Source organism: Erythrolamprus reginae, chromosome 13, assembly GCF_031021105.1.
Source record: "Erythrolamprus reginae isolate rEryReg1 chromosome 13, rEryReg1.hap1, whole genome shotgun sequence".
Lineage (NCBI taxonomy): Eukaryota > Metazoa > Chordata > Lepidosauria > Squamata > Dipsadidae > Erythrolamprus > Erythrolamprus reginae.
The window spans coordinates 5474539-5545383 of record NC_091962.1 but is presented as its reverse complement, the minus strand read 5'-3'; the positions used below and the strand labels follow the sequence as shown (position 1 = coordinate 5545383).

Genomic DNA, 70845 nt, shown 5'->3' with positions numbered 1-70845 from the left:
ATAGAATAAAATGGAATAGAGGAATGAATAGAAGATCGGAGAGCCGTTGGTCTGGGATGGTAGAAGGTTTCTTGCTTGAGCCAAGGGCTGGGGCTTAGAAGACCTCCAAGCTCCCTTCCAACTCGGTTTATTCTGCTGTGCTGTTAACCGTGACTTTTAAGTTGAAGACTTCAATCCTTTGTTTTTCAGCATGCGGGCGATCTTGGGAACATCTTGGCCACTGCTGATAGAAGAGCATCTTTCCGGATGGAAGACCCTCAGCTGAAGGTGAGTCACTCCCTGGGGCAACTGATCAGGTAGGGTGGGTTTGCAGCAGCTGCTTATATTCTGTCCTACCCACCCACCCACCCTGCCCCACCCCACCACTTTTGCCCAAGCTGGGAGCGGCCCATTCTCTCAAACTAGCCTAGTAAATGTGAGTTGTAAGCCAGTTTAGGCATAAAACATGGCTGGGTGACTTTGGGCCAGCCATCGGGAGAATTTGAATCCTAATTCTGCCATAGAATAGGGATAGAATAGAATCAGAATAAAAAGAGTGGAATGGAGGAGAGGAGATGGAAGATAGAGTAGAATAGAAGTAGAATAAAAGTGAATAGAAAATAGAATAGAATAGAATGAAGAATGGAATAGAATAGAATAGGATAGAGGAATGGAAATAGGAATAGAATAGAATTCTGAATAGAATAGAAAATAGGAATAGAATAGAGAAGAATAAGAATTAGAATAGAATAAGAATTCGAATGAAATAAAAATAGAATAGAATAGAATAATGGAATGGAAGTAGGAATAGAATAGGAAAAGAACAGAATTCTGAATAGAATAGAAAATAGGAATAGAATAGAGAAGATTAAGAATTAGAATAGAATAAGAATTCGAATGAAATAAAAATAGAATAGAATAATGGAATGGAAGTAGGAATAGAATAGAATTCTGAATAGAATAGAAAATAGGAATAGAATAGATAAGAATAAGAATTAGAATAGAATAAGAATTTGAATTCGAATGAAATAAAAATAGAATAGAATAGAATAATGGAATGGAAGTAGGAATAGAATAGGAAAAGAACAGAATTCTGAATAGAATATAAAATAGGAATAGAACTAAGAACTAGAACTAAGAACTAAGAACTAGAACTTAGATGCCTTAAACAAGATCTAAGTATTGCCCACAAGATCATATGCTGCAACGTCCTGCCTGTCGGCGACTACTTCAGCTTCAACCACAACAACACAAGAGCACACAACAGATTTAAACTTAATATTAACCGCTCCAAACTTGACTGTAAAAAATATGACTTCAGCAACCGAGTTGTCGAAGCGTGGAACTCATTACCGGACTCCATAGTGTCATCCCCAAACCCCCAACACTTTATCCTTAGATTATCCACGGTTGACCTCTCCAGATTCCTAAGAGGTCAGTAAGGGGCGAGTAGAGTGCCTTCCGTCCCCTGTCCTATTGCTCTCCTATAGAATAGAGAAGAATAAGAATTAGAATAGAATAAGAATTAGAATGAAATAAGAATTAGAATGAAAATAGAATAGTATAGAATAGAATAGAATAGAGTAGAATAGAGGAATGAATAGAAGATATGATAGGGTATAATAAGGAATGGAGTGGAATAGAAAATAGAATTAGAATAAAGTGAATAGAAACATAGAAACATAGAAGACTGACGGCAGAAAAAGACCTCATGGTCCATCTAGTCTGCCCTTATACTATTTCCTGTATTTTATCTTACAATGGATCTATGTTTATCCCAGGCATGTTTACATTCAGTTACAGTGGATTTACCAACCACGTCTGCTGGAAGTTTGTTCCAAGGATCTACTACTCTTTCAGTAAAATAATATTTCCTCATGTTGCTTTTGATCTTTCCCCCAACTAACTTCAGATTGTGTCCCCTTGTTCTTGTGTCCACTTTCCTATTAAAAACACTTCCCTCCTGGACCTTATTTAACCCTTTGACATATTTAAATGTTTCGATCATGTCCCCCCTTTCCCTTCTGTCCTCCAGACTATACAGATTGAGTTCATGAAGTCTTTCCTGATACGTTTTATGCTTAAGACCTTCCACCATTCTTGTAGCCCGTCTTTGGACCCGTTCAATTTTGTCAATATCTTTTTGTAGGTGAGGTCTCCAGAACTGAACACAGTATTCCAAATGGGGTCTCACCAGTGCTCTATATAGCGGGATCACAATCCCCCTCTTCCTGCTTGTTATACCTCTAGGTATAACAAGCAGGAAGATAGAAAATAAGAGAAAAGAATATTAAAGAATAAAATAAAAAACAAATGAAATAATGAAATGAAATTGGGTAGGATCCCATGATGCTTAACCACTTTGCCCTTTAATGTGAATTGTGGCTGTGAATTGAAGACTTCCTGTCCGGATACCTTTTTTGGCTGTCGTGGGAAAAGGTTGGGTCCACTCACGGTGTTTTGCTTTCCTCCCTTCCTTAGGTGGACGATATCATTGGTCGTTCTTTGGTGATAGATGAAGGGGAGGATGACTTGGGCCATGGGAATCACCCGCTGTCAAAAATCTCTGGAAATTCTGGGGAGAGGTGAGGAATCCATTTTGCCTCCTCTTGACAGGCAAAGATTAGATTAGATTAGATTAGATTTATTGGATTTATATGCCGCCCCTCTCCTCAAACTCGGGACGGCTCACAACAATAATAAAAAACAGCACAGTACATAATACCAAATCCAATGCCCACCAATCTAATTACAATTTAAAATTAGTAATCTCATAAAAACAGTATATATAAAAAACAGGCACACAGTCAATCAATCAACAAACAACATGGGCAAGGGGGAGGTGTTTTAGTTCCCCCATGCCTGACGGCAGAGGTGGGTCTTAAGGAGTTTACGAAAGGCAGGGAGGGTGGGGGCAATCCTAATCTCAGGGGGGAGCTGGTTCCAGAGGGTCGGGCCCCCCACAGAGAAGGCTCTTCCCCTGGGTCCCGCCAGACGACATTGTTTAGTCGACGGGACCCGAAGAAGGCCAACTCTGTGGGACCTAACCGGGTCAATGGGGTTCCACCTAACAGCCAACTTAACAACTTCAACGATTCTCTTAACAAACTGTGCACAACAGGTGATAAAATGGGGCCAAACTCACTTAACAAATGTGTGGCTTGGCAACAGAAATATTGGACCGTACTGTGGTCCTAACTGAGGAATTCCTGAATTGTACCCCAAGGTAGTGTGTGAGTTATCGCCAGTAGCGTTGCAAGTGGGGGTTGATTCTCAGACTTTAAACTGTTAGGCAAGTTCCCTCTAGTTTAGAAAAACAAATATAGAAAAATCCAGGTTATCTACTAGCCTTCCGCAAAGCCATAAAAACCTCGCTTTTCCAGCAGGCTTGGAATCGTTGATCAGATGGCATTCCATCGGGATCCGACCAGGAAAGATATACCGTATATACTCGAGTATAAGCCGACCCGAGTATAAGCCGAGGCACCAGTTTTTGCCACAAAAACCTGGGAAAACTTATTGACCCGAGTATAAGCCGAGGTTAGAAAATGCAGTGGCTACTGGTAACTTATAAAAATGGAAACCAATAAAATTACATTAATTGAGACATCAGTAGATTAAATGTTTTAGAATATTTATTTTAAAGAAAACCAAAATTAGCTCTGTAAATTTAAAAGAGGGTAAACGAAAGCAATCTGGTAATAACAATAAATTAAAAAGTAAAAAAAGTAGCTCAATCAGCAACCAAGCTAAAATCTATTTCTAAACCTAACCCAGGGGTCTTTAAACTTGACAGTTTTAAGACTAGTGGACTTCAACTCCCAGAATTCCTGCACCAGCCATGCTACTTCAGGAGTAGGAGTTGAAGTCCACAAGCCCTAATTTTTCCAGGTTTGAAGACTCTTGCATTTCTAACCCTAACCCAGGGCTCTTTAAACTTGAGTTTTTAGAAGCCTGAAGAGAGTTCATGTTGTTCCCCCCCCCCTTTAGCTTGTTGGCTGGCTCGTTGGCTTGATCTCCCACCCCTGATCCTCCCTCCTCCTGGTCTCCCTTTATTGCCCCATGTGTTGTGCAGGGAAGCAGATTTGCTAAAGAGATCCACTTGGGACGGCAACAGGGAAATGAGGCGGAGGAGAGCCAGAATAGCCCACAGCCGCGGGGGAGGAGGAGGAAAGGAAAGAGCTGTCCTCCTCTTCCTTCTCCTCCTTCTCCTGCTGCCATACCAAGTGGATCTCTGTAAAAAATCTGCTTCTCTCTCTGGCTGGAGGCTTCTAAAGCCTGGAGAGAGTTCATGCCGTCCCCGTCCTCCCGGTTTAGCTTGCTGGCGGGGCGCCCTCTTGTGGTGATTCGGCGCCCTCTTGTGGTGACTCGAGTATAAGCCGAGGTCGGGTTTTTCAGCCCATTTTTGGGACTGAAAAACTCGGCTTATACTCGAGTATATACGGTATTTGGCTTTTAGCTGGTGCGAGTGTTCATTGTGGGTTTTAAATTGTTTTGTGCTGATTTTAAGGGGTTTTATATTGTACTGTTTTTAGGGGAGCCTTATATTTTATATTTAAGGGGTATATGTCCAGCAAACCTGGAAAACAGGGAAATCAGGGAATTATCAGGGAAATCGGTGGTTGGGAAATATCAGGGAATTAGGAGGGAATTACTGAAAAAAAATGGAATAAATCAGCGGGGGGAAACCAAACTGTATTAAAATGTTTAAAAGTCAGGGGAAAATAATGTAAAAAAAAATGGATCGCGCTACCTGGCAGAGTCAAGCAAAAATGAGCATAACTGTGGCAACAACTTGCTTCCTCAGCTGCCAATATTTCTCCACGGCTTAGCCGTTTGGTATGATGTCATCTACGTCTGCGCCTTAACGTGATCGCAAGTTATAGGGAAACGTCAGGGAAATATCAGGGAATTTCAAAATGCTTTCCCCGTGGACACCCTGTTTTATATGATTGTAAGCTCCCCCGAGTTCTCCAGGAGTGGGGTGGCATATAATTCCAAATAAATAAGTAAGCAAGCAAGTAAATAAGTAAACTAACTAACCAACCAACCAAGGAGAGGAGCAACCTGGAATTTCCTGACAGTGAGGACAATTAACCAGTGGAACAGCTTGCCACCAGAAGTTGTGAATGCTCCAAAACTGGAGCTTTTTAAGAAAAAACTCGACACCATTTGTCTCTTTCTTGAGCAGGTCTAGACTGAAAGACCTCCAAGGCCCCTTCCCTTGTGGCACAGTGGTTCGACTGCAGTATTGCAGGCTAACTCTTCCCACTGCAAGTAGTTCAATCCTTGCTGTCTTTCCGAGGTGGGTAAAATTAGGACCGAGATTGTTGGGGACAAGAGGTTGACTCTAAACTGCTTAGAGAGGGCTGTGAAGCAGCATGTAAGTCCTAAGTGCTATAGCTGTCCCAACTTTGTTATTCTGTCATTCATTCATTGCCCAGGTTCGCCTGGTGCACCAGTTGCGGCCCTATTTGGACAGGGAGTCATTGCTCAGTCACTCATGCCCTCACCACCTCGAGGTTCGATTACTGCAAGGCTCTCTACATGGAGCTACCTTTGAAAAGTGTACGGAAACTTCAGATCGTGCAGAACGCGGCCGCGAGAGCCATCGTGGGGCTTCCCAGATTCGCCCACGTATCTACAACACTCCGTGGCCTGCATTGGCTGCCAATCAGTTTCCGGTCACAATTCAAAGTGTTGGTCATGACCTTTAAAGCCCTACATGGCATTGGACCAGAGTACCTCCGGAACCGCCTGCTACCGCACGAATCCCAGCGGCCGATAAGGTCCCACAGAGTTGGCCTCCTCCGGGTCCCATCGACTAAACAATGTCGTCTGGCGGGCCCCAGGGGAAGAGCCTTCTCTGTGGCAGCCCCAGCCCTCTGGAATCAACTCCCCCCAGAGATTAGAACTGCTCCCACCCTCCTTGTCTTCCGTAAACTACTTAAGACCCACCTATACCACCAGGCATGGGGGATTTGAGACACCTTTCCCCCAGGCTTATTATAATTTATGTTTGGTATGTATGTGCTGTTTGGTTTTTTAAATTGATAGGGTTTTTAGTTATTTTTAAATATTAGATTTGTGCCATTATAATATTGTTTTTATCGTTGTTGTGAGCCGCCCCGAGTCTTCGGAGAGGGGCGGCATACAAATCTAATAAATTGAATTGAAATTGAAATTGAAATTGAATTCTAAATCAGCTTTCAAGATTGTTAAAAAATCTTTTTCTTTCTCTTTCTTTCTTTCTGTCTGTCTCCTTTCTTTCTTTCTTTCTTTCTTTCGTTCTTTCTTTTCTCAGAGTGGCCTGCGGAATCATTGCCCGCTCAGCTGGCCTCTTCCAGAATCCCAAGAAAATATGTACCTGCAGTGGAGTGACCCTTTGGGAAGAACGGGGAAGATCTGGGAGTACGGTAGGCCAGGCCGCTCCCCAACAGCCCACTCCTCATCTGTAGGATGTGGATTTCCACCGCTGCTCCCCTCATTCGCTCAGGAGTTTTCCAAAGAAGGGGGTTCGCTGATTCTCTTAAGGGGCAGAGATCTCAGTTGGCAACCTCAAAAAGGCAGGTTTAGTGCGTGTGTTTTTGTGTGTCTGGACAGAGACACAAACACACAAAATGGCTTTTGCTGGTAGGGGGAAAGATTGGGGTGCTGTGCCCGCAGTTCTGTTTTGTGTGTTTTTGCTTCTGCGCATGCGCAGAAAGCAAAATCTTTCGAGGGGATGTGCGCAAGAGAGATTTTGGTGATTTTTTTTGCATCGGCGCATGTGCAGAAACAAAAAAACCCACCGAAATATCATGCACGCATGCACAGGCATCCCGGTGCAAGATTTTGCCCTCCTGCGCATGCACAGAAGTAAAAACATGATGGGACACACTCAGGAGAACAGAAACTGCGCGCACAGTGCAACTTTTGGTAACGGTGCGCCGTTTTCATCCATACGGGTAGCAACCCCAATACTGGGAAAGACAATAATTGCACTTGACTTGTGAAGTGGCATGTAAGTCCTAAGTGCTATTGCTGTCCCAACTTTGTTATTCTGTCATTCATTCTAAACCAGCTTTCAAGATTGTTAAATAATCTTTTTCTTTCTTTCTTTCTTTTTCTTTCTTTCATTCTTTCTTTCCTTCCTTTCTTTCTTTTGTTCTTTCTTTCTTTTCTTTCTTTCATTCTCCCTCCTTTCTTTCTTTCTTTCCTTCCTTCCTTTCTTTATTTTGTTCTTCCTTTCTTTTCTTTCTTTCATTCTCCTTTCTTTCTTTCCCTTCTTTCTTTCCTTCATTCCTTTCTTCCTTTCTTCCTCTTTCTTTCTTTTCTTTCTTTCATTCTCCCTCCTTTCTTTCTTTCCTTCCTTCCTTTCTTTTGTTCTTTCTTTCTTTCTTTTCTTTCTTTCATTCTCCCTCCTTTCTTTCTTTCATTCTCCTTTCTTTCATTCCTTCCTTCCTTCCTTTTCTTTCTTTCATTCTCCCTCCTTTCTTTCCTTCCTTTCTTTCTTTTGTTCTTTCTTTCTTTTCTTTCTTTCATTCTCCCTCCTTTCTTTCTTTCATTCTCCTTTCTTTCTTTTCTTTCCTTCATTCTCCCTCCTTTCTTTCTTTCATTCTCCTTTCTTTCTTTCTTTCTTTCATTCTTTCCTTCCTTCCTTTTCTTTCTTTCATTCTCCCTCCTTTCTTTCTTTCTTTCTTTCCTTCCTTTCTTTTGTTCTTTCTTTCTTTCTTTTCTTTCTTTCATTCTCCCTCCTTTCTTTCTTTCTTTCTTCCTTTCATTCTCCCTCCTTTCTTTCTTTCTTTCCTTCCTTTCTTTTGCTCTTTCTTTCTTTCCTTCCTTCCTTCCTTTCTTTTGTTCTTTCTTTTCTCAGAATAATTGCACTTGACCGATTTCCCCCCCAACCTCCAAACATTCCAATAAAGCACATCGCGTTCAGATTTTGTTTTGGTTTTCGCACATGTGCAATTTTTTTAGGCTTATGTTTTGGGATTTCCCCCCCCCACCGCTTCTTTTTACGCCCCCATTTTAGGATTGGTGGAACAGTGCCTTTTCCCTTCTGTGCAGGGCCCGGAAGGAAGGAAACCAACCGATCTTGTCCGCAGCTTAACGCTGGTGGGATAGCAGTAGGGAGATTTCCTCCAAAAAGGGGAATGTGTCAAGTTGGGGCAATATGTGATGGTGTTCTTTGTCCTGTTATCTTCAAGAGTCGGGGTGGCACAGTGGTTAGCGTGCTGTAGGTCAGCAGTTCAAATCTCACCACTGGCTCAAGGTTGACTCAGCCTTCCACCCTTCCAAGGCGGGTAAAATGAGGACCCGGATTATTGGGGGCAATATGCGGATTCTGTAAACCACTTAGGGCTGTAAAAGCACCAGGAAGCGGTTTATAAGTCTAAATGCTTTTTGCTATTTTTTTTGCTATCGCTATCTCAAGAAGACTCCATTGAGAGGTTTTGTGGAGGTGGCTACCATACCAAAAATTGTTAGCAGTCCTCTGCTTACAGTAGTTCATTTAATGACTGAGTGGTGTTCAGAAAAGTGACTTAGGACCATTGCAGCATTTCAACAGTAGTCATGTGATTTGATGCTCCGCCGACTGGCTCCTATTTATGACGGTCGCCGTGTCCCGGGATCACCTGATCCCCTTATTTTTGCAGCCTTCCGGCAAGCAAACAGCTGTGTCCTTCACAATTGCAGTGATTCCACTGGCAAGGGAGGTTGTAGAATGGGGCTAATTTCACTGAGCCAATGTCTCACCCTTAAGAACAGAAATTTTAGGATATCCTGTATCCAAGCCAGCTGTTTGTAAATCAGACCTCTTGGGTTGTGTGTGGTATATCCCTTAGTGTCTGTAAATTAGAGCTGGATTAGAAGAGCTCTGTTCTGTCCCAGCGCTGAGACCCCTGAAATAAGATGCACACCACCAGATTTTAGTATTAATTAATATTAAAATTTTAATACTGCCAGATTTTAGTATTAATTTTTTTTATTACTGCTAATTAAAGTTTTAGCAGCTGCTCAGAGTCCCAAGAATAAGTAAACGCAGCAAAAATTACTAGAATGTACTAATAGTCTTTATCGTAGACTTACAGAAGTTGGCTGGAAGCTCATTAAAGAAGCCAAGAATGTGGTTCTTTTAAGCACCAACCGAAATACAAGAGTGGAAACTAGATTTTCTTGAACGAACTGCATTGTTCTCTGCACCAGAGTGAGGCATGACTCTGTCTTAGATAGCTTTAACCAGTTGTCAGCAGGGATACTCATAAGTAAACCTCCTCCTGAGTAACCAGTCTTGCCTCCTATAGGCTCTGCGAACCCTAGCATCAGGAGGAGGCTCCCTCTCTTCTCCTCAGTCACTCATCTCAGGAGGAGCAGAAAGCCCCGGTTACTCTTCAGCCTTTGACACCACGTCCTCTTTGCTGTCAGTCTCGGGTGCCAGGAACACAGGGCGCCTGTACCACGCCTCCATTGTCTCTGAGTCCTCTGGGTCCATTACTTAATTGCGCAGAACATGAAGGGATCACAACAAACTCCCAGGTCACTTCCAACTTCATTCTTCTGTTAATTGTGTAAAGCTTGGGAAAACGGGGGAGTGGAACAGATAGTCCTCATCTTACCGCCACTCATTTAGTGACTGTTCGAAGTTACACCGGCAATGAAAAAAAGTGACTTGTGATCAATTGCTCACGCTTAAGACCAGGGGTCCCCAAACTTTTTACACAGGGGGCCAGTTCACTGTCCCTCAGACTGTTGGAGGGCCGGACTATAAAAAAAACTATGAACAAATCCCTATGCACACTGCACATACCTTGTTTTAACTTAAAAAAACAAAATGGGAATGTACTGTATTTAGAGGGGGGGGGGGGAGAAGTCTGAAATTCATACATGTTTATGTTTTGTTTTTAATTTTCTTTTGTTAACATCTGATTGGCTATACAAGGTTTTCTTGGTTTATAGAAAAATGTATAAAAATATTTATAGAAAAATATATAAAGAAAGAAGGAAGCACTTTGGCATAATGGTTAAGAAGTTAGAAATATAATTGGTGTTGTACTTTTTGAAGGAACATTAAGGAGGGAATTTAATTAAAAGAAAAGTATGTACCTGGATGACAACATTAGAAAAAAAAAATTGCAACTTTTTTGATGATTGATATTAGTTACTGACAAAATACTGCATTTTATTCAGGGAAAATTAGATGGTACATTGTATTGTTTGAATGTATGTTGAGAGAAAAATTTAAAAAAATTTACATCCCCCCCCCCCAAAAGTCCTTCCTTCCTCCGCCCCTCCATTCATTTCATTCTTCCTTCCTTCCTTGTTCCCTCCATTTCTTCTTCCTTCCTTCCTTCTTCCTTTCCTTCCTTCCTTTTCCCTCCATTTCTTCTTCTTTCCCTCTCCCTTATTTTCCTTCTTTCTCATTTGTTTTGTTTCCCTCTCCCTCGTTCTTTCCCTCCATCATTTTCTCATTTTTCTTTTTCTCTCTCACATTCCCTCCCCCTCTCACTTGTTTTCTCTCCCTCTCTCTCTTGCTTTCTTTCTCTCTCTCTCTCCTTTTCTTCTATCTTCCTTCCTCTCTTCTTTTTTTTCCTGCCCTGCAACATGCCGTGGGGCAGTCAGCTGCAAGCAGAAGCTCCAAGACGGTGGCACCGATGTCGGGTCGCAGTACATTGCTGGCGCTGCACTGGGCATGGGCACGGACTGGCACTGGCCCACTGGCTGGGCCGGGACAGAGGTGCCAGCCCCATGCCCAGCGCAGCGCCAGCAATGTGCGGCGTCCTGCAACACATCAAGCTGCCGCCGGCGCCAGTGCCTTGCAGCCAACCGCCCCACCGCCACCCCACGCAACTGCTCAGTGCCCTCCCGCTCGACCCATGTTTGGCTGCGCCACCTTCGCGGCTTGCCCTGTGCCCCGCGCCCGCCAGAGCTGCCCGGTGCAGACTAAGTGCGGGGCAGAGTAGGCGGCGGCGGTGGCTTCAGGCCCGCCCCCAAGCTGAGCTTCCTTTGGCTTCCTTCGAGGCAAAACTGCAAAGCTCACCTGCCGCCTCGAAGGAAGCCAAAGGAAGCTCAGCTCAACGAGGACCGGCTGTTGGTCTCTTGAAGCTGCCGCCGCCGCCCACTGCAGAGATCCCTCAAGAGCCGGTCTTTCTTGGCGCTGAATAGTTGCAGCCTCTGAGGCTGCCTCCGCCTCCAGGCGAAGGGATCTCCTCGGTGGGCGGCATCGGAGGCTGCAGCAACGCAGCTCCGAAAAGGACCGGCTGTTGGTCCCTTGAAGCTGCCGCCGCTGCCGCCTCCATTCAGGCGAAGAGATCTCCGCAGTGGGTGGCGGCGGTGGCGGCAGCTTCAAGGGACCAACAGCCGGTCCTTTTCGGAGCTGCGTTGCTGCAGCCTCCGATGCCGCCCACCGAGGAGATCCCTTCGCCTGGAGGCGGAGGCAGCCTCAGAAGCTGCAACTATTCAGCACCGAGAAAGACCGGCTCTTGAGGGATCTCTGCAGTGGGCGGCGGCGGCAGCTTCAAGAGACCAACAGCCGGTCCTCGTTGAGCTGAGCTTCCTTTGGCTTCCTCCGAGGCGGCAGGTGAGCTTTGCAACTTTGCCTCGAAGGAAGCCAAAGGAAGCTCAGCTTGGAGGCGGGCCTGAAGCCACTGCTGCCGCCTACTTCTCCCCGTGCTTTGGCCGCACCGGGGCCAAGTAAGCCGAGGTTAGGCCTGTCGCCCCCGGCTCCAAGCGCGGGGCCTGGGCGGCGGGCAAGCATCGAGAAGGCCTCGCCGTCGCCTGGCCGGGGAAAAGCTCCCCTCCCCGCGATCCGGCCGTTAACAAGTTAGTGCGCGGGGGTCCTGATGGCTTGTTTACTGTCCCCTCCAGACGCTCTTGCAGGGCTTCCAGGCTCCCCGTGGGGCAGTGAAGAAGCAAAATAGCAGTACTCTCCCGCTGTCTCTGCCCCTCTCTTTCTTGCTTTATTTCTCTCTCTCACTCCCTTTCTATCTCTCCCTCTTTCTCTCTCTCTCTCTCCCTCTCCACAGCAGACCCCCCCAACGCAAAAGTGCCCAAACGCGCGCAAACCTCTCCGGTGCAAAACAAAAAAGCAAAAAAGCGGCACTGGAGGGACCAAGACGGTCTGCAGCTGAGTGTCTGGAGGAGGAGGAGGCGGAAAGCCAGGAGGCGGGGAGGAAAGCAATTGGCCAATTTCTTTCTCGCCTTTAGGGAGAGGAACTGTTGCTGCTCTGCCATAGGGTGCTTTCCTCCCCGCCCCCTGGCTTTCCTCCTCTTCCTTGCCGCCGCCAGACGCTCAGCAGCAGAGTGGAGGGGAGATTCGGGAACTTAGTATATAGATTGTAAAATCTCGTACGCTGCTGCGGGCCGGGCAAATGGCCTCAGCGGGCCGCATCCGGCCCGCGGGCCGTAGTTTGGGGACCGCTGCTTAAGACCATTGCCCAGGTGATCAAAATTCAGATGCTTGGCAACAGGCTCGTAGTTACGATGGCTACAGTGTCCTGGGGTCACATGATCCACCTTCTGAGGAACAACTCAAAGCCAGATTCACTTAACAACCACGTCGCTAAGTTAACCAACTCTCAGGGATTCACTCAATCCACTGCGGAAAGAGAGGTAAAATGGGGGAGTGGGGGTGGAGAAACTCATTTAACGACTGTTTTGTTTTACACTGGACATTTTGGGCTCAATTGCGGCCGTAAGGCGAGGGCTAGCTGTAGTGTGAAATTATTTTGTATCAGGGAGTGGATCTTACATGCGAGGGTTCTGTCTGGAACAGTGTTACGATTTGAACCATGCCTTCTTGTTTTGTTCTTTTTATTTCTTTGACCATCCATTAAATTATTATATATCTCCCTAAGCAGCTCCTGTGTGCGTCTCTTCTGATTTGATGTAAATTCTCTGGTGATGCTGTTTCATGGCTGGTTTTTTTTTGGAGAACTAACTCCATGTTTTCAACCAGTGTTTTCTTCTCCCCCAAACTTGGCGATTTATATTAATTGTTGCTTGTATCCTTAAGATTTTTATTAATATTGTTTCCTCATTGTTTATTTGTGTTAGCAAAAACTTCAGAAGAGAAGGACTTAGGGGTAGTGATTTCTGATGCCGATGACTCTAAACTCTAAAGTGTGCAATAGGGTTGATATTCCTGGAGGCGTCTGTAATATGATAAATGATTTAGCTTTACTAGATAAATGGTCAAAGCAATGGAAACTGCAGTTTAATGTCTCCAAATGTAAACTAATGCACTTGGGGGAAAAGGAATCCTCAGTCTGAGTATTGCATTGGCAGTTCTGTGTTAGCAAAAACTTCAGAAGAGAAGGATTTAGGGGTAGTGATTTCTGACAGTCTCAAAATGGGTGAGCAGTGTGGTCGGGCAGTAGGAAAAGCAAGTAGGATGCTTGGCTGCATAGCTAGAGGTATAACAAGCAGAAAGAGGGAGATTGTGATCCCCTTATATAGAGCGCTGGTGAGACCACATTTGGAATACTGTGTTCAGTTCTGGAGACCTCACCTACAAAAAGATATGGACAAAATTGAAGGGGTCCAAAGACGGGCTACAAGAATGGTGGAAGGTCTTAAGTATAAAACGTATCAGGAAAGACTTCATGGACTCCATCTGTATAGTCTGGAGGACAGAAGGAAAAGGGGGGACATGATCGAAACATTTAAATATGTTAAAGGGTTAAATAAGGTCCAGGAGGGAAGTGTTTTTAATAGGAAAGTGAACACAAGAACAAGGGGACACAATCTGAAGTTAGTTGGGGGAAAGATCAAAAGCAACGTGAGAAAATATTATTTCACTGAAAGAGTAGTAGATCCTTGGAACAAACATCCAGCAGAAGTGGTTGGTAAATCCACAGTAATTGAATTTAAACATGCCTGGGATAAACATATATCCATTGTAAGATAAAATACAGGAAATAGTATAAGGGCAGACTAGATGGACCATGAGGTCTTTTTCTGCCGTCAATCTTCTATGTTTCTATGGTTCTAATCTATGACAATCATTAAGTGCTGTGCCTCATGATTCTTGACAAACGTACCTTTGCCTTTATGTACATTTTTCCTTTGTGTACAGTGAGTCATGGGTCAGGATGTGGATTCACCTTCCCGTATTACAATCTTTGCACAAGAATTGGAGGTCGTCTGTGACTTTGTGTACCTTGGCTCAATCATCGCCGACTCTCTCTAGATACTAAGCTAAATAAGCGTATTGGTAAAGCGGCCACCGCATTCTCCAGACTTACAGAGACAGAAGCTGACAGAACATACGAGGTTCACCCAGAAAGTAATGCATCTTTTTTTTTTCTCCGCTAGCAGTAATGGTACGAATGCGAAACTTTAGATATACGTTATTTGAATTGTCATGAGTGCGTGTGTAAATTTTGCATTTCTTCATAGTGAAGCTGCAGCAGTGTTTCGAAATGGCGTTTGTAAGAGATGTACATTACAAGCGGCATGTCGTCATTGAATTTCTCACTGCGGAGAAAGAAACTGTTGGGAACACTCACAAGTGTTTGTGTACAGTTTATGGAGAATCTGCAGTCGACAGAAGTACAGTTAGTCGCTGGGCACAGAGGGTGAGGTCATTAGATGATGCGGCAGAGCTCCAAGGTTCCGTGACCAGAACAAGGAGTGGTACTGTTCTGTCTGGGTCACTCCAGAAGCCAATACCAACCCAAAAAGAGAAGCCAGACACACTGGTAAAAATCAAAGGCAGTTTATAGAATTCAAAGCAAACACAGGTAACAGAAAATGTCCTTACAAACAGGAACACACTGAAACTTCACAGAGGTTTCACGAAGGCCATGAAGTAAAACAGGATTCTTGCTGTCAAAAACAACGCTGGAGATAACAAACATATGCCTCCCCGAAGTCTTCCAGTCTTCTAGGCCACAAGCCAAGATCAGAGACGCCGAGAAGCAAAGCAGAGTCACAGAACTCCCAGTTGATAACGCTCCACATGGCTGAAAAGGCTTGCTTGCCTTTTAAACCCCGCTGAGGAGAACCACACCCAAACCCAGCTGTTGCCAATTCAGTGATGCCAATACCTTTCTAATTGGTCCGTCTCTGAGCTGCACATCGCTGTCTCATGTCAATTATAGCCTGTGCTTCCTCATCCAATGAGGCCAGGCTACTGGCTGGGGAGAGCCCCCCCCCCCCCCCGGGGCTCTCAGGCTGCTCCCCCTCATCCTCTTCCTGACTTTCCTCTCCCCCGTCTGCCTGGTCCTCCCCTCCTGTTCACTGTCCTCCTCCTCCGGGCCTGGAGCCAGCAGAGACGCAGCCGGTCCCTGAGCAGCCTCAGGCTGAATCACAACAGGTACCAACAGAGCAAACATGCCCTTGTGTCTCGTTGGAGGAAGGCCATAGAATGGGACAGAGATTACGTGGAAAAATAGGGAGTGTAGAAGAAACATCATTCTTTCTTGTGTGTAAGTTTCATTGTGTTCAATAAATAATTGTTGAAGGGGAAAAATGTGGTGCATTACATTCTGGGCGACCCTCATACAGGCTTATTGAGCCTGTGTCCTGAGTGTTCTTGAATTGGACCCTTTTCGCATGGCAAGAGAGAAAGTTGAATACCTTCCATAGGAGCTATCTCCAAAGTACCCTTGGCATCACCTGGCATGACAAAATTCCAAATAGCACAGTCTTGGAATGTGCTGGAATTTCTAGCATGTTTCCCAACCTTGGCAACTTGAAGATATCTGGACTTCAACTCCCAGAATTCCCCAGCCAGCAAACACTGGTCTACACTATTGAAATAGTTACGTCTTCGCTGGCTTGGGCATGTGAGAACGGAGGATGGGCGGATTCCAAAAGATCTCCTCTATGGTGAACTAGTGCAGGGAAAGCACCCCAGAGGGGAGACCACAGCTGCAATATACAGTGGTACCTCTACGTACGAACTTAATTCGTTCTGTGACCAGATTCTTAAGTAGAAAAGTTTGTAAGAAGCAGCAATTTTCCCCATAGGAATCAATGTAAAAGCAAATAATGCGTGCGATTGGGGAAACCACAGAGAGGGTGGAGGCCCTGTTTCCTCCCAGGAGATTCCTAGAAAGGCCCCACGGAGGCTTCTCCCCGCCTTTTCCAGCCCTGTTTCCTCCCAGGAGATTCCTAGAGAGGCCCCACGAAGGCCTCTCCCTGCCTTTTCTGATAACAGTTTCGGAGGCTTGGGTTTCCTATCGTAATCCTTATTCTATTCCACTCTACTCTAATCCTTATTCTATTCTGCTCTATAATCTACTACTCTGTCCTATTCCTAATCCTTATTCTATTCAAATCTATTCTACTCTATACTCTATCGTATTCCTTTCCTTATTCTATTTTATCCTATCCAGTGATGGGCTACAAGCTGGAACGCCAAATTGCGCTCGCCGCCACGGCTCATAAGTTCTTGCGGGACCAGTGCGGTTTTGCTGCTGCACCTGTGGAGACAGCAAAATTGCGCCCGTGTTTTGGTGAGGTTTTACCTGCAGCTCCGTGTGCGATTTTGCTACCTCCACAGGTGCAACAGCAAAATCACGCTGGTCCTGCAAGAACTTATGAGTCGCGGCAGTGAGCACAATTTAGCGTTCTGGCTCGTAGCCCACCGCTGATCCTATCCTATTCCTTATTCTATTCTACTCTATTCTAATCTATTCCTTACCTTCCTTCTATCCTATCCTAATCCTTATTCTATTCTATACTATTCTAATCCTTCTCCTAATCTAATTCTGTTCTATTCCCAGAATTCTCCATGCCAGCTATTCTGGGAGTTGAAGTCTTAAAAGTGGACAAGTTTGAAGTCCTCACTCTTTAAAAGTTTAAAAAATTCCTGCCTTAAATCTTTTCCAACAGGCAGCTCTGAGGTAAATCAGAAAACTTCAGTCAAGTTCTAGCTACACTGCAACCTTTTTATTGCAGAGATCTCATAAACAATAAGTTGCATCAAAGGAGAGTAGCTGGTGCCGAAATTTCTAACTTGCTTTCATCATTTATGCAGTTGTCGCCATGCACCCCACGGGGAGGGGAGAGTTTCAAAAATTCCACCCCTTCAGATTTAAAAACAACCTTCTGCCATTTTGTATTTACCGGTAGGAAAGGCGGGAAGAGTGCAATTGCGCAAGCGCAGTAGCAAAGCTCGCGGAGGACTGGGGGGGCGCTGTTCAGTTTCAACGTAGGGTCCCATAGAGCTATTCATATAGAACGGCGCATCTTAATCAAGAGTCCTCATTTTCCATGTAAGAAACCGCCCCCTATGTCTAAGGAAAGGACATTATCCTGGGCTCTCTAGGAGCAGGGGCTATTGCGCATGCGTCGGAGCAGTCTCGCGTGAGGCAATGCTTCGCGCTCGGAGGAAAGGGGGAGTGTCCGAATTCCGCGCAGGCGCGTCCAGGCGTTCCTCTTTTTCTCCTCAGAGAACGCGTCGCTTTGGCAGGCGCCATTTTGAGCGGTTGCCCTCGCCTTCTTCACCTTTTTTTCCACCCCTTCAAACCCTTCTCCGGTTTCGTCTTCGGGACCCACCGGGCGCGCGATGCAGGTGGGCGTGAAGGTGTTCGTGGGCAACGTTCCGGAGGAGGTTTCGCAGGTGGAGCTGCGCGACCTCTTCGAGGCGGCCGTGCCGGGCGAGGTGCTAAAGGTGGCCCTCATGAAGCAGTTCGCCTTCGTCCACCTGCGCGACGAGGCGACGGCCGAGCGCGCCATCCAGAAGCTCAATGGCCAACTGCTCCACTGCCACCGCGTCGTGGTCGAGCTCTCCCGGCCCAGGCCCACCCACACGGTGAAGATCTTCGTCGGCAACGTCTCGGCCGCCTGCACCAGCGGCGAGCTCCGCGTCCTCTTCCAGGAGTTTGGGCCCGTCGTCGAGTGCGACATCGTGAAAGGTAGCGGGCCTCTCTCTTTCTCTCTCCGCTCGGCCGGGGAGGGGGGGGGGCTCGAAAGACGCCCTTCCTGTCGTGCAGATAGGCTGCCTCGGGAGGGGGAGGCTCTCCGCTCCCGGCGCTCCGTTCGGCCGATGGCGGGTAGTCCTCGACTTACGACCCCAGGAATACAGTAGTATCTCCATTTGTTTATTGGACTTATATGCCGCCCCCCTCCAAGGACTCAGGGCGGCTCACAACATATGTAAAAAAAATACCAAAACCCCTAGTTCAGAAGTCCAATATTGAAAACAATCCAAATTTCCATGGCCAAGCAAGGCAGTTTTGGTGAATCCCCCCCCCCTTTAAGAGGACAATTTGTGCCCCAATTCGTGGGTTAAGGGAATCGCAGGGTAGGGAGTCCTCGACTTACGATCCCGGAGGAATCGGGTCGTTTGAGGTCGTCCCCCGTTTTAGGTGAAATGAATCGGTGCGGCTTTTCTGTGAGACCCGAAATCAAAGTTTGAGACCCTGTAAAAAAATTTCCATGCATAACTGAAACTTGAAATGTCATGACTTTGCATCATTTCAGGGGTTCTCTCTATGATAATTTTTTTTTGGGGGGGGTGGGGGGTTCTTTCTTGCTGAAAAAAAAATAGTCCCTACAGGTCTGTTCCCGGGTCACCCTGACCAGGACCGAAAATTCTTCATTTGAAGGGCTTATGCTTGGTCAATTTGAAAACTTTTTTCACTTGGAAAGTAATCTGAACATTTCTGCACACAGTGATATGAAAATTGAACTGAAGAAATTAATGTGTATTGGTTTATTTTGATCATAAACGGCATCCCCCCTTTTTTTGTGAACTTTTTTTTCAATTTATAGTTTAGCCTGAACAATGCCTTCAATTTTACTAAAGTTGGTGTGTAATTGGTAGTTCGAACATTTCTGAACATAAGAAAAATGTAAATGAACTGGAAAAAAATGCTAATAGTTTTTTAAATCAGAAATAAGGCCACCCACCCTCAAATCTGTGTGCAATCATTTTCAATTTACATTTTTTTAGCCTGCCAGTTGCAACTTTTTTGAAAACTTTTTGCATTGATTTAGTAGTGTGAACATATCCTGAACATAATGATATGAAAATTGAACTGAAAATATTGATGCTTATTGATTTATTTTATTTTTTTCAATCACTCACCCTGGCCTTGTGCATTCATTTTCAATTTACATTTTTTTACCTGCCAGTTGCATCTTTTTTGAAAACTTTTTGCTTTGAATTTATAGTTTGAACATTTCTGAACATGATATGAAAATGGAACTGAAAAAAATGATGCTTATTGGTGTTTTTTGATCAAAAAAACCCTTTCTATTTTTTAAGCATTTTGTGTCAGTTTATGGTTTTTTTAGGCTAAAAATCTCCAAGGAATTTCCCCCCAAAAGTTTTGATATACTAAATTAAACATTCCTGATCATAACAAAAATATAAACAACCTGAAAAAAATGATGCTTATTGGTGTATTTTTCTCACAAACACACCCCACCCCTGCTGTGTGTAATTATGTTCATGTATATCGTTATTATGCTGCAAGTTCCAACTTTTTGGGAAAAAATTTGCATTAGAATACAAGTCTGAACATTGCTTATCACAACAAAATAAAATTTGAAATTTAAAAAATTAATATTTAGTTGTTTATTTTGTTCAAACCCCCCTCAATCCCCGGCTGTGTGCAATGTGTTCATTCAGTTTGTTTATTTATACATAGATTAGGCTGAAGGTTCAAAATTGCATTGCACATGTCATTTCATCACACATCACATCAAATATGAACACATATCATATCTGATATCGTCACTTCTCACTCATCACATCATCCATGCAATCAATAAATCTATATGTTATTGTCTGTGTGAGGGCCACACCACACACATATAGATGCAGACTGTGATTGTGATGCAAGTGGAGTAACAGTCCAAGTAATCCATTATAAAAATAAGGGTGTAATTTTGAACTTGGAACATAGCTCTGCTGTTATATTGCCCACTGTAAATATCATAACACTAATGTTGGTCCTACTATAGGCAAGGGATACAGTATTATCTTTTGAAAAAAAGCTGGGGTTTGTCAAAATTTCCAGGTGAAGAAAACTTGTCAGCCAAGCTAAAAAAAATTCTGAAAACAGATCTAATGAAAAGTACTTATCCTACATCCTTTGTCAATCCTTCACACCTTGAGAAACTGATGCAGATTCATTTTGTAAAATTTGATTTTGTTGTGATTAGCAATGCTTGTACTGTAATCTAATGCAAAAAGTTTTCAAAAATTTTGGCAATGGAAGCATAATAAAGATATAAATGAACATAATTGCACGCAGCGGGGGGGGGGAGCTTTTGTGAACAAAATAAACAAATAAGGGTCAATTTATTCAGTTCAATTTTCATATCATTATGTGCAGAAATGTTCAAGCTACCAATCCCACACCAACTTTAGTAAAATAGAATGCATTTTGCAGGCAAAACTATATAAACCTAAAAAAAATTCACAAAAAGGGGGGGGGCACTTTTATGTGCAAAATAAACCAATAAGGATTAATTTCTTTCAGTTCAATTTTCATTCCATTGTGTGCAGAAATGTTCAAAGTTGTTTCCAAGTGAAAAAAGCTTTCAAAAAGACCAAATATAAGTACCTAAAATGATCAATTTGCGGTCCGGGTCAAATAGACCCGGGAACATAACATTAGGGAGTTTTATCAAGCAGAACAGCAGGGTTAAATGGGGTAACTTGGTTGTTAAACAAATCTAGTTTCCTTCCTGCTTGTTGGAAGGTCGCAATAGGGGATTTGGTAGGAACAAACACCCCCCCTCCTCATACAGCCATGGATCCATCCTCAAGCATCTCAGTTTTGATCTCATCATTATGGGGTTGTAACTGTTAAAAACCGTCATACGTGTCGCTTTTTTCCTGCACTGTTTTGGGTTTGAGCGATCAGAAAATGCACCATTGTAAGTCGAGGATTACTTGCAATTGCTAAGTTGGCTGTTAAGTGAATCCCGCTTCTCCCTTGTTGGGTTGTCGGAAGGTTGCAAAAAGGGGATCACGTGACACGTGGCCACACACTCAGGACACTGCAGCCGTCATAAATGCAAGCCAGTTGCCAAGTGTCTGAATTTTGATCTACGTGATCCTGAGGATGCTGCAGCTGTCACAAGAGTGAAAAACGGTCATAAGTCGTTGGCAGTTAGGAACTTAAGGAACCCTGACAGCCACTTTTTTCAGTGCTGCTGTAACTGGTCACTAAACAAATGGTTGTAAGTCGAGGGCTACCTGCGATAGAGGATGATGGCGGAGAGGGGCACGTTAACGGATTGGACTCCAGGGTGGGGTTTTTTTGGCTGTTTTAATTCTCATTGCTCTGTTTCCCCTTTTCATCTATTCATTAGCTTTTGCCACAGCTCCGACGCCAACCAAACGCACCGTCGGGTGGCGGTTTGCAAAGACGAGCGACAAGGCTGCCCTATAATCCTTTGACTCGGGCGCCGCTACACACGACGGAAAGGGATGGGGGGGGGTAGAAGGGAGGTTTTTTGTGGGGGAGGTTGGATTGGACCCCGGTCGCCGAGTGGCACCAATGACTCAGTGCAGCGCTGTGGACGTCTCCTTCGGGTGCCCTTATGGTGGGCAAGAGATGGCATTTTGGTAAAGAGCGAGCGAGGTTCGGTGGGGACCGATAGGCCTGTCTTCTGCCAGATGGTTCCTGTTTTATTAGTACGAATTCCTTGCTGGGGGAGGAGATAAGGCCTCCAGTCTAGGCCAGATTTTTTTTTTTTTTTTTGTATCCTGCATTTACTATTTTGACAAATCACTCAAGGCGGCGAACATATCCGAACACACCTTTCTCCATATTTTCCCTACCTCAACAATCCCTGGAAAAGACGTTGAGCTGAGCGAGATGTACTGGCCTAAAGTCACCTAGCTGGTGCGGCTAGAATTCATGGTCTCCTGGTTTCTAGCCTGGTGCTTCTGTTATAAATGGCAGCGATTCCAGAAGGTTGGGCGGGGGGCGGGAGGGAAGAGGAATCTCTGCCCACGCTCCCACCCTTTGCCTTGCGAAGCACGTCAGCTAAGAACCAGAGGTTGGTGGTGGTTTTTTCCTTCCCCCTCCCTCTTGGAGCCAGACAAATAATTAACCCTGTCCTATCCTTGCAGAGTTTGGATAAACTACTGTAGCCCTTTGGTCTTTTTTTCTTTTTGCCATTGTTGTGAATCACTGCACTTTTTAAGTGAATCACATGGTTATTGAGTCAAACTAGATTTTCCCACTGCATTTCCTGGTTGAAAGCTTAAACGTGGCAATCGTATGATTCCAGGGCACTGCAACCATTGTAAATATATGCTGGATGCCAAGCATGCAACTTTTGATCACAATCAAAATCCCATGGGATGCTACAACGGGCATAAGGGTCACAAGTAACTTTTTTCAGTGCCGTCGTAATTTTGAATGGTTGCTAAGCAAGAGGCTGTAAGACTTCAAAAAGGTTGAGCGGTTGGAGATATGGGTCTAGACATTTTTTTGCCTGTGGTCAACAGGAAAACCAAAGCTTGTGCCTAATAAAAATCATCTTATTTTTCTGATAACCCCCCCCCCCCTACTTGCAGTGCAAGTAATTTGAATGTGAGGTTATGAAAGCATGGATTGATAGTCTATGCTAGTAATTGATAGAAAACCTCCATGGTCCCTTCCAGAAATTATACTGGTGGGAAACCCAGCATGATTCATCAGTGAACCAACTCAAGTATGAAATAATTTAGCAAATGTGACGTAGATAAATCCCCATGGAAACGGAAAAAAGACATGTCGGGAAAACAAGTCAACCAGGCCAACATTTTTGTGATAGTCTTAAGGCTTAATGGGGGAAATATTTTGTTTCCATTAAAGAACTGAGAAATGTCCTCAAATGACAGTATTTATAGTATAAATATAATTTTTAATCTTTTCATTACATTTAGGTGCCGCCCATCTCACTCTGCAAAGTGATGCTACGGAATTGTAGAATATGTAAACTTAAACTCCATATTATTTGCAGTTGTTCTGCTTCCCTGGTTTTTTTCCTCCAGTACTAGTTGGTGTGAAAGAGCTGCATGTGACTCAGCCTCTGAATGAGTCAGTGTATGTATGTATGTACCATATTTTTCGCACTATAAAACGTACCGGACCATAAGACTCATTAGCTTTAGAGGACGAAAACAAGGGGGGAAATCTGGCTAGAACAGCAGCAGTATTCTGGGAGGCTGATCCAATGGTTGATCAGCAGCGAAGACCCCAGTGTTCCCGACAGTAGCGAATGGTGGCAACAGGCTGTTAATGGGGCCGGCGCACCAACCCCCCTCCCCCGCTGCAATATTCACTCTTAAGATGCACAGACATTTCCACTCACTTTTTTTTGGGGGGGGGGGAGTTTGTCTTATAGTGCAAAAAATTATGTCTGTATGTTAAAATGTTTCTTTTGGAGCTTTCCCAAGTCTGCTGTACAATTATAGGACCCGACTTTACAGCACAAAGTACAGAACAATCATCATCTCCAATCGGAAGGTTCTTAGCATTGCAGACGTAGGTTTTATATCCATCCATAGCTATCATGCTATTTCCCTTTGGAATAAGCAGTTAGTTTTTTGAAGAATCAAGTTGCTTGTTACCCATCCTACTTTCCCACATTTTCTGATTCATGGATAGTTGGGTACATTGTTTAATTTAAAAACATGATTAGAGTTAAAAGCCGTCAGTTCCCACTTCTAGATGGTTTCTGCCACTAACTTGAAGAAGCAGAAAGACATTCCTGAGACTTTTGATGATCTTGAATCTATATAATCACCAATGTGTTTATACATCACCAACAACTTGATATTCATTTTCCTCAAAGCTATGAATTAGTCTATTGATTAAAGCCATGTAAACTATAAATGAAATATGAGCTGTCCAAATTAGGCCACCGCTTTTGCCTTAAAAGATCATTTCATTTTTTAAGCCTTTTTAGCACAGTTCTGAGCACACTATTTTAAAGTGTTTCTAAAGAAGGTAAAGGCCCAATTTAATATTAAAAGCTGCTAAGAGTTTCATTGTGCTTTGCGCATTTAAGTTCAGTTGAAATAGCAACCCTGTTCTGTGTTCTGCGTCGTCTCCATTTTTGACTGGGCATGACATACTGATAAAGCATTCCAGGTTTTTATTCAAGATGAACAGGGTGAAGTAAAAAGGTGAAGCACCATGGAGATAACTCTCTTGGAAGAAACCTGTGAGATTCTTTAGTCCCTCTTCAGTTCAGTCTGACGCATGGCCTGTTCAACCTCTGCTTAAAGGGCTTCCAGAGAACAACAGGCAGCCCCTCCCTCGTGAGGCAGTCTATTCTACTGCTGAACAGCTCTCATGGGGACTTTCTCCTTGGTTTTGCCCAAGCCCAGGTCTAGTTTTGCTCTTGGGAGTTTAAAAAACCCAAACCTGTTGCGCCTTCTGCATGGTGACCTCCTGGAGATTAATCCTGCTTTTCGTGAACAAATTCTTCAGACACTAGAGGCATTAGTGGGTGAGAAGGAAACCCTGGTTCTGAGGCACCAGGTGAACCACAGTGGTGCGGTTAGAGTGCGGTACTGGAGGCTACTTCTGCTGACTGCCATCTGTCTGCAATTTGGCAGTTCAGATCTCACCAGGCTGAAGGTAGGACTCAGCCTTCTGTCCTTCCAGGGTGGGTAAAATGAGGACCCTGATAGTTGGGGGCAATAGGCTGACTCTGTAAACCGCTTAGAGCTGTGAAGCACTGTGAAGCGGTACATAAGTCTAAGTGCTATAGCTATCTTGTGCCTCGCTAGGTTCCGTGGCCTCTGTTGTTCCTTGTAGCAGTTAGAATTGCAAAGCCATCCTCTATTGTCCTGGGTGGTGTATTCTCCTTGAACTCCCAAGGTCCCTTCCCTGATGGCGCAGTGGTTAGAATGCAGTATTGGGGTTTAATTCTGCCGACTGCCAGGAGTTCGATTCTGGCCTCGGCCTTGACTCAACCTTCCACCTTTCCTATATGGGTAAAATGAGAACTCAGATTGCTGGGTGGGCAATATGCTGACTCGGTAAAGCGCTTAGAGGGAGCTGGAAAGCGCCGTGAAACGGTATGTAAGTCTAAATGCTATTGCCAACAGGCTGCTTCCTAGCGGATACCCGCCGCTCAAGGCCTTTTCCTGTATCTGAGGCGTATGTATGCCAATAGGAATGGTTTCCACTAATGAAATGTCTTGTGTCCCTTATTGATAACCTTCTGTCTGCTGCTTTATCAGACTACGCGTTCGTGCACATGGAGAAAGACGAGGATGCTAAAACCGCCATTGAACACCTTAACGGAAGAGAAATCAAGGGAAAAAGGATTAACGTGGAACTTTCCAACAAAGCTCATAAAAGGGGGATCGCAGGATACATTGGCCAGTTCGGCGGAGAGGAAAAGAACAAGATACCAACTTTAGAGAATATGTCGAGCAGGAGCGATGGCCTGAGATCCAGCACCCATGCCTTCTCGATGGGGACTTCAGCTTACTCTTCCCTTGACTATGACTATCAGCAGCAGCGGATGAGCAGTAGCTCCAAATTTGACTCGAACGGCCAAGGCAGGCAGCTGTCCCCTTCTTTCTTCAGGAGGGACCGGAGCCCACTAAGACGCTCACCCACCAGAACAGGCTACTCGCTCCCCATGACTGGACAGCAAGCTTCCTACAGAGACCAGCCCGCAGCGTCACTTGGGATGGCCTACAGGCCTCAACCAACCACGGGCCAGGCGGCCATGTACCGAGCCCAGCCCTCCACCATGCTGGCAAATGCATACAGAGCCCAGTCCACCAACACTCAGACGGCGGCCACAGCGGCGGCGGCGGCCTCAGCATTGACATCCTATAATACCCAAGCCTATGGAAGCCAGGCCTCTGCTTCCCAAGTTGCCAGTTACGAAGCCCAGCCCTCCACAACCTACGCTGCCGCTGTTGCTGCTTATGGGGCCCAGACTGCTGCCTCCTACGCAGCTGCCTATGGGGCCCAAGCAACTGCTCTCTCCTCCTCCTACGGAGCCCAGCCTGCAGCCAGCCAGTCAGCCTTGTACGCCGCTCACTCTCTCTCGGCCCAGCCTGCGTCCTATGGAGTCCAGCCCGCCGTGGGTCAAGCCGCTTCCTATGGGACTCAGGCTTCGTCTGCGTTACAATCTGCTTACGGGTCGTCCCAGTCTGCAGCCAGCCTGGCAGCCGCTTACGGCATGCAGGATTCTGCTGCTGCTGCGGCGGCGGCAGCCGCTTACAAAACCCAGCTGTCTGCGGCCTACAGAACCCCAACAGAAGCCGCCTATGCGGTCCAGCAGTCTGCCTCGACCCCCGCAGCAGCAGGGTATAGGTCTCAGGCTGCGGCGTATAATGGGTTGACCCAGACGGGGCAGCAGGCGGCTTCCTACGCGGGGATATCCCAGGCAGAAACTGCCTCTCTCCACCCACTCTATGAACGCACACGCCTCTCCCCGCCGCGCGGAAGCCGTGAGGACCTCTACAGAAAAGCGGCTGCATTGAACAAGAGGTATGCAGCTTTGATCATGCTTTGAGCAGCCACCCCTCGCTCGGTCCAAGGAGCTCTCTGTACTTCCAGAGGGACTCAAAACGAGACTCCCATTCTGCAGTTCCTAGCCAGGTGGCGGCTGTCTTTCAAATTCCTTGAATTTTGGGGTGTGTGTGTGCCTGAAAACAGGAACGGGTTGGGAATGGGGCTCGTTAACCCCTTCATTGATTCTGCCTTTAGATTCCCCCCCTCTCCGCTCTTTCAGCCCTTTTTTATGCTTTTTCTATTTTAAGGGAAAAGGGAACACTCATAATTTACCTCTCCCAATCTGCATTCTTATAAATATATGCCTATAGGAGGAAGAGACATCCTAGGAACCAAAAATACCTGGGCAATTTAGTGGAAGGTCGTTTGAAAATTAAGCTAGGCACTTTTAAATTAGCTCCTTAACTCGGCTTGAGCACAAAAGGTACTTAAGGGCTGTGTTTGGTTCTTACCGGATCCAAAGTCTTTTTAAGTTTTCTAGGTTCCAGTCAGCTTGGGAAAAACATCCCATGCTCACTGTGCCCTCTATTTGAGCCACATTCAGCTTCCAGGAGCTGGAATTTTAAAAGTGCAATTGGATAGAGTTTAAGTCCCAAGATTACAGATATGGAACGTGAGACACCAAAGCCAAATCCTTGGAAAACTTTTCAATGTTTTCCTGGGCAGATTATTAACAGGGGACGTTTCCCTACTTACCAGCACTGGGAGTTAGAGAGGCCAGTGCCTGAATACAAGTGAGGATCCTTTATTCACCTTCCTGGAATTTAATAATTTCTGGACTGTAGTTGCATTAAGTCTGGGAGAGCTTTAGTGCTTTTCTGAAGCAGGAGTTTATAGTTTTAACTAAGCCACTAAGGGATTCTCTCCATCCTCTGAAACGGAGGTCTCCAACCGTGGCAACTTTAAAACTTGTGGACTTCAGTTCCCAGAATTCCTCAGGCTGCTTTGCTTTGCTGGCTGAGGAATTCTGGGAATTGAAGTCCACAGGTCTTCAAGTGGCCAAGCCAAGGTTGCTCTAAAACTCAGGTTAAAAGGGTCTCGTTCTTATCAGATAGCAGAGGGAAAACATTGTGTTCACACCTATCAGTGTTCTCTCTCCTCTACCAATTTTTTTTGGGGGGGGGAGTTGGGGGGGGAGGCACAACTTTGGGGCAATAGCCATGAGCCTCTTTTTCTTTTTTCCTTTTTAATTCACCAAATGTCTCTTCTCTTAACCAGGTACAGTTCTGATCTCTCAGATGACCACCGTTTATCTGACTTCTCTGATTTCCGCCGCTTATCCGACTCCCCCCACGCGTACCGCCACTCGCCAACAAAAGGTCAACTGGATTATCGCCGCCTCCCCGAAATGCAGTCTGATGCCCGTTATGCAGGTGCCTATGGCGATTACTTGCGTAGCGCACAACTGCAGCTGCATGCTAATTACCAGCGCCGTCTCTAGAGGAAACTTCCCCGCCTTTTTGGGGTGGGACTCGGTTGCCGTGCCCTCCGCCGTTGTAACCCGTAATCCATAATCCCATCTGCTGCCTCCTCAGTCAGCAGTTCGATTTCAGAAGACCATTTTAGTCCTGACATTTCTTGATCATGGGTGCCCTAGTCCACGTTAACTCTTTACATTTCTTTTTTCTTTTTGGTTGTTGTTGTCCTTCCTTATGGCCATGTAAAGGGGGTGCTATTAGTTGAGTCGTCTGTACCCCCCCAGGGTGAACAATTTTATGGGGAAAAAAATCATAAAAAATTTGGGTGATTGCCTTAACCTTGGCATTCTGTTCGGGCTCAGGAGCATCGTATGTTGGTGCACGCTGGGCCTCTTAAAACCAAAGTATAGTGTGTATGTGTGTGTGTTTGGGGGTGGGTGGGTTGTTTCACACCAAGAACAATGATCACTTCGACTTCCTCGGTCTGGACTTTGTGGAGATCCCGCCCAATGAGAAAACAATTCCACCTGGTTAACCTTCATTTAATGATGAGAGGATCACCTTTTCAAATCGGCTCAGTTGCTTTTATATGTAACGGCATCCTTCCTTGATTTATGACAACCTAGGCTGGGCAAGTAAACCTTATGTTAGAAGTGAGTTTAGGAGTTTTGTTTTTTGGTATTATTGTAAATAAAATGGATTCTCAGACATTTTAGACCACCCGGTTGTGTTATGATTTTGGTGTGCGTTTCTGTATATGCGTAAGTTCCCACGCGTTCACACTTGCCTTCCTTTCCTTGGTATGTCTGTGAAACAAACCCTGCCCAACTCTGTTCCACTGGAGGTTTTATCCTGCGGCTCCTATCATTCCCCACCATTTTCCCCATATGGGTTGTGGGTCAAGACATCCGTGATCCGGAATCGCTGAGTGGGGCTTAGTCTGGGAGCGAGTACTCTAAAACAGGGGTGTCAAACTTAAGGCCTGGGGGGTGGATCCAGTCCGCAGGATGCTTAGATCTGGCCCACAAGGGTTATTATTATTATTATTTATTGGATTTGTATGCGGCCCCTCTCCGCAGACTTGCCCTGGAAACAGCAACAGACCAGTCCGCGGTGCCTCTGCCAGCAAAAAATGAGTTGGGACACGGCTGCAAGTTCCACTTTTTGCTGGCAGAGGGTTGCAGGTAGCCGTCCTAGCTGAAAACACTCGCGAGGGCCATACGCGCCTCCCATTTCTCCCCAGCTCCATTTTTGCTGGCAGGGTTGTAGATTGCAGTTCAGGAGCCCATTTTCAGTGGTAGAGCGCTCGGGCCATCACAGTTGGCCCCTCTGCATGAGCGAGGTCGAACAGAACCCTGATGCAGCCCTCGATGAAACCAAGTTTGACACCCCTGCTCTAAAACATTCCCATGGAGGACTGAATTCCGCCGGGGGGGTGTGTGTGTCCTGAAAGTGCAGACCAGGCGTCTCCAAGTCATTTGAATCCAACTTCCCTGCTCAAGAGCGCATAGCGTTAATAGAACCGGAGTCACCTTTCTGTACATTGAGGAACCCAGTGCACCTACAGGGTTAAAAGAAATTGCAGTCGCCAAGCCTTGTGTAATACAATACAGGCAGTCCTCGACTTGGGACCACAGTTCAGCCCAAAATTTATGTTGCTAAGCAAGACATTTGTTAACTGAGTTTTGCCCACATCCGTTAAGGAAATCACTGCCGTTCTTAGTAACATGGTTGTTGAGTGAATCTGGCCTCCCTGTTGACTTGGTTTGTCGGTAGGTCACAAAAAGGGAATCACATGACCCCGGGACATTACAAACGTCGTAAATATGAGTCAGTTGCCAAACATCTGAATTTTGATCCCGTGACCAAGGGAATGCTGCAAGGTTAGTTGGGGGAAAGATCAAAAGCAGCATGAGAAAATATTATTTTACTGAAAGAGTAGTAGATCCTTGGAACAAACTTCCAGCAGACGTGGTAGATAAATCCACAGGAACTGAATTTAAACATGCCTGGGATAAACATAGATCCATCCTAAGATAAAATACAGGAAATAGTATAAGGGCAGACTAGATGGACCATGAGGTATTTTTCTGCGGTCAGACTTCTATGTTTCTATATGAAAAAATAGCCATGCCACTTTTTTCAGTGCTCTTATATCTTCAAACGGTTACTAAATGAACTGCCGTAAGTCGAGGACTACTTGTAGTTCCGAGTGCAAAGCTCTGTCTGCCCATTGTGTTCTAGAGATAAATCACAATTTTCTTGCTGTCCCATTTGACCTCCAAGCTGTCCACTTGTAAAAAAAATCAGACAATGTATCCTCTCTTGGGTGTGAGGCAAGGTGAGTTCTCAAGGTAGGGGGAAAGAAGCGTGTGGAAGGCCGGGAATACTTTTGTTTAAGGGGCAACTCACTGCAAGTGTGTTGTGGCCTGTCGAAAGCATGGGAGATAGGGTCAGCATCAAGGCAACCTCTCAGAGACAGAGGTGGAACCTGGGCCGTCAATAGGTGGAGTCAACAGCCTCCAGGTCTGGAGGTGGCTGACAAAGAGGAGGAACAGCTGGGTCCAGTATCTGACGCACAGGTGGCAGAGGAGAGGAGAGCAGTGGAAATCAGTGGGCTAATTCTTGGGAAGGAAGCCCCGCCTTAGCTGTGGGGGGATAAAAGGCAGGGGGCAGAGATGAAGGGATGGGGTAGACAACTATCCATCTTCTAGCCAGAAAGGCTTATTAGCCCAAGAGAGACCCTTTTTTTTGCCGGGGTTGCCAGCACTCCTTGAGTTCATGTCAAAGGGTTTGTTGAGTTTGGGAAGCTGGGTCAGAACAAAGTGACAAGGGTTGCTTTTTTGCCAAAAACCAAGGTTTGGTTTATTCATTGTGCTGGACCAGGGATGGCAAACCTTTTTTTCCTCGAGTGCCGAAAAAGCGTCGGCGCGTGCTGTCGCACATGCACGAATGCCCACATCCATAATTCAATGCCTGGGGAGGGCGAAAACAGCTTCCCAGGCCCCCCCAACGGCTCTCTGGAGGCCGGAAATGGGCCCAGTAGGCTCGTGTTTCGCCCTTCCCAGGTTCCTAAGGCTTCCCTGGAGGGTAAAAATGCTCTCCCTCATCCCCCAGGAGGCTCTCTGCAAGCCAAAAATGCCCTCCCAGAGCCCCTGTGCGAGCCAAAAATCAGCTGGCCAGCACACACATTCAAGTTGGAGCTGAGCTAGGGCAACGACTCATGTGCCAACAGATATGGCTCTGCGTGCCACCTGTGCCATAGGTTCACCATCCCTGTGCTAGACTCTGGCTTATTTAGCCATGGTAAAATAGCCAGGCTTCTAATACACGTCAGTTAGATCAGTTGGACATAGATTCGTAATCAGTTACATCCATGAATTTACTTAATGGAGCCACGATAAGAGCAATCTGAGGACTCCAAACTAGGTTGAAGATTAAAGAAACTGGTTCCACGTTAACCATTAAAGATAAATCCAGGAGTTTGGGTCAGTAGGTCCTGAAGGACCCTGACTTTGGGTTCTCCATTGTAACAAAGTTGGAAGTAGTAAACTTTGTTTTCCTTTCAACACAATCATTTTTCTGCTTTTCTCCACTATAAAAAACTGCATTCGGCAACAAGTGACATTTGAGCAGTAAAAATAAATTTAAAATTGGAAAATGCATCATGCCAGGGTGGCGCAGTGGCTAGATTGCAGTACTACAGGCTATGTCAGCTAACTGCTAGCTGTAGTTCAGCAGTTCAGCAGTTCAAATCTCACCACTGGCACAAAGTTGACTCAGGCTTCCATCCTTACGAGGTGGGTCAAATGAGGACCTGGATTGTTGGGTGGCGATACAGTGTTCCCTCGATTTTCGCGGGTTCGAACTTTGCGAAAAGATTATACCACGGTTTTTCAAAAATATTAATTAAAAAATACTTCATGGGTTTTCCCCCCATACCACATTTTTTCTCGCCCAATGACGTCATATGTCATCGCCAAACTTTCATCTGCCTTTAATAAATATTTTTTAAAACAAACTTTAATAAATAAACATGGTGAATAATAATCTAAATGGTTGCTAAGGGAATGGGAAATTGCCATTCAGGGGTTTAAAGTGTTACGGGAAGGTTTGTGATATTGTTCATAGCCAAAAATAGTGTATTTACTTCCCCATCTCTACTTCGCGGAAATTCAACTTTCGCGGGCGGTCTCGGAACGCATCCCCCGCGAAAATCGAGGGAACACTGTATATTGATTCTCTAAACCGCTTAGAGATGGTTATAAAAGCACTATGAAGCGGTACGTAAGTCTAAATGCTAATGCTATAAATGCTATGTACTGTAGCACCCCGACATTTAAATATTGGAAAGTACTTGGATAAGGAACGTGGTCCTGGCGCTTTAAATTTGATGATATTATCATTATTGTTAACATTCAACTTAGCCGGTATTGTTTATTGGCAAGACTTGTGGATTGTTATGGCATTGTAATATGCTTTCATTCATCCCAGCTTAAAAACCAATTAATGTTGATAAGTATTTAAGCGTCTGGGTTTTTTTTTTCCCTTATAGTATGCAACCTTTTTTAAAATTTGCTTCTGAGAGTTGGGCCATTTCTGCCTGATGAACAAATAGTCCTTGACTTACAATCTCAATCGAGCCCAAAATTTACGTTGCTAAGCGAGAGATTTCTTGTTGAGTTTTCTTCCCCCCCTTTTCCAACCGTGCCACATTGCCATGATTGTTAAGAGAATCACTGCAGTCATTAGATCATTAAGCGAATCTGGGTTCCCCGTGGACTTTGCTCATCACAAAGTCACAAACATTGATCACATGACCCCCAGGATACTGCAACCATCATAAAATGGGAATCAGTTGCCAGAATTCGAATCACATGACGGGAGGAGGGATGCTGGAATAGTCATAAGTCTCAGACTCGGGGCAGCTCACCGCAGAATTAATACAAAAATACAATGAATAAGAAATCTAAACTTAAAAATATAATGTAAAACCCCCACGTCAATCATCCACATTCATCCCATATACTGTACATTCTAATCGTTGGCCGGAGATAGGTGTAACATTCAACGGCCCCAAGCCTGCCAGCAGAGGTGAGTTTTTAGAGCCTTGTGGAAGGTCAGGAGGGTGGGGGCAGTACGAATCACTGGAGGGAGTTCGTTCCAGAGGGCCGGGGCTGCTACAGAGAAGGCTCTTCTCCTAGGCCCTGCCAGGCGGCATTGTCTGGTTGACGGGACCTGGAGAAGGCCGACTGGGACCTAATCGGCTGCTGAGATACATGAGGCAGAAGGCAGTCCCGTAGGTAATCTGGTCCTAAGCCACACAGGGCTTTATAGATCATAACCAACACTTTGAATTGCGCTCGGAGACCAATTAGCCAATGCAACTCGCAGAGTGCTGGATAAACAGGCATATCTTTATGCATGGTATGTTTGTATGTATGATTGGTTTCTTAAATTGGGGTCTTTAAACTGCTTTTAATATTAGATTTGTTTATATTGTTTTTTACTGTTGTTAGCCGCCCCAAGTCTACGGAGAGGGGCGGCATACAAATCTAATTAATTAATAAATAAATAAGTAAGTGAGTAAGTACAGTGATACCTTGTCTTACAAACGCCTCATCATACAAACTTTTCGAGATACAAACCCGGGGTTTAAGATTTTTTGCCTCTTCTTACAAACTATTTTCACCTTACAAACCCACCGCTGTCGCTGGGATGCCCCGCCTCTGGACTTCCATTGCCAGCGAAGCACCCGTTTTTGGGCTGCTGGGATTCCCCTGAGGCTCCCGTCCATGGGAAACCCCACCTCCGAACTTCCGTGTTTTTGTGATGCTGCAGGGGAATCCCAGCAGGGGAATCCCAGCAGCGTAAAAACGGGCGCTTCGCTGGCAACGGAAGTCCGGAGGTGGGGTTTCCTAGCGAGGGGAGCCTCAGTGAAATCGCAGCATCACAAAAACAAAGAGGTCCGGAGGTGGGGTTTCGAAGACTTTGGTGTTTTTACGATGCTGCGATTTCACTGATGCTTTTGGGCTTGCACACATTGTAATCACTTTTCCATTGATTCCTATGGGAAACATTGTTTCGTCTTACAAACTTTTAACCTTAAGAACCTCGTCCCAGAACCAATTAAGTTTGTAAGACAAGGTATCACTGTATCTTGGGAGGCCCATGACTGCTCGCGTGGCTGCATTTTGTATTACCTGCAGTGTCCGAACGTTCTTCAAAGGTAGCTACATTTGATAAAGGAACTGTTGCAAGTCAAGGACTAACCAGGATACCCTCCAAGTCTTAAAAAACAGTGACATTGGTTATATAGGCTGACTAGCCAGGAAAAAAAGACATTTATGACTTGCTTTAATTTTGATCACCATATTCCAAAAATAAGACTTTTTTGGGGGGGGGGAGCACAAAGAAGAGCAACTAAAATGATCAAAGGACTGAAGACTACAACATAATGAAGAAAACAGGATGCAGGTTTTGGGTTTGGCCTAGTCTAGAGCAGTGTTTCCCAACCTTGGCAACTTGAAGATATCTGGACTTCAACTCCCAGAGTTCCCCAGCCAGCAAATGCCACGGTTGGGAAACACTGGTCTAGAGGGAAAAAAGGACTAGAGGTGATACATTCGTAGTATTTGAGGAGCTGCCACAAAGAAATATCCTAACAGTGAGGGCAATTAAGCAGTGGAACAGCTTGCCACTGGACGTTGTGGGTGGTTCATCATTGGAGGGTCGAGACCAGTGGTTCTTTTTTTGGCCATGCCCCACCTAAGCATCTCTAAAATCATGATCCAACACATATATTTCTCACTATACAAAAAAAATTGATCTATTTTAAGTGGAAGAGGTCTAAAAGGCCATTAACTTGGTTTAAACAAGGCTTCAATTGCTCCCATCAAAAATGTTTAAAAACCCTCTTGTGGGGGCGTAGGAACCACTAGTCTAGACAGCCCTTTGTCTGAAATAGCGTAGGTTTTTCCTGCTTGAGCAGGGGGCTGGACTAGAAGACCTCCAAGGTCCCTTCCAGCTCGTCCCTTCTACTCCCAGTTTCAAACAACCTCATGAGTCGTTTCTCAGCCAGTCCCATTTTAGTGCTGCTTGTTGCATTAGCCCCAATGGATCTCAAAAGCTACAGAACCAACCGTTGATCCGTTGAAGATGCTTTTAAGGTTTCCTCCATGAATCCCTGGGACGGAAGGGGAACCCCGGAGAAGAATAAGGCACAAAGCTGCAGATGAGAAGTAGGCAAAACTTGGGGCTAGTTTAAGTACAGAAGGAAAAGGGGGGACATGATCGAAACATTTAAATATGTTAAAGGGTTAAATAAGGTCCAGGAGGGAAGTGTTTTTAATAGGAAAGTGAACACAAGAACAAGGGGACACAATCTGAAGTTAGTTGGGGGAAAGATCAAAAGCAACATGAGAAAATATTATTTTACTGAAAGAGTAGTAGATCCTTGGAACAAACTTCCAGCAAACGTAGATAAATCCACAGTAACTGAATTTAAACATGCCTGGGATAAACATATATCCATCCTAAGATAAAATACAGAAAATAGTATAAGGGCAGACTAGATGGACCAGGAGGTCTTTTTCTGCCGTCAGACTTCTATGTTTCTAAGTATTGAGTAATGTCAAGAATTTGAGTTGTTTCATTTATTCTACGGTGTTGTCTTTTCTTGCCATTGCCTGGAAAAAAAGGGGGGGGGAATGTTTACGCTGGTAAATTTTGAGACAAGAATTCCATCTTTTGTTGAGCCATGGGCAGATGTATCCGTTGCGTTCCAGTTCCTTTTAGGATACTAAGACCCCAAGTGTGGAGTTCCCTTACCGAAATACCCAGGATGGCTAACTTAAGTATCTATAGGATTAGCGGTGATACAGTAGTATTCCAGGAGTTGAGGAGCTTCCACAAAGAAGAGGGGGGGGGGGGGTTCATGCCTCCACCAAACTCAGGTATAATCCTTGTTCTGTCGGGCTCTCTGGTAGAATCCTCCCAAAAATTCACAGGTACAACTTTCAGACACACACACGTTTGAAAATTCAAAACAATGTTCTTTATAATGAAAATTAATTTAAACCAAGCCCTCTTTTGGTATAGCAAAGAGCACTGGTCTCCAAACAAACTGGTAATTTGTACAAGTCCCTTATCAGTTCTGTGATACTTAGCTTGCAGCTGTGAGGCAATTCACAGTCCTTCTTTCACAAAGTGAAACACACTTTGCCCTGGTTTAGTTTCAAAGCAGGGAAAAAATCAGCACACAAAAAGTCAAAGTCAGTAAAGCAGTCACGAAACACAACGATCAGATAATTCTCCACAATGGCCAAACCCACAGGCTGCTATTTATAGCAGCCTCACTAATGACCACAGCCCCACCCAACCATAGGTGGCCTCATTTTCTTTGATAATAATCTCTCAGTTGTTGCTGCCTATGCATCGCTCTCTGCATGGGTGGCTGTATCATTAACTCTTGTTATGAATCCAAGGAGGAGCTAGATAATTGATCTCCTTCTGAGCTGTCTGCCACACTCTCCTCCTCCCTGTCACTCATGTCTTCTTGGTCAGAGGAGCCTTCATCATCAGATTCCACGGGGGGGAGGGCAAAACAGGCCTGCAGCATGTGGATGTCTCCCCCACATCCACAGTCCTTGGGGCAGGAGCTGGGCCAGAGCTAACCACAACAAGTCCTCGACCACAATCCAGCCCAACCTTTCCGTTGCAAAGCGGGACAGTTGCAAAGCGAGTTTTACCCCGCTTCCTCCATTTTTACACCCTTGCTGCAGTTAAATTTATTTATTTATTTATTTATTAATCAAATTTGTATGCCGCCCCTCTCCGCAGACTCGGGGCGGCTAACAACAGTAATAAAACAATATCAACAAATCTGATATTTAAGTTAATTTTAAAAAGAAACCCCAATTTAAGAGACCAATCATACCTACAGACATAAATTTGAATCGCTGCAGGGGTTAAATTGGTAAAGATGGGTATTAAGTGACTCTGGTTTTCTCCCCATTGACTTGTAAGGAGATTGCAAAAAGAGCAACACTTGGATATTGCAACCGTCGTTAAGCGAAGCCTCTAAATCAGAGGGCTTCAAACTTGGCAGCTTTTAAGCCTTGTGGACTTCAACTCCCAGAATTCTCCAGCGTTGCCTGCAGCCCGCCGTTCGTCTCGCCAGGATCCTATGCTGGCTGGAGAATTCTGGGAGTTGAAGTCCACAAGGCTTAAAAGCTGCCAAGTTTTTTATTTATTTATGAATCAGATTTGTATGCCGCCCCTCTCCGCAGACTCGGGGCGGCTAACAACAATAAAAAGACAATGTAAACAAATCTAATATTAAAAATAATCTTTAAAAAACCCCAATTTAAAGAACCACTCATACATACAAACATACCATGTATAAATTCTATAAACTAGAGGGAAGGAAAAAATTTCAATTCCCCCATGCCTGAGGACAGAGGTGGGTTTGAGGAGCTTATGAAAGGCAAGGAGGGTGGGGGCAACTGATATGCGGGGGGAGTTGGTTCCAGAGGGTCGGGGCCGCCACAGAGAAGGCTCTTCCCCTGGGTCCCGCCAGACGACATTGTTTAGTCGAGGGGACCCGAAGAAGGCCAACTCTGGGGCCTAACTGGTCGCTGGGAAGTTTGAGGACTCCTGATCTAAATGTTGTTGGACGACGGAGCTGCTACAGCCGGGGCTGCCTTTTACAAGTTCGCTCTTTTAAGCCTGCACGTCTTAGGTTGGACTTGTATTTTTAGAAACCTAGTTTATTCTAAACGGAGCCATTCGCTCGCTTCGGGACAACCCCGCCTGAGCGGACAACCGCAAGTCGCTCCATGAAAGGGGGAAGATCTGAACCCAGATCGCTGCCAAACCGAATGAAAGACTCCCCAAAGTTGCCGGAAAAGACGCGCTACGAGCCTGCAGTCCTTTTTTTTTTTTTTGGCGCGGGACGGAAGGCTTTCCTCTTCTTCGCCCCCGTGGGAACCACGCCTTCCTTTTTCCCACGGATCCAATTGCCGGGGGGGCGGGTGGAGGAGAGAATTTCCCTGCAATCTTGCGCCCCCCCCTTCCCTCGCACCCGCCGGGGAGGGAAAGCGAGCGACAGAAATGCGAGACGCGTCCGGGCGAGGGGAAGGGGGGAGATCGGATAAGCGGAGGCGTCCCGGTCGCTCGGATGCTCCGAAGGGGAGACCCGAAAATCAGGTCCCGCGTTGCCTGCAGCCCACCGCCGTTCGTCTCGCCAGGATCCCGCTGGGGAGAATCCCCGCCGCGAAATGGGAGGTCCCGCTTCGGTCTTTCCGCTTTGCGAGGATCGGTGGGCACTGCTCCCCCCCCCCCAGTCTAAAACCGCGGACGGGCGATCTTGCATTTATTTCATGATTGGGGGGTGGGGGACTTGGGATTTTTCAGCCATTTCGAGCTCCTCTTTCCTCATTGCAAATTACACCCATTCTGGACTCTGGGCAAACTTTGCGCCGTCCTTTCAATCGGGCCTCGCCTCTCCAACTTTTGGCAGCTTTATACGACTTGCGGACTTCAACTCCCAGAATTCCTCAGCCAGCCTGGAATTTCGTCCAACAAGTCGTAGAGCTGCCAACGGTTGATTTACAATCCAGCTTTCTCAAGTCACCCCAAAAGCTGCTGGTGTCACTTAGGAGTGACTCAAGATGCCTAAAGGCTTCCTTCCCAATATATATGCATATAGAATAGAGTAGGGTAGAAGTCGAGTAAAGAAGAGTAGTAGAATAGAATAGTAGAGTAAGAGTCGAGTAGTAGCAGAATGAATAGAATAGGATAATAAAGTAGTAGAATAGAATGAATAGTATATATAGAGTAATAGAATAAATAGAATAGAATATAGAGTACTGTAGTAGCATAGAATGAATAGAATAGAGTAATAGAATATAATGAATGGAATGGAATGGAATATATAGAGTAATAAATGGAATGAATAGAAGAATAGTAGAATAGAATGAACAGGAGTAGAATAGAATAGAATACAGCAGAGAATAGAATGGAATAGAACGGGTAGGCAGTTTGCCTCTTCTATGACATGGACTTCAACTCCCAGAATTCCTGGGCCAATCATGCTAGCTCAGGAATTCTGGGAGTTGAAGTCCACATATCAGAAGAGCCAATTTTGCCTACCCCTGGAATAGAATAAGAAATAGGAATAGAATATAATTCTTTATTGGCCAAGTGTGATTGGACACACAAGGAATGTTGTCTTTGGGGCAGACGCTCTCAGTGTACATAAAGCTCAAGAGTCACAAGGTACAAGACTTCATAAAAAGCTCTTCCCCTCTGCTGCCTGGGGAATTCTGGGAGTTGAAGTCCAAGCTGCCTTCAGGTTGAGCCACCACTGGGTGAAACCGACCGAGGGTTTTGAAAGGGGGTCGGTTTCGCAGGAGCCACTACCGTGGGACAGGGCAAATTCTCAGCAACCAATTGAAAAATTACAATTGCCCTTGCAATGTAGATTGGAATTCTCTTGCTTCCTGTTCGAACCCCGCAGCGCTTGCAACCTCCCACGCCTCCGACGAAAAAAAAGTTTGTGCCGTTAAATAAGGTCCGGTCGATGGTTTAAAAAAAAGCTACCTTTTCCAGGAAGCTCTTTGTGATTTCAGGAAAATTAGAATCGGAGCCCTTATCGCCCGCATTGACGGACAGCATTCCAATATTGACTCGTGACTTTTGATTTAAAATAACAAAAAATAAAGACCTCCTCCGCGCCATTCTCTAAAATCGTAGAGAAGACGGGAACGAACTTTCCCCGGAACCTTTGCGCGGTCGGTGAAGTTGCCGGAGGGAAGTTGAAAGCCGTCGAACTTTTTTTTTTCTTACGTAGAGGGCGCCGATGACGGAAAGAGGCGTGGCTAGCGGCGGAAGTCGCTGCAGAGGGGAAACAAGATGGCGCTGAGCGCGACAGGTAAGGCGTGGAGGGTGAGGCGTTGCCATGGCAATAGGCCTTCCGTCCCGGCGGCCCGGCCAGAGGCGATGGCCGGCCGGGAAGAGCAGCGCGTGGGCGACTCGGGCTCCTGGCCCGGGCCTCTCCCCCACCGCGGCTTCTTCCTTTCCGGCCCAGGTCACGAGGACACCGAGTGGCAGCCGCCTTCCGAGGCCGAGCTGAAGGTGATCCAGGCCCGGCGCGAGCGGCAGGACAAGATCAGCAAGCTGATGAGCGATTACCTGTTGAAGGGCTACCGGATGCTGGGCGAGTGCTGCGACGACTGCGGGGTGAGCGAGGCCTTCCCGGGGCATGTGCAGAGTGCCCCCGCCCCGTTGGGGGCTTTCTTCTCTTTCTGCCCGAGGAAAGGAGGCAACTCGTTGATCAGACAAAACAAGAAGCTACAACAATCAAGCTGAGGGAGATGCCCGGCTGCTCGATGCCAGGGCTGATGCCAGGCTAGGCTGTGCCCAGCTCCCTGGTTTGATAGGGAATTGGTTGTGACAATATCATTTAATTTAATTTATTCAACTTCTATGGTGCCCAATCCAGTAGGACTCGGGGCGGCTTACAACAATAAAAAAACAATACAAACAATGATAATAAATAAAACCCCACAACTGTAACAACCCATTAAAAACCCCAAATCAATGTAACAATATACAAGCCAAAGAAACATAAATTTGGCCACCTCTGATGTTAACTTCACCGCCCAGCCTGTCAACAAAGCCAAGTTTTAAGAGCTTTTCAAAAAGCCAGTCCACTTGGAGCAGTGTGAACATTGGGGGAGGGGGGACTTGGTTCCATAGAACCAAGGCCCAGTATGAAAAAGTAGTTTCCTTCAGCAAGGGGTCAGTGGGTGGGCTTTGCTTGCTCTCCCTACAACGCACGCCCATCGCATGGCTTGGGCAACCAAACCCTGATTTTTTTTCCCTTTTCTCCTCCCACCCTCTTGCCTTGGTCACCGAATTTCCTTCCAGACCATATTGCTGCAAGATAAACAGAAGCAGCTGTACTGTGTCACCTGCCAAGAACTTAATTCCGATGTGGACAAGGACAATCCAGGTAAGGTGGGCAGCGGAAGTGGGGAGCTGTTTCTCTTAATCGCCTGTCCCGTTTGATGCAATCTGGTCCTCTTGGAATATATTGCCCTGTTTGTTACCAAAACACACTGTCCCATTGGGAGTGACCTGCATAGGAGTCAAATTAATAAATAAAAGAGATGGAAGCTGTTCTTTGCTTCTGCGGCACCAAATTGGAACGGCCTGGGTGGGCATCACAACATAATGATATTAATACACTATGTATTATGATATTATGAATTAATATTAATACATCATATTAATGATATTAGTACATACTACATTAATACTCTTAATACACTGCATCTGTAAATTAGAAATTCTGAGATGATTTAGCTTTACTACATAAATGGTCAAAGCAATGGAAACTGCAGTTTAACGTTTCCAAATGTAAAATAATGCACTTGGGGAAAAGGAATCCTCAATCTGAGTATTGCATTGGCAGTTCTGTGTTAGCAAAAACTTCAGAAGGGAAGGATTTAGGGGTAGTGATTTCTGACAGTCTCAAAATGGGTGAACAGTGCGGTCAGGCGGTAGGGAAAGCAAGTAGGATGCTTGGCTGCATAGCTAGAGGTATAACAAGCAGGAAGAGGGAGATTGTGATCCCGTTGTATAGAGCGCTGGTGAGACCCCATTTGGAATAATACTGTGTTCAGTTCTGGAGACCTCACCTACAAAAAGATATTGACAAAATTGAAGGGGTCCAAAGACGGGCTACAAGAATGGTGGAAGGTCTTAAGCATAAAACGTATCAGGAAAGACTGAATGAACTCAATCTGTATAGTCTGGAGGACAGAAGGAAAAGGGGGGACATGATCGAAACATTTAAATATGTTAAATAAGGTTCAGGAGGGAAGTCTATTTATTTATTTATTTTTATTTCTTTATTCAATTTATATGCCGCCCTTCTCCTTAGACTCAGGGCGTGTTACAACATGTTAGCAATAGCACTTTTTAACAGAGCTAGCATATTGCCCCCACAATCCGGGTCCTTTTTTAATAGGAAAGTGAACACAAGAAGAAGGGGCACAATCTGAGGTTAGTTGGGGGAAAGATCAGAAGCAACGTGAGAAAATATTATTTTACTGAAAGAATAGTAGACGCTTGGAACAATTTCCAGCAGACGTGGTTGGTAAATCCACAGTAACTGAATTTAAACATGCCTGGGATAAACATATACTATATCCATCCTAAGATGAAATACAGAAAGTAGTATAAGGGCAGACTAGATGGAACATGAGGTCTTTTTCTGCCATCAGTCTTCTATGTTTCTATGTAATTCGTATGCAAAAGGAGCTGGAGGTTTTGTGCAATTGCTGCTTCAGACAAAAACTGCACGTTTTCTGCCACTATGACAACTGAGGCAGCCTTGTATTTGTGCTGCTCTCTTTCCAAGTGGAGGAGAGACCCTTTTTCTGCTGTGGTTGGAAGCCTCTCCGTGTTTAAATTGCCGATCCCTGGACGTTAGCAACTTTCCGAGATAGTGCTTGTTGTTGCTGAACCCAGAACCAGCAGCCCACGGTCCCACCTCTTTGTTCTTCTGTCTCTCCCGCTAGCACTCAATGCCCAAGCAGCCCTTTCCCAGGTGCGGGAGCATCAGCTTGCTGCCAACACGGATGAAATGGTGTCCCGCCCGGAGCATTGTGAAGGGGCAGCTTTGGGTCTCCGGTCCAGCGCCCCTGACCTAGCCCTCCCAGTACCCCGTGCTTCCCCTAATGCTGCGTTGGCACGAAGCACCCTGGCTGCGGCAGAAGGAGTCATCCTACAGAAGATCGAGTGGGCAACCCGTCACCTGCAAGAAACGATCTCTCTTGAAAGGAGCATCCAGCTTTGCACCCTCATCCACTCCTGCACGGAGGCGCTCAAGAGCATCAGGGATCTGCCACAGTGAGGATGCCCCACCTTGTAATGGCAGTGCCAGGCCTGGAACGGGGTGTAGGCCATGCCTGGGGTGCCAAGGGATCCCCCCCACCATTCATACCAGGGGCTGGGTGATTTCAGCAAGACTGGGCTCTCCCTTCTGATTAAAATGTGAGCTGTTTGCCTCATACAAGTTGTCCTGACGTTTGAGGAATGTTTCAGAGAATTTGCACGTATAGGTCTGTCTAATCTGGGACAAGGAAAGCGTAGATTAAAAAGTTTAACTTGGTTTGGGGAAGGGTTGTATTGGGGCTGGCAACCATTTGGGGCTCCTGCTGACCCCTTCAGCCTAGATCTGATCACTACCCTGCTTACCAGCTAAATATTTCAGGTTATCAATAGCTCCCATGTGTTGTTGTGGAGGGTTTTTTGTGTGAAGCATTAAACATTTCAGGCACAAGATACTGATTGTGTTGTGTCGAATCTTCGCTGGTTGTGAAGGAATCGGGGTTGCCACAGGCTTTTGCCCCCATGGCTTGCCAGAGGCCACCCATCTTAAAACTTTAATAACCAATTCTTGAAAAAAAGAAGCTATAAGCTAACAAATGTCAGTGTTCTCCTCTTAGGCATCTTAGATATTCTAGAAAATAAAATTAAATCAACTCAAGATGATGACTGGTTTACCTTTGATGACGGGTGACAATTAAGAGCAGAGGTCTTGAGAAATTTAAGACTTGTGGACTTCAACTCCCAGAATCCTCCAACCAGCTATGCTGGAGAATTCTGGGAGTTGAAGTCCACAAGTCTTAAAAGTTGCCAAGTTTGAGGGTCCCTGCTTAAGAGGAAGGATGGGAAGTGTGACGCTTGAAATTGGTCAGGTATGATGAAATACAGGTAAAGTCTTGATTTAAGAACTGCAGTTGAGCCGGCAGTTTTGGTGATAAATCTTGAACAGTCGTAAAACAAGCCACTTTATGCTTGCATCCAATTTTACATCACATTCTTTTATTTTGTTATGGGGGATCCCCCCCCCCCCCCCCAAGAATCTAGAAGGGAAACACTGAAAATTGTGGTCATGCGACTACGGGATATAGTCATAAAAGCGAGCCAGCTACACAATGCCCAAAGTGTAGTCACATGACCATTGGGGGCTGTTCAAATCCGCATTGTAACTTCTAGCTAAGCGACTGGTCGTGGCAAGTTCTACTTGTAAGAGTATTTCTAGGTGCGAGAATCTGTAGATTCCCTTCTGCCTGGCTTTACATAACTAACAAGGTCCAGAAGGACAAGCCTTCTTCAAAAACAACCAATTGCAATGATTAGATGAGCGGGAAGGGACCTTGTAGGTCATCTAGTCCAACCTCCTGCCCAAGTAGGAGGCCCTACACCATTTCAGTCTCTTCTTGAAAGCCTCCAGTGATGAACCTCCCACAACTTCTGAAGGCAATTTCTGTTCTGTTTCATGGGTTGGTTGTCCTCACTGTCAGAATGTTCCTCCTTATTTCCAGGTTGAATCTCTCCTTGGTCAGTTTCCATCCATTGAAGTCTGGCCTTCAGAGGTGCCTTGGAAAATAGCTTCACCCCCTCCTCTCTGTAGCAGTCTCAAATATTTGAAGACTGCTATCGTGTCTCCCCTGGTCCTTCTCTTCATTAAACTACACATACCCAGTTCCTGCAAACGTTCGTCGTATCTCTTAGCCCCTAATCCCTCTTCTCTGCACTCTTTTTAGAGTCTCAATGTCTTTTTTTTACAGAGTGGTGACCAAAACTGGACGCGGTACTCTAGGTGCGGTACGAATGCACTTGCTAGTCCTTTCTCCATCCAATGGTGTGGATGCTTCTGTTATGTGGTGCAGGGGTCATCAGCGTGGAAATCGAAGAATACAATTGGCTGGCTCTCTTGGAGAGCTGCAGAGGGGGAGAAACGAGCAAATCCATAAGTTTTTGTGACCTCAAAGTGATAGTTAAATGGAAAGTCGCTGGGCAAGCAGGGAGATTTCGCCCTGGCCTCGATCCTTTCGGGGATGCAGTTCACACTTACATACACTGCTCAAGAAAAATAAAGGGAGCACTCAAAGAACCCATCCTGGATCTGAATGAATGAAATTATTCTCATGGAATTGTACTTTGTTCTGTACAAAGTTGTCTTTGTACAACAGCGTGTGAATCACTGACTGCCAATCAGCGGACAGTTTGATTTCACAGAAGTTTAATTTACTTGGAGTTATATTGTATTGTTTAAGTGCTCCCCCTTTTTTTGGAGCAGTTTATATAAAGACTTTTCCCCCCAAAGAAGCCCAGAGCAAGACCACAATGGTGAGATTTCTCCTGTGGGCTAATTTGCAGAAGCTTCTGTGACGTTCTGGATTTTCTGGAGTCTTCGGAGAGGGGCGGCATACAAATCTAATAAATTGAATTGAATTGAATTTCCTAATACAAATCTAAATGGATAGACAGACAGACAGACAGACAGACTGATAGATGATAGGAGATAGAGAGATAAGAGAGATGATAGATAGGTGATAGATAGATAGATAGATAGATAGATAGATAGATAGATAGATAGATAGGTGATAGATAGGTGATAGATAGATAGATAGATAGATAGATAGATAGATAGATAGATAGATAGATAGATAGGTGATAGATAGATAGATAGGTGATAGATAGGTGATAGATAGACAGACACAGATGATAGATAGATAGATAGATAGATAGATAGATAGATAAGAGGTGATTGATAGATAGATAGATAGAGAGGTGATAGATAGATAGATAGATAGATAGATAGGTGATAGATAGATAGATAGATAGATAGATAGATAGATAGATAGATAGATAGATAGATAGATAGGTGATAGATAGATAGATAGGTGATAGATAGACAGACACAGATGATAGATAGATAGATAGATAGATAGATAAGAGGTGATTGATAGATAGATAGATAGATAGAGAGGTGATAGATAGATAGATAGATAGATAGGTGATAGAGACAGACAGATGATAGATAGATAGATAGATAGATAGATAGATAGATAGATAAGAGAGGTGATAGATAGATAGATAGATAGATAGATAGATAGATAGGTGATAGATAGGTGATTGATAGATAGATAGAGAGGTGATAGATAGATAGATAGATAGATAGATAGATAGATAGATAGATAGATAGATAGATAGATAGAGCAAATATTCATGACACCCATTACTGTAATCTTTAAACTAGGTTTTAATCTGGTTGGTCAAGCTTGGCATTGATGGAGAGTCTTCCATGAATTTGAGGCCCCCAGATATTGGACCTGATCCACCCACCCTCCTGGCTTTCCAGAAAGCCTTAAGTACCTGGTTCTGCCCACAGGTCTGGGGCCATTGCGCAATCATCCGAGTTGGTGGAGAAGGGCAGTATAGAAATACAAATAAATAAATAAAATAGCATCTGGCCCCGGCCCAAGAAGTATGAATGTTTTTATTCATGGGGTTTTAACCGTTTAATATTGGTTTGTTGTAACCTGTTGTATGGCGCTCTTTGGCTGAGTTCTGGTGAGCAACTCCATTAAACAATAGGTGGCATCCTGTAACTGTAACATCCTATCAACAACTACTTCAGCTTCAACCACAGCAACACACGAGCACACAACAGATCCAAACTTAAAGTAAACCGCTCTAAACTTGACTGCAGGAAACACAACTTTAGTAACCGAGTAGTTGATGCATGGAACTCACTACCTGACTCCGTAGTATCATCGCCTAGCCCCCTAAACTTTACCCTTAGACTCTCCACTGTTGACCTCTCCTGATTCCTAAAAGGTCAGTAAGGGATGTGCATGAATCCACCAATGTGCCTTCCGCCCCTAATGTTAACGTCCTAATGTTTCTCTCTTGCTAGTACCATGTATATAAAGATTGTTATATCTTTGTATACCACCAATATGTGCATAAATAAATGAAATGAAGAAAAAATTGGGTGGGGGGGAATTTGGAGCAATGCCCAAGTTAAGAAAGAAAAATTAGGAGTAGGGAGAAAAGGAGGAACAGAAGAAAGGGAGAGAAAGGAAAGAAAGGGTGTTGTAAAGGGAAATAGGATGGAAAAGGGAGGGAAGGAGAGAAAGGGAGGAAGGACAGAAGGAAAAAGACAGAGTTAGAGAAGAAGGAAGGTCAAACGGAAAGAAAAAGGGAGTAACAGAGGTAGGAAAGAGAGGAAGGAAAAACAGGAGATGGAGGGAAAGAATGAAGGGAGGAAAGAATGAAAGGGTAGAGAATGCAATCAAGGAAGGTAGGATAGAAGGAAAAAGGCAGAGATAGGAAAGAGAATGTCAAAGAAAGAAGGGAGGAATAGAGGTAGGGAAGGGAGGAAGAAAAAACACAGGAGACGGAGGGAAAGAATGAAAGGGCAGAGAAACCAAGCAAGGACAGAAGGAAAAAACCAGAGATAGGGAAGAAGGAAAGTCAAATGGAAATAAGAGAAGGGAGGAATAGAGGCAGCGAAGGGAGGAAGGAAAAACCCAGGAGAGAAGAGGGAAAGAATGGAGGAAAAAATGAAAGGGTAGAGGGCAAGGAAGGACAGAAGGAAAAAACCAGAGATGGGGAAGAAGGAAAGTCAAATGGAAATAAGAGAAGGGAGGAATAGAGGCAACGAAGGGAGGAAGGAGAAACCCAGGAGAGAAGAGGGAAAGAATGGAGGGAAAAATGAAAGGGTAGAGGGCAAGGAAGGACAGAAGGAAAAAGCCAGAGAACAAAGTTGAACAGAAAGGAGAAGGGAGGAATGGAGGTAGTGAAGGGAGGAAGGAAAACCACAGAAGAGGGAAAGAATGAAGGGAGGAAAAAATGAAAGGGGAGAAGGAAGGAAGGACAGAAGGAAAAAACCCAGAGATAGGGAAGAAGGAAAGTCGAACGGAAAGAAAGAAGGGAGGAAGGAAAAAACAGGCGACGGAGGGAAAGAAGGAAAGCGAGGAAGGAGGAAAGGAAAGCGCCCGATCCCGCCCCGAGTTTGGCTGGTGGATCCCGATCCTCGCAGGTGGGAAGCGCTTTTGCGGGCTCCCCGACGGGTCGCTGAGCGGAGCGGCTCCTGCCCCGCCGAACCAGAAGCCGCGCTGCCTCCCGGGCCGCCCGGCGGGGCTCCTTTAAGCGGCGGCGGCGGCGTCCTTGCGCGCACGGCCGCTGCAGCAGCCGCAGATAAAGGGCCGGCGCGCAGCCGATCGGGGGCGCCGCTGCAGCCGCGGAGGGGGAGGCCGAGAGCGCCCGGCGGGGCCATGAGTCGCTCGTCCCCGGAGTCGCCCCCGGCCGGCCAGGCCTGCGCGCTGGAAGGGCTGCCCCCGCTGCCCAAAGGGCTGAGCGGCATCCTCAACTCCTGCGGCGGCTCGTGGCGCGAGATCCAGAAGGTCTACAGCAAGAAGTCGCGCATCCAGGACGACCTGCGCCAGGCCGCCGCCGCCCCCGGCCAGAAGCCCCCGCCCGCCCGGCTCCCCGCCAAGCCCGCCAACCTGCATGCCGCGCTGGCCGTGCTGCGCAAGGAGATGGTGAGGCTTCTCCTGGTGGCTTCGATCCGCCGTCCAGTAATAATAGGCTGCTGGGTGGGGGTAGTAAGTTTATGCACTACATAATCATCATCATTATTACTACTAGTACTACTACTACTACTACTACTACTACCATTACTATTATTACTGTTACTGTTACTATTATTATTTTACTTATTATTATAAAATATATCATTATTTTATTATTATTATTACTATTATTATTATTATTACTACTACTATTATTGTTGTTGTTGTTACTATTATTATTACTGCTATTATTTAGATTTGTATGCCACCCTTCTCCGAAGACTTATTGAATACTTAGTAGATTTTTTTATAGTCCTTCCTTCTTTAGCACCTTCCTATGATCCTTAATTCCTTTTAAAACAGGAAGGAATTCAATAGTATGTTTTTGCCCACGAACGCTTTCATCATTGTAATCCTCATTCGGAACTGAACTTGCCCAGTCAACGAAGCGGTGGAAGTGATGTGCCGGTGCCTGGAGGCTGTTGGGGCCTGGATGGGTGTCAACAGACTCAAGCTCAACCCGGATAAGACGGAGTGGTTGTGGGTTCTGCCTCCCAAGGACAATTCCATCTGTCCGTCCATCACCCTGGGGGGGGAATTATTGACCCCCTCAGAGAGGGTCCGCAACTTGGGCGTCCTCCTCGATCCACAGCTCACATTAGAACAACATCTTTCAGCTGTGGCGAGGGGGGCGTTTGCCCAGGTTCGCCTGGTGCACCAGTTGCGGCCCTATTTGGACCGGGAGTCACTGCTCACAGTCACTCATGCCCTCATCACCTCGAGGCTCGACTACTGTAATGCTCTCTACATGGGGCTACCTTTGAAAAGTGTTCGGAAACTTCAGATCGTGCAGAATGCAGCTGCGAGAGCAATCATGGGCTTTCTCAAATATGCCCATGTTACACCAACACTCCTCAGTCTGCATTGGTTGCCGATCAATTTCCGGTCACAATTCAAAGTGTTGGTTATGACCTATAAAGCCCTTCATGGCACCGGACCAGAATATCTCCGGGACCGCCTTCTGCCGCACGAATCCCAGCGACCAGTTAGGTCCCACAGAGTGGGCATTCTCCGGGTCCCGTCGACTAAGCAATGTCGTTTGGCAGGACCCAGGAGAAGAGCCTTCTCTGTGGCGGCACCGACCCTCTGGAACCAGCTCCCCCCAGATATCAGGGTTGCCCCCACCCTCCTTGCCTTTCGCAAGCTCCTTAAAAGCCACCTCTGTCGTCAGGCATGGTGGAATTGAAATTTCCCTTCCCCCTAGGCTTATAGAATTTATACATGGTATGCTTGTATGTATGATTGGTTCTTTAAATTGGGGTTTTTTAGATTGTCTTTTAATATTAGATTTGTTTACATTGTCTTTTTATATTGTTGTTAGCCGCCCCGAGTCTTTCGAGAGGGGCGGCATACAAATCTAATAAATAAATAAATAAATAATTCCCACACATAATTCCCACACATTTTGCCCTAAGTGACCCTAAGTTTGCACCCCGTTTTCTTTGCTGCGGGGGATGGAAGCACCCCTTTTCCTGTGGGTCAAAGAAGACACCTTGCAAGAAACAGCGAGATCTTTGCAAATGGCTGAGTCGGGGTGTTTTGAACCCAAGTCAGCACAAGTTGGAGGCAGGGGTGCTTCTCCCCCCCCCCCCAAAAGACGGGAGGGACGGTTTGTGCAAACCTGGTCTGGGAGGTGGGCCCTACAGGCGTGTTCTACAAAGAGGGTCCCTCTTGCCACGCCAAAGGCCACGGGAACTGCAGGTCTAAAATTAGCGGCTTGCATCATGCCAAGAGCTAAATTTGGTGCAGTGGGGCTGCCTTGGTTTATTGGATGGTGTTTGTCTCATTTATTTCTCAACTTTATTGTTTTTTACAAATAACTCAAGGCAGCAAATGTTTTATTTTATTTATAATTTTAATTTAATTTTAAATTATATTGTATTATATTATATTATATTATTATATTATATTATATTATATTATATTATATTATATTATATTATATTATATTATATTATATTATATTATATTATATTATATTATATTATATTATATTATATTATATTATATTATATTAATTATTTTCTTTGCCGCCCTTCTTGTGAGACTCAAGGCAGCTTACAACATGTTATATATATGTAAGGAAGGGAGTGGCTAGCTGATGAGGCCAGAACAAGGCCGAAATGGGACCATCCTAGTCTCCCTTAATTTTAAAATTCCAGCTAAAAACATTTGATACATAGAGAATATAGTTGTTGGCTATGAATAAATTAACTGCCTTGAAATGGTCCTGGGTTGGGCCTAGAAGCAAAAAGGAGCTGTGACGTTCCTTCAAATATACCAGGGTGATCCGACATAAAAAAACATATAGCCCCTCCCTGGTACCGAGCTGGAAGGGATCTCATCTGATAGCTCAACTGCTAATTCTCTGCCTTACAAGGCAGAGTCCACCGGATCAAATCCCAGTAAGGAAGGGTGTGACTAGCTGATGAGGCCAGAACAAGGCCGAAATGGGACCATCTTAGTCTCCCTTAATTTTAAAATTTCAGGTAAAAACATTTGATACATACAGAATATAGTTGTTGGCTATGAATAAATTAACTGTTTTGAAATGGTCCTGGGTTGGGCCTAGAGGCAAAAAGGAGCTGTGACGTTCCTTCAATATACCAGGGTGATCCGACATAAAATATACACACACATACACACACAGTGGTACCTCTACCTAAGAACGCCTCTACTTACGAACTTTTCTAGATAAGGACCAGGCTTTCAAGAACCATTTTCCACTTACAAACCCGAGCCTCCAAAACTGTAACCAGAAAAGGCAGTGAGAAGCCCCTGTGGGGCCTTTCTAGGAATCTCCTGGGAGGAAACAGGGCCGGAAAAGGTGAAGAAAAGTCTCCATGGGGCCTCTCTAGGGATCTCCTGGGAGGAAACAGGGCCTCCACCCTCCCTGTGGTTTCCCCAATCGCACACATTATTTGCTTTTACATTGATTCCTATGGGAAAAATTGCTGCTTCTTACAAACTTTTCTACTTGAGAACCTGGTCACGGAACGAATTAAGTTCGTAAGCAGAGGGACCACTGTATATAGGGGAGAAAAATTAAGTTCAAAACCTGTGCAGTACAAGGTTATTCCACCAGAGGGTAGCAAAATCCCATAGAATTAATTTAAAAGTTTTGTGGGTTTCAGAGCTGAGGGCCATTTGGCTGATTTTATTGTAAGGCAGGAGTATCTCTAACTTTGGCAACTTTGAGACTTGTGGACTTCAACTCCCAGAATTCCCCAGCTAGCCATTTTGTCCCATTTGCGGCTGACAAAAAACACATCCAGCTTTATGTTGTGTAGTTTTGGGGTTTTTTTGCTGGCTGGGGAATCCTGGGAATTGAAGTCCAGCCATCTTAAAACCTGCTGCCTAAGGAATTCTGGGAGTTGAAGTTTATCCCTTTTTTTATGTCAAGGTTTTTTTTGAAGTACTGTATTTAGAATACAGTCTGGGCATATCATTTTAAGACAAGAAAGAAAAGTAACACATATACTGGTAACAATTTATTTATTTATTTATTTATTTTTATTCATTTATTTATTTATATTTATATTTATTTATATTTATATTTATATATTTATTTATTTATTACTTACTTACTTACTTACTTACTTACTTACTTACTTACTTACTTACTTATTTATTGGGTTTGTATGCCGCCCCTCTCCGCAGACTCGGGGCAGCTAACAACAGCAGTAAAACAGTACAACAAAATCCAATACTAAAAAAACAGTTAAAAACCCATTATATAAAAACCAATCATACATACAAACATACCATACATAAAATTGTGAAGGCCTAGGGGGAAAGTGTATCTTAGTTCCCCCATGCCTGGCGGCAGAGGTGGGTTTTAAGCAGCTTACGAAAGGCAAGGAGGGTGGGGGCAATTCTAATCTCTGGGGGGAGTTGGTTCCAGAGGGTCGGGGCCGCCACAGAGAAGGCTCTTCCTCTGGGTCCCACCAAGCGACATTGTTTGGTTGACGGGACCCGGAGAAGACCCACAAGCCATTAAGAGCTGGGAACACCATTAGCATCTGGTTAGGGCTGGAAAGAAACATTTGGAGCAAGTTAGAGCAATGAAAAAAACCCCCTATAAAGTCAGGGTTTGGAAAACATTCTTTGCAGAGAGTAAAGTAACAAGCGAGTAAATGCTGGGAACATTGCTAGGACCTGGTTAGGGCTGGAAAGAAACTTATTCAGAGCAAGTTAGAGCAATGAAGAAAACCCCCCAAGACTTAGGGCTTGGAAAACATTCTTCCCAGAGAGTAACAATGAAAGAGCCTGCAAGGTAAGAGCGGGGAAGATCGTTAGCAGTTAGTTAGGGTTGGGAAAAAAAGCTACATTCAGACTATAAGATGCACCCTAATTATCAGCCTCTTTTAGGGAGGAAAAGGGTGCATCTTATACTCCGGAAAATACGGTATTTTGTGTTTGATGGGGTTTTTTTAAGACATAGGGCTTGGAAAACATTATTTGCAAAGAGTAACAATGAAAGAGCTTGCAAGAGGGTAGGAGCTGGGAACATCGTTAGCACCTAGTTGGGGCTGGAAACAAACATTCAGAGCAAGTAGAGCAATAAAAAAACTACAAAGACAGGGTTTGGAAAACATTCTTGACAGAGAGTAACAATGAAACAACCTGCAAGTTAAGAGCTGGGAAGATCACTAGCACCTAGTTAGGGCTGGAAAAAAAGTTTAGGAAAAGAAAAAGCTACATTCAGAGTATAAGACACTGAATTTTCAGCCACTTTTAGGGAGGAAAAAGCTGCGTCTTATACTCCAAAAAAATATGGTAACCGGCCACCAGTTCAAATCCTGGCCGCTCCAGAGCTCAACCTCTGCTTTCTTTCCCTGGCTGCAGGTGGGGCTTCGTCAAATGGACATGTCTCTCCTTTGCCAGCTCTGGTCTCTGTACGAGTCCATACAGGAGTTCAAAAGCCTCTTCCAGGACATGTCGTCCTCGCTCCACTCGGAAGGCAGCCTGGCTGCCGAAAACGTCTTCTCGGATGAGGAGGATTTCAACCTGGACCCGTTAAGTCCCGATGGGCCGCAAGAACCCCCTGCGGCCCAGCAGCTGCGCTTCCTCCAGCCTCAAAACTCCCGGGATCAGTGGCTTAAGGACTCTTTCCATATTGCAATCTGAACCAGGCTTGGAAAACGACGTCGGGTATTTTTGGGGTTGGAATAAAGCATCCTGATTTCTGTTTTGGAATAACGGAAACCTGTTTTCAGCGGCATTTTTCAGAGTATAAGACGCACTTTAATTTTGGGGGAGGAAATAGGAAGGGGAAATCTACCTATCAGGTATTTATCTAGCTAGCATCCTCAGTCTGGTCAACTTCAGCCCGTTATTTTATGCCCTGGTTAGGGCTGGGGGGAAAAATATTTGGAGGAAGTAGTAATGGAAACAAGCCTGCAAATACTTAGGGCTGGAAAAAGTGATAAATATAAAGGGAGAGAGGAAGAAAGAAAGGGAGGGGAAGAGGGGAAGGAAGGAAAAGAGAGAGAAAGAGAAAAAAGTGGAAGGAAGAGAGAAGGAAAAAAGGAAGGGAGAGAGAAAGAAAGAGAGAGAGAGAGAAGATAGGAAGGAAGAGAGAGAGAGAGCAAGAAAGAAAGAGTGAGAGAGAGGAGAGAGGAAGGGAGAGAGTGAGAGAGAGAGATAGAGAGGAAGAAAGCAAGAGAGAGAGGAGTGGAAGGAAGAGAGAGAGAGAGAGAGAGCAAGAAAGAAAGAGTGAGAGAGAGGAGAGAGGAAGGGAGAAAGTGAGAGAGAGATAGAGAGGAAGAAAGCAAGAGAGAGAGAGGAGTGGAAGGAAGAGAGAGAGAGAGCAAGAAAGAGTGAGAGAGAGGAGAGAGGAAGGGAGAGAGAGAGAGATAGAGAGGAAGAAAGCAAGAGAGAGAGAAGATAGGAAGGAAGAGAGAGAGAGAGAGAGCAAGAAAGAAAGAAAGAGTGAGAGAGAGGAGAGAGGAAGGGAGAGAGTGAGAGAGAGATAAAGAGGAAGAAAGCAAGAGAGAGAGGAGTGGAAGGAAGAGAGAGAGAGAGAGAAATGATAGAATAAAGGGGAGAAAAAAAGAGAAATGAGAAAATGATTGAGGCAGAGAATGACAGGAAAGAGAGAGAAACAGAGAGAGAAGTGACTCTTGATTTAAAGCATATGGTAAAAGCACTTAAATAATAACAGAGAAAAAAAACCCCAGCCCTCACCTGTTTTTATTAATAGTTATGTTTTTGGATTTGCTGGTTGTTTTAGTTTTAATAGTAATAGAGTTTTGTGTTGTTTTATTATTAATTTATTTTAATAAAAAGGAAGGGATTTATTGTTTATTTATGTATTTATGTATGTATGTATGTATTTATTTATTTCTATATTTATTTATGTATGTATGTATTAATTTATTTACTTCTTTGTTTGTTTATTCGTTTATTCATTCATTTATTTGTTTGTTTGTTTGTTTGTTTGTTTATTTATTTATACTTCTATGCCGCCCAGTCCCAAGGGGACTGCCGCTCAGACACTATACTTTTCCGCCCACCCCGAAAAAAAATTAGAGGGAACATTGGTAGCAAGGACAGAAATGTAAACAGGTGCTTCAGAGCGGCAACACAAAGGGATCCAATCTGAAGATTTTTCCTCCTTTTGGGGATTGTTTTAAAAAAAAAGACGCAGGGAGGGTTGACATTTTCTTCCGGCTTCTTTTCAGCCCCACCTGTCCCGGGATGTGTGGAGCCTTTTTTTCCCCCTTTGCATCAATTTCCAGAATTTTTGGCCCCTGAAGAAGACGAGATGACCATTTGGAATTGGGGCCCAGATTTGGACAAATTTGACCTGAAAATTGAAAGGAAAATAGATTTTATTTATTCAGCAATGCTGACCTGAAACATTTGGTGAAGATTTTTCCTGGGAGAGGGTGAAAAAAGGATTATTTTGCCTTTTCTTTCATTTGCAGGCCTATCCTGTGTAAAATCTAAATTTATCAAATTTACTGTTCCTTGTATGGAGACGGGGAAGTCGCCTCTGAAACTGTTTTGATATTTAGAAGATAAGAAAGTCTTGGCTGCATCTCTGCAAGATTCAGGCCCTCTCCTTGCCTCTTTCTTCCACCCTACTTGCTGATCCCTTTTTTTTTTTTTTGCTCTTTTCGGTATTAACCGCTCCAAGAGTCTTCGGAGTGGGGCGGTATACAAATCTAATAAATAATAATAATAAAATAATAATAATAATTAACAACATCCCTAAAAGGGAGTAAGAACTACCACTCAGTGGCCGAGACATTTTCCTTGTCCAAACCGCCTGAGTTGAATAAAATTCCTTCCCGACCTACCCGATTGGAATCATGAGGACTAGGAACTTAGTTTCTTTATTATTATTATTATTATTATTATTTTTGAATGCCGGCTCAGCTTGAGTTCTGAAGATCCGAGCTTTGGGCAAGGACCCTAAACACAAAACTCTTAGAGACTTCTATTTCAAATGTATTATTTTATTTTATTTTATTTGCAAGTGGAGACTTGCAAGAAAGGGATGACCGGGGTCAAAATAGAGGGAGGTGGGTGGTCCACTTTTTTTGGTTTTAGAAACATAGAAGATTGACGGCAGAAAAAGACCTCATGGTCCATCTAGTCTGCCCTTATACTATTTCCTGTATTTTATCTTACAATGGATATATGTTTATCCCAGGCATGTTTAAATTCAGTTCCTGTGGATTTACCAACCACGTCTGCTGGAAGTTTGTTCCAAGGATCTACTACTCTTTCAGTGAAATAATATTTTCTCATGTTGCTTTTGATCTTTCCCCCAACTAACTTCAGATTGTGTCCCCTTGTTCTTGTGTTCACTTTCCTATTAAAAACACTTCCCTCCTGGACCTTATTTAACCCTTTAACATATTTAAATGTTTCGATCATGTCCCCCCTTCCCCTTCTGTCCTCCAGACTATACAGATTGAGTCCATGAAGTCTTTCCTGATAAGTTTTATACTTAAGACCTTCCACCATTCTTGTAGCCCGTCTTTGGACCCGTTCAATTTTGTCAATATCTTTTTGTAGGTGAGGTCTCCAGAACTGGACACAGTATTATTCCAAATGTGGTCTCACCAGCGCTCTATATAAGGGGATCACAATCTCCCTCTTCCTGCTTGTTATACCTCTAGCTATGCAGCCAAGCATCCTACTTGCTTTTCCTACTGCCCGACCACACTGCTCACCCATTTTGAGACTGTCAGAATTTTTTTGGGCTTCTGGCATGTTGCTGCTGAAAACCTTTAGCATAAACCTAGAATAGAGGGCTGGGAGGTGTGGATTTTATTTATCTTTGATTTAGCATGTCAGAGGAACCACTGATTTAAGCCCTGATTTAAAGCTTAGGATAAGACAGGTTGCGGTGCTATTCGGCAAAGCGGGGGGGGAGGGAGGGGTTCTTTGCACAAATGTGTGAACCTTCCCCAGGCAAGATATCCCAGTAGGTCTTTGCATGTTACAAGTGTTAACTTCCTTTGTGGGGGGCTGATGCACCCCACTTTCTCCTCTATTGAAGAGAAGAAACAGTTAGCTAGGAATGTTGCTATACACAACATTTGTTTGGGTTTTAAAAAACAAAAAATCTGGCCATAGGGCTGGATTTTATGACTGTCCTAGCCAGGTTACCTTAGCTAAAATATCGCACACTGTTTTCTAATACTGTAGTATTATAATTATTATGATGGGGTTTTAGAGGCTTGAAAATCAACCCGAGAGCATTTGGGAAGAGGATAATAATGGGTTGCAAAAAAAAAAACCCCAGGTTTGCTGTTCCCTTCTTCCCATCTTTTGAAGGCAAAAGTCGGATGGTCCGTGAATATTTTGGAAAGCTGGGCGGGACATTTTTTTTGTCCCCACTGTCCGTGGCAGCAAACGGGGGAGGAGGCATGAGAAATAAAGTCTTGAACAAAGGGTCGGAGTGTGTTCCATTCCACGCTGCGAGTTCAGAGCTTCCAAAAGTAACCGGAATCTCAACAGAAAGTAAGGATTTCAAACGCTGTTGCATTGACCTGGATCTCGTTTAAAACTCGGGCTGAATTTCTGTACAAGAGCGGACGAATCTGTCTCCAGGAATTTGTGGCTACTTCAGGATAAATCAGAGTCAGGTGAACCGATTCAGGTAACCTTCTACGTTGTCTAGTCCAACCACTTCAACTGATTTGGAAGGGACCTCTTAGGTCATCTAGTCCAGTGATTTTCAACCTTTTTTGAGCCATGGCACATTTTTTACATTTACAAAACCCTGGGGCACATTGAGTTGGGGGGGGGGTGGCTAAAAAAAGTTTGGACAAAAGTTTTTTCTCTCTCTTCCTCCCTTTCACTCTATTTCTCCCTCCCTCTTTCTCTCCCTTCTTTTTTCTCTCTCTCCATCCCTCTTTCTTTCTCTCTTCCTTCCTTCCTCTCTTTTTTGCTCTCTTTCTCCCTCCCTCTATGTCTTTCTCTCTCCCACCTTCCCTCCCTCTTTCTCTCTCTCTCTCTCTTGCTCTCTCCCTTGCTTTCTTTCTCTCTCTTGTTCTCTTTCTCTCTCTCTCTCTCTTTCTTGCTTTCTTTTTCTCTCTCTTGTTTTCTTTTTCTCTCTCTTGCTTTCTCTCTCTCTCTCTCTTTCTCTTGCTTTCTCTCTCTCTCTTGTTTTCTTTCTCTCTCTCTTTCTTTCTTTCTCTCTTTCTCTCTCTTTTGCTTTCTTTCTCTCTCTGAGCTTCGCGGCACACCTGACCATGTCTCACGGCACACTGGTTGAAAAACACTGATCTAGTCCAACACCCCCCACCCCCCGACCGAGCACTCCAGTCTCTTGAAAGCCTCCAGGGATGAACTTCCCACAACCTCTGAAGACAACGTCTGTTCCACAGGTTGATAGTTCTCACTGTCAGGAAATCTCTCCTTATTTCCAGGTTGAATCTCTCCTTGGTCAGTTTCCATCCATTATTCCTTGTCTGGTGCTTTGGAAAATAGCTTGACCCCCCTTCCTCTTCTCTGTGGCAGCCCCTCAAATATTGGAAGATGCTCTCATGTCTCCCCTGGTCCTTCTTTTTCTTAAACTAGACATGCCCAGTTCCTGCAACTGTTCATCGTATGTTTTAGCCTCCTGTCTCTTCATCATCCTGGTTGCTCTTCTCTGCACTCTTTCTAGAGTCTCAACATCTTTTTATAGTGTGACGACCAAAACGATGCAATATTCCAGCTGTGGTCTTACTAAATAATAATTATAATAATAATAATAATTTATTAGATTTGTATGCCGCCCCTCTCCGAAGACTCGGGGCGGCTCACAACAACGATAAAAACAATATTATACTGGCACAAATCTAATATTAAAAAAAACTAAAAACCCTATCATAATTAAAAACCAAACAGCACATACATACCAAACAAATCCCCCATGCCTGGAGGTATCAAATCCCCCATGCCTCAAATCCCCCATGCCTGGAGGTATAGGTGGGTGTTAAGTAGTTTACGGAAGACAAGGAGGGTGGGAGCAGTTCTAATCTCCGGGGGGAGTTGATTCCAGAGGGCTGGGGCCGCCACAGAGAAGGCTCTTCCCCTGGGGCCCGCCAGACGACATTGTTTAGTCGATGGGACCCAGAGAAGGCCAACTCTGTGGGACCTTATCGGCCGCTGGGATTCGTGCGGTAGCAGGCGGTTCCGGAGGTACTCTGGTCCAATGCCATGTAGGGCTTTAAAGGTCATGACCAACACTTTGAATTGTGACCGGAAACTGATCGGCAGCCAATGCAGGCCACGGAGTGTTGTAGATACGTGGGCGAATCTGGGAAGCCCCACGATGGCTCTTGCGGCCGCGTTCTGCACAATCTGGAGTTTCCGAACACTTTTCAAAGGTAGCCCCATGTAGAGAGCGTTGCAGTAATCGAACCTGGAGGTGATAAGGGCATGAGTGACTGTGAGCAATGATTCCCCTGTCCAAATAGGGCCGCAACTGGTGCACCAAGCGAACCTGGTCAAACGCCCTCCTTGCCAAAGCCAAAAGATGATGTTCCAATGTCAGCTGTGGATCGAGGAGGACGCACCCTCTCTGAGGGGGTCAATAGTTCCCCCCCCCCCCAGGGTAATGGACGGACAGATGGAATTGTCCTTGGGAGGCAATACCCACAGCCACTCCGTCTTGTCTGGGTTGAGTTTGAGTTTGTTGACACCCATCCAGTCCCCAACAGCCTCCAGGCACCGGCACATCACTTCCACTGCTTTATGGAGTGGTATTAGTACTTCCATTGATCTTTTGTATCATCTATTCATGCAATTTAGGATTACATTGGCTTTTTTGGCTGTTGCCGCACACTGTTGGCTCATATTTAATTGGTTGCCCACTTCAAGATCGCTCTCACACTTGCTGCCCTGGTTTCACCCAGTTTAATAGGTGTAGTTTTGGTTTTTCTAATAAGTGTAAGACTTTACATTTCTCTATATTGAATTTCATTTTCTTAAGGCCCAGCATTCCAAGTCAAGATCCATCACGATCTTGAGCCTATGGCTGCATTAACAGAGGGATAGAATCAAGATCACGTCATGTGTTAATACCACTTTATCAGGCCTTGGTAAGGCCACGCTTGGAATACTACATTCAGTTTTGGTCACCACGATGGAAAAAGGATGTTGAGACTTTGGAAAAAGTGCAGAGAAGAGCAACAAAGATGATTAGGGGCTAAAACATATGAAGAAAGGTTGCAGGGACTTTAATGAAAAGAAGGACCAGGGGAGACACGATAGCAGTCTTCCAATATCTCAGCGGTTGCCACAAAGAAGAAGGAGTCAGGCTATTCTCCAAAGCACCTGAGGGTAGAACGAGAAGCAATGGGTGGAAACTAAACAAGGAGAGAAGCAACTTAGAACTAAGCAGAAATTTCCTGACAATTAGAACAATCAGTGGAACAGCTTACCACCAGAAGTTATGAATGCTCCAATACTCGAAGTTTTTAAGCAGATGTTGGATAACCATCTGTCTGAAGTAGTGTAGGGTCTCCTGCCTAAGCAGGGGGTTGGACTAGAAGACCTCCAAGGTCCCTTCCAACTCTGTTGTTATTGTTATTCTGTCTTCTAGGGTGTTGGGTATTCCTGACACCTTAGTAACTTGGTAAATTCCCCTTCTCAACAGCTGGACTGCCAAGGTTCAAGGGTGGCAAATTGGTTTTCTCGAGAGCTGATTTCACATTTTATTTACCCCCTCCTTTTCAGGAGTGGGAAAAGCCAGCGGTGTCCCCGTAATCTACTCTCTGGCATGCTCAGAGGCGCTGTTTACATTCTCCATTTTCATCTTAACTACACTGATGGAGACTCTACTCAAAAAGAGGATAAATCAGCACCTAAAAAACAATAACTTATTGGACCCAAATCAGCATGGCTTTACTGAAGGCAAATCATGTCAGACTAATCTCATTGATTTCTTTGACTATGTCACAAAGGTGTTGGATGAAGGTGGTGCCGTGGATATTGCCTACCTGGACTTCAGCAAAACCTTTGATACGGTTCCACATAAAGAGCTGATAGATAAATTAGTGAAGATTGGACTTAATCCCTGGATAGTTCAATGGATTTGCAGCTGGCTGAAGCGTAGACATCAGAGAGTTATTGTTAATGGCGAGTATTCTGAGCAGAGACAGGTTACAAGCGGTGTGCCACAAGGGTCTGTTCTGGGTCCTATTCTTTTTAATATGTTTGTGAGTGACATAGGGGAGGGTCTGTTAGGGAAGGTTTGCCTATTTGCCGATGACTCTAAAGTGTGCAATAGGGTTGATATTCCTGGAGGTGTCTGTAATATGGTAAATGATTTAGCTTTACTAGATAAATGGTCAAAGCAATGGAAACTGCAGTTTAATGTTTCCAAATGTAAAATAATGCACTTGGGGAAAAGGAATCCTCAATCTGAGTATTGTATCGGCAGTTCTGTGTTAGCAAATACTTCAGAAGAAAAGGATTTAGGGGTAGTGATTTCTGACAGTCTCAAAATGGGTGAACAGTGCAGTCAGGCGGTAGGGAAAGCAAGTAGGATGCTTGGCTGCATAGCTAGAGGTATAACAAGCAGGAAGAGGGAGATTATGATCCCGCTATATAGAATGCTGGTGACACCACATTTGGAATACTGTGTTCAGTTCTGGAGACCTCACCTACAAAAAGACATTGACAAAATTGAACGGGTCCAAAGACGGGCTACAAGAATGGTGGAAGGTCTTAAGCATAAAACGTATCAGGAAAGACTTCATGAACTCCATCTGTATAGTCTGGAGGACAGAAGGAAAAAGGGGGACATGATCGAAACATTTAAATATATTAAAGGGTTAAATAAGGTCCAGGAGGGAAGTGTTTTTAATAGGAAAGGGAACCCAAGGACAAGGGGACACAATCTGAAGTTAGTTGGGGGAAAGATCAAAAGCAACATGAGGAAATATTATTTCACTGAAAGAGTAGTAGATCCTTGGAACAAACTTCCAGCAGACGTGGTAGATAAATCCACAGTAACTGAATTTAAACATGCCTGGGATAAACATAGATCCATCCTAAGATAAAATACAGAAAATAGTATAAGGGCAGACTAGATGGACCATGAGGTCTTTTTCTGCCGTCAGACTTCTATGTTTCTATGTTTCTACACCCAGCTAAGACTTCTCCCTCCTTGTCCTGGATTCATATTTTTTTTTCCACCTCTGGAGAACACAAACTGCGTCCTTCACACACACAGACGCCTGGGCCATTGTGTGGGGCTTCCTGTTTGGTTTGAAACCACAATGGGAGTTGGGTTAGGCGAGACCTGTTTTTCTCAAAAGTTCATATCTCGAAGGGTGTGTGTGTGTGAACTTCAACTCCCAGAATTCCCCAGCCGGCGAGTATGCAATTCTGGGAGTCGAAGTCACACACACCTTAAAAGTTGCTCAAGATGAGAAACGCTGCTCCAGTTACAGATAGTCCTCAACTTATGACCGCCATGGTGCCCAAAGCTTATGTTACTAAGCAAGACAGTTGTTAAGTGAATTTTGCTCCGTTTTGCAACCTTTCTTGCCGCAGTGGTTAAGGGAATCACGGCAGTGGCTAATTTAGGGATCTGGTGCTTGTTTTTTATATATATTGGGATTGTTTTATGAATTTTCTTAACTTAAAATTGTAATTGGATTGGTGGGTATTGGATTTGTCACTATGTACTGTTTTTGCCATTGTTGTGAGCCGCCCCGAGTCTGCGGAGAGGGGCGGCATATAAATCCAATAAATCTAATCTAATCTAATGTGAACACACACACACACCCCGGGACACTGTAACTGTCATAAATAGAAGCGTAGCCAAGTGTCTGGATTTTGATCATGTGACCACAGGGACACCACAGTGGTCATAAGTGTGAAAAATGTCCCTAAATCCTTTTTTTAACATGATCATATAACTTTGAATGATCTCTACACAAATGGTTGTAAGACAAGGACTATTTATCATTGTTATGACCCGCCCCGAGTCTTCGGAGAGGGGCGGCATACAAATCTAAATAATAATAATAATAATAATTATTATTATTATTACTAATTATTATTATTTGTTCTCCACTATTGAAGGTTTCATGAATAAAAGGACATAAGTAATAATCTTTGATTCATCTTAGTTGCTCGGTGACTTCCACAAATGTGGAACAAATGGGTTGGTCTTAACTTAGAAACATAGAAGATTGACGGCGGAAAAAGACCTCATGGTCCATCTAGTCTGCCCTTATGCTATTTCCTGTATTTTATCTTAGGATGCATCTATGTTTATCCCAGACATGTTTAAATTCAGTGACTGTGGATTTACCAACCACGTCTGCTGGAAGTTTGTCCCAAGCATCTACTACTCTTTCAGTAAAATAATATTTTCTCACGTGGCTTCTGATCTTTCCCCCAGCTAACCTCAGATTGTGCCCCCTTGTTCTTGCGTTCACTTTCCTAGAAAAAAAATTCATAATATAAAATTATTAATTTCTCTCTAAATCCTTTATCCCTTGCCATCTCAAGAGAAAAAAGCAATATTTCTCAGGAGCAGCTTTGGAGACACCACACCCATCTGAGAGGCTTTTGCAATCGCTTTTGGCTTCCTGGTTTTCTTTTCTGGGTTTCTTTTCTTTTTCACGGGGAAGCCAGGAAAATGATTCATCGTTCTCAGCCTGTTCCAATTTTTAAAAACCAAAATGCGGATCTTGAGCGGGTGTTAAGTTAGAGGAGTTAAGAAAGCGAAGAGTTCTCCCACGTCCCGTCGGACAACAAACATCCTCAGCTTGTTGGCCACATGGCTTCCAGGATGGGGAGCTTTATAATAAATAAATAAATAAGTAAACAAGTAAGCAAATAAATAAATAAATAAATAATAAATAAATAGAGAGAGAAACAAACAAACAAACAAACAAATAGACAGATAGACAGATAGACAGATAGATAGATAGATAGATAGATAGATAGATAGATAAATAAATTTGTTGATTTTTTGATTTGATTTGATTTGATATTTGATTTGATTTGTATGCTGCCCCTCTCCGAAGACTCGGAGCGGCTCACAACAAGAAAACAGTACAAATCCAATTGATTAAAACAATTTTAAAACCCTTAATATAAAAAAAGCAATCACAAATCTCATATAAACCATACATAAAACAGAAACGGCCCAGGGGAATCGATTTCCCCGTGCCTGACGACAGAGGTGGGTTTTAAGGAGTTTACGAAAGGCAAGGAGGGTGGATGGCAATCCTAATCTCCGGGGGGGAGTTGATTCCAGAGGGTCGGGGCCACCACAGAGAAGGCTCTTCCCCCGGGATACTGTAAACCAGGTTTGTAATAAATACTGTAAACTCCAAACTTGGCAACTTTTAAGACTTGTGGATTTCAGCTCCCAGAATTCTCCAGCCAGCTAAGTTTGAAGACCTCTGCTTTGTAAATCCTGCGTAGTCGGGTTGCAAACCATTTTAAAACCTCATTCGTACTATTATGAGTAAAAGTGCCTAGGCAGCATTGATGGGCTCCTATGGGTATAATCAAGTATGCAGAACCGGTAGAAAAAAATTGAATTTGGGTATGTTTTTCCCTATTACAGTAAATGAGGTTGAATGTGTATAATTTTAGAAGAGCTGTGCATACGTACGTGGGTGTGTACATACCCTTTATATAGTAGATAATGTATATTTTTGTGGGCCTGTGTGTAATATGTATGTACACATATGGCATATATACATATATAGAATTAAATAGTATATTTTGGATGTTCAGTAATAGTAAATATATAGGGAAATCGCATCTCTTTGAGGCAAAGAGAGGCCAGGCACCCCAACCCAAACCCTTGAGTGAGTGACAAGTCAAGTTGGCCACCTTTAAACCAGTCATATGACCTTTAAGCCACCCCCGGTCACATGATTGTCAAGCCACTCCCACCTGGTCATATGGCTGGCAAGCCACACCCACAAAATAAGCCACGCCCATAGTGTGATAGTAAAAAAATTTACAGCCTTTCACTGGGGTCAGACAAGTAATGTCAAATTGCCACTGGATATCCACTCTAGAACCACTCCAGACACAACTCATAGTAAGTAATAAGCATACTGCTTTTAAAGTACATGTACAATAGTCAGGAAAGATTAATCAACTCAATCTGTATAGTCTGGACTCTGGAGGACAGAAGGGAAAAGGGGGGACACGATCGAAACATTTAAATATGTGAAAAGGGTTAAACAAGGCACAATCTGAGGTTAGTTGGGGGAAAGATCAGAAGCAAGGTGAGAAAATATTATTTGACTGAAAGAGGAGTAGATGCTCAGAACAAACTTCCTGCAGAAGTTTAGAACTAAGACGCCTTAAACAAGATCTAAGTATTGCCCACAAGATCATATGCTGCAATGTCTTGCCTGTCGGCGACTACTTCAGCTTCAACCACAACAACACAAGAGCACACAACAGATTTAAACTTAATATTAACCGCTCCAAACTTGACTGTAAAAAATATGACTTCAGTAACCGAGTTGTCGAAGCGTGGAACTCATTACTGGACTCCATAGTGTCATCCCCAAACCCCCAACACTTTACCCTTAGATTATCTACGGTTGACCTCTCCAGATTCCTAAGAGGTCAGTAAGGGGCGAGTACAAGTGCACTAGAGTGCCTTCCGTCCCCTGTCCTATTGCTCTCCTATATCTCCTATACCTTTCTTCCATTCCTATATCTCTTCTTCTATTCTTTCATTGATATGTTCTGTTACTATATCTTCTTTTCTATTCTTTCTTAGATATATTTTACTATGAGTATCTCCTCTATAACCTTCATCATGTATTTTATTATGTGTATGTAGATATATACCCACTAAAACCCTCATTTTGTATTGGACAAAATAAATAAATAAATAAATAAATAAAAAGTGGTTGATAAATCCACAGGAACTGAATGTAAACATGCCTGGGATAAACATATATCCATCCTAAGATAAAATACAGGAAATAGTATAAGGGCAGACTAGATGGACCAGGAGGTCTTTTTCTGCCGTCAATCTTCTATGTTTCTAATAGTCCTTGACATTACAGTGACCTTTTGGCACTGAAAAAAATTGACTTAAGACTGTTTTTCAGTTATCACCTTGGCATCATCCCTCTGGTCACATGATTAATTAAAAAAAAAAGAGGCTGACCTCAATCCACCGCCAGGTGCCCTCAGGAGCGATGGAGTTGATTCTTGACAGAGACTTTTGATGGGTGCCTCCAGTGAAGAGCTGCCAAAATGTTTACTACCACACTGTGGGCGTGGCTTATGCATTTCCTTTCAATATCTTTCCATGCAAATTGGCTGCTCCGGGGTGGAGCTCCATTTTAGCTACTCCACTGTGTGTCCCCCACCCACCCTCCCTCTAGTAGCCCACCATTTTCCAACGTGGAACTTAACCAAGGTCCCGGACTCCTTAACTAAGCATCAATTGAGATTAATACCTCAGAAAGGCTCTCCCGCCATTTTCTCTCATGAACTGTCAGTGGCCATTTTGTAACTAGAGCCTGCCTCAGCCATTTGATATGGGCCTTTGTCTCAATGGCTACCTCTAATTCAGAATCTCAAGATCCCAAGGTTCCCTCCTTATTCTATTCTATTCTATTCAGAATTCTATTCTGTTCTATTCTGTTCAGAATTCTATTCTATTCAGAATTCTATTCTGTTCTATTCAGAATTCCATTCTATTCTATTCCATCCAGAATTCTATTCTATTCAGAATTCCATTCCATTCTATTCCATCCAGAATTCTATTATATTCTATTCAGAATTCTATTCTATTCTATTCAGAATTCTATTCTGTTCAGAATTCTATTCTATTCAGAATTCTTTTCTGTTATATTCTATTCTGCGGAGAGGGGCGGCATACAAATCTAAATAATAAATAATAAATTCTATTCAGAATTCCATTCCATTCTATTCCATTCTATTCTATTCCATCCAGAATTCTATTCAGAATTCCATTCCATTCTATTCAGAATTTTATTCTATTCAGAATTCCATTCCATTCTATTCAGAATTTTATTCTATTCAGAATTCTATTCTATTCTATTCAGAATTCCATTCCATTCCATTCTATTCCTTTTATCTATTCCTTTTATCCAGACTAGCCATATCCAGTTCTTGGGACCTTTGAGGTATTTTCCAACTCTGCTAGTCTGTTGTTATACATTTCATATATCAACTATTTGGGTTTGAACACACAGACACCCATCCAACCCTTTAGGGGTGTGCCTGGAGAAGTATCTGTCCCTCGGTTGCTAAATTTGGGGGCATGAGAGCATGCCCGTCCGGGAGCAAAGCTGGAATCCAGGATCGGTTTACACAGGATTCTTTATTTATCCCTCCTGAGTCAGAAATGAAGCCTGTAAATGAAGGCAGAAGTGGAGGAAGGCGGGAGAAAAGGAAGGAAGGGAGGAATTAGGAAGGAAGGAATTAGGAAGGAAGGAAGGAAGGAAGGGAAGGAAGGAAGGAAGGGAAGGAATGAATTAGGAAGGAAGGGAAGGAAGGAATTAGGAAGGGAAGGAAGGAAGGAAGGGAAGGAAGGAAGGCACGGCCGTCTCGAAAGGAGTTTTTTGTTTGATTTATTTGTATTTTTCTTTTAATCTCCCTGTGCATGTATACACACTGGCATATTTTTTTCCTTTTCTTTTCAAAAGAAAAGGAAGCTCTATAGAATGGGTCTCTAACCTTGGCAACTTTTAAGACTTGTGAACTTCAACTCCCAGAATTCCTCAGCCAGGTTTGTTGACCGGGGAATTCTGGGAGTTGAAGTCCACAAGTCTTAAAGATGCTCTATATAACCTCATGATTTCCATCAGAGACCGTCAGCGTGCAAAGAAAGGGTTGGGGAGGGAGGAGGAAAAACACACAACCCTTGACCTGGTCCCTGAATTTAATGAAGTATTCAATACATGGAGTTTTAAAAGTAAATCCGCTGGGCTGATGCTTCTGTTTGCCTTGGACTGAGGCGGCTTTAAATTTAAGCATCACAGCCCTGGTAACTTTTCTGGATACTGTACATCGATGTTTCTGGGAGGGGTTTTTTTGGCTTTCCCTGCAAACCTGTCATTTCCTAGTGGCCTCCCATCCAGCTCCGATAGGAGACTCCATCTCTTGTGGATTGGACTAGATGACCTCCAAGTTTCTTTCCAACTCTATTCTATTCTATATTAGGCTGTTTTCTTTATTCTATTTTATTTTTTTTTAATTCTATCCTGTTTTGAATTCTATTCCATTCTATATTCTATGCTAAGTTATTCTATTCTATATTAGGGTATTTTATATATTCTATTTCATTTTGAATTCTATTCTATTTTGAATTCTATTCTATATTCTATGCTAGGTTATTTTATTCTATATTCTATGCTAGGTTATTCTATTCTGTATTACGGTATTTTCTATATTCTATTTCCTTTTCAATTCTATTCTATTTTTAATTCTATTATAATCTCTTCTGAATCCTATTCTGCGCTATGTTATTCTATTTTATATTATTTTTTATATATTCCATTCCGTATTCTATTCTACTCTATTATTCTATTCTATTCTATTAGCAATATCAATAGCATTTAGATGCATATACCACTTCACAATGCTTTACAGCCTATTCTATTCTGTTCCCTTCCATTCTGTTCTGTTCTCTTTCCGTTCTTCTATATTTTCTGCTAAATTGTTCTATTCCATATTACGGTATTTCCTCTATTCTGTTCTGTTCTGTTCTACTCTACTCTATTCTATTATTTCCTCTATTCTACTCTACTCCACTCCTTTATTCTGCAATTTATGCTAAATTATTTTATTCTATATTCTGGTATTTTCCCTATTCTATTCTATTCTATTCTATTCTTTCCTCTATTCTACTCCACTCCATTCCGTTATTCTGCATTTTCTGCTAAATTATTCTATTCTATATTCCGGTATTTTCTCTATTCTATTTTCAATTGCACTCTATTTTTTTAATTCCATTCCAGGTGTGTAGTACACCGCCCCACTTAACCCCCACCAAAAGTTAAACTTAACGCTTTTACTTTGGCTAGAGGGGAGGGGCAGTGCCCGGCCACGCCCCCTGCCGGCCACGCCCCCTCCCTCCATGAGCCACGCCCCCCTGCGGGGCTCCGGCGCGCCTGCTTCCTCCGCCTTGCAAACTTTCTCGCTTCTCGCTCGCCCGCCCGGGACTTCCTTGCTGGGGCAGCCGGCCGGAGGCGTCGGGACAAATGGGGGGCCGCCCGTGAAGGCAGCAGCAACAGCAGCAGCAGCATGACCTCCGTCTGGAAGCGGTTGCAGCGCGTGGGCAAGCGGGCCGCCAAGTTCCGCTTCGTCGCCTGCTACCAGGAGCTGGTGGTGGAGTGCACCAAGAAATGGTGAATCGGGCCCCGCGTGGGATGGGGGGCGGGTGTGTGTGTACGGTGCAAGGATGGAGGGTGGGTGGGAGATCCTTCGGGGACACCCCCCCTTTACAAAGGCGCCCCCTTGAGGCTGGCAACAACCGCCCTGCAAGGTAGGACAGGCCACACTACAGAGTGAAGCAAGCCCCTCCTATTTATTGTGGGGGGGTCTGTTGGAGGCTTAGCAGGAAAAAGTGGATTCATACCCCTCCTCCCTTGATATTTGGGACATCGATTCCCCCCCTCCATTTCTTGGATTTTCTACCCCGGGGAGAAATGAATCCTAGCCAAAAATGGGGTTTTATAATGGTTTTATAATGGGGTTTTATAAATTGGTATTAATTGGCTTCTTACTATTGTTGTATTGCATTTTAGTTTGTTGTAAGGCGCCCTGAGTACCAAGGTATTGGGCGACATAGAAGGCTACCTAGCTAACTAACTAACTACATACAAACATACATAACTAATCAACTAACCAACTAACTACATACATACAAACATACATAACTAACTACATGCATACATAACTAACTACATACATACATAACTAACTACATACATACATAACTGTTACATGCTGTTTTTTATCATTGTTGCTAGCCGCCCCGAGTCTGCGGAGCGGGGCGGCATACAAATCCAATAAATAATAACTAACTAACTACATACATACCTACATACATACATACATACAAACATACATAACTAATCAACTAGCTAAGTAACCAACTAACTACATACATACAAACATACATACATAACTAACATACATAACTAACTACATACATGCATAACTAACTACATACATACAAACATACATACATAACTAACTACATACATACATAACTAACTAACTACATACAAACATACATACATAACTAACTACAAACACACATAACTAACTAACTAACTACCTACATACGTACATACATAACTAACTACATACATACATACAGACATAACTAACTACATACATACAAACAAACAAACATACATAACTAACTAACTAACTGCTTTTATTTTATTTATTTATTGGAATTTGTCAAAACGAACAAACAAACAAGAATAAAAATACAGGGCCAGGGTGCAATGGGTGCACTTACACACGCCTCTTCTGCTGAACCACTTAAGGATGAAGTAATTTTTGCAACCCTTTGCAACCATTCGGGTTGAGGAAAGCCACTTTTAAACCGAATCAAGGTTAGGAGTGTCAAGTGTGAATGGGCGGCCTCTTAAATCTCTCATTGAAGAGGAGGAAGGCTGCAAAGAAGGCTTTTCCTCTTCGGCCGGATTTCATGAGGACTAGAACCACGCTTTCGATTTGGGGGAAGAAACCTCCATTGTACAGTTTTGTAATGTTAAAAACTCCCATGTTTCAGGGGAGGGGTTTTTTTGGGGGCCTTTTCAGGTAGGGCAGGGCTAAAACGAGGGGCAGTTTCGCGTGATATAACTTCCTCTCTCTAAGCTTTGAATTTTCAAAGGGGGGGGGGGGAGAAATAAATAAATAAGATGCATAGAATTCATGGGTGGAGTTTGCACACCAGGAAGTGGAGGTTAGATAGAAAAGAGATTAATACAGGATTGTATGTGTTTCAAAAACACCGTCCTGCTTTGGTTATGTAAATAACTCAAGGCCTGGCGTCAGGATTAA

At 44.2% G+C, this 70845-nt stretch overlaps 4 protein-coding genes across 6 annotated transcripts in view; all 4 read left to right on the top strand.

Annotated features, from left to right (window-relative positions):
- CCS (copper chaperone for superoxide dismutase) overlaps positions 1-7899 on the top strand; it is a 16947-nt gene extending 9048 nt beyond the window's left edge. The window contains exons 6-8 of the mRNA XM_070766387.1: positions 190-267; positions 2461-2564; positions 6284-7899. Of these exons, the coding sequence (XP_070622488.1) occupies positions 190-267; positions 2461-2564; positions 6284-6437 (336 nt within the window). The 3' untranslated portion in view covers positions 6438-7899. The remainder of the gene's footprint in view (positions 1-189; positions 268-2460; positions 2565-6283) is intronic.
- Positions 7900-17225: 9326 nt separating this feature from the next.
- LOC139175331 (protein ZNRD2-like) lies at positions 17226-43186 on the top strand. 3 transcript variants are annotated; one of them, XM_070766386.1, is made up of 5 exons: positions 17735-17825; positions 39684-39764; positions 39921-40072; positions 40763-40847; positions 42421-43186. In XM_070766386.1, the coding sequence occupies exons 2-5, from the start codon at positions 39746-39748 to the stop codon at positions 42753-42755; spliced, it is 591 nt and encodes a 196-aa protein (XP_070622487.1). In that variant the 5' UTR covers positions 17735-17825; positions 39684-39745; the 3' UTR covers positions 42756-43186. The 3 variants fall into 3 exon arrangements, with proteins under 3 accessions (XP_070622484.1, XP_070622485.1, XP_070622487.1); XM_070766384.1 differs by lacking the exon at positions 39684-39764 and having other exon boundaries at positions 17332-17825; XM_070766383.1 differs by lacking the exons at positions 39684-39764; positions 39921-40072; positions 40763-40847; positions 42421-43186 and adding exons at positions 25118-26387; positions 27630-28539 and having other exon boundaries at positions 17226-17825.
- Positions 43187-47903: 4717 nt separating this feature from the next.
- On the top strand, positions 47904-53953 carry FAM89B (family with sequence similarity 89 member B). Its single transcript, XM_070766382.1, has 2 exons — positions 47904-48243; positions 53182-53953. The coding sequence occupies exons 1-2, from the start codon at positions 47977-47979 to the stop codon at positions 53461-53463; spliced, it is 549 nt and encodes a 182-aa protein (XP_070622483.1). The 5' UTR covers positions 47904-47976; the 3' UTR covers positions 53464-53953.
- Positions 53954-68976: 15023 nt separating this feature from the next.
- The window catches only part of EHBP1L1 (EH domain binding protein 1 like 1), a 57548-nt gene continuing 55679 nt past the window's right edge, over positions 68977-70845 (top strand). The window contains exon 1 of the mRNA XM_070766699.1: positions 68977-69173. Within this exon, the coding sequence (XP_070622800.1) occupies positions 69070-69173 (104 nt within the window). The 5' untranslated portion in view covers positions 68977-69069. The remainder of the gene's footprint in view (positions 69174-70845) is intronic.

Bases quoted from the DNA above. Each gene is read 5' to 3' on its own strand.
- LOC139175331 (XM_070766383.1), top strand. From the start codon at position 17,477: ATGCAGGTGGGCGTGAAGGTGTTCGTGGGCAACGTTCCGGAGGAGGTT. The intron at 17,826-25,117 runs GTAGCGGGCCTC...CTGCTTTATCAG, and splicing joins CGAGTGCGACATCGTGAAAG to ACTACGCGTTCGTGCACATG. The intron at 26,388-27,629 runs GTATGCAGCTTT...TCTCTTAACCAG, and splicing joins GCGGCTGCATTGAACAAGAG to GTACAGTTCTGATCTCTCAG.
- FAM89B (XM_070766382.1), top strand. From the start codon at position 47,977: ATGAGTCGCTCGTCCCCGGAGTCGCCCCCGGCCGGCCAGGCCTGCGCG. The intron at 48,244-53,181 runs GTGAGGCTTCTC...CCCTGGCTGCAG, and splicing joins CCGTGCTGCGCAAGGAGATG to GTGGGGCTTCGTCAAATGGA.